The following is a 71,120-nucleotide window of genomic DNA, read 5'->3' as shown; positions in this document are numbered from 1 at the left end:
GCAAATTAATAACCCGCCAGGTAGACCCATAATAGCGGGGGTAGGGTCCATGACAAACAATTTATCATTTTTCGTTGACAGTTACTTACAAAAATATGTACACAAATTAGATTCACATATAAGGGATACTACTCACTTTTTACAAAAAATTAGCACCATTAAATGGAAGGATAGTTATTTTTTCATTACATGCGATGTCGAGGCACTTTACTCGAACATCGATCACGAATTAGGAATTAAAGCTGTAGCACATTATTTGTCCAATGACACAGAAATATCGGATGAATTGGGAAAATTTATTTTACAATCTATTAAATTTATTTTGACACATAATTATTTTATTTTTGATTCTAAATTTTATTTACAGTCGCTTGGCACGGCCATGGGGACCAGGTTCGCCCCAAGTTTCGCAAACCTCTTCATGGGGCGCTTTGAGGAGCAACACGTGTGGGGGTGCGATCTTGGGGAGAACCTGGTCCTCTATGGGAGATTCATAGATGATTTGATTTTTGTTTGGGATGGGGACATTGATTCAGTTATTAATTTCACAGCTAGTCTAAATAACAACACATGGGGTTTAAAGTTTACTAGTGATTTCCAAAAGGGGGGGATAAACTTCCTGGATATTGCTCTCACCGTCAACAATGGGAATATAGTAACGGAAACTTATATTAAAAGTGTTGATCAGAATAGGTATCTTGATTATCATAGCAACCATTATAACAAATGGAAAAATAATATTCCAAAAAGCCAACTCATGAGAATAAAGCGTAATTGCTCCACACAAGGGGCTTTTGAAAAACAAAGTGAAATGATATGTCAGTCTTTTCTGGAACAAGGCTACCCAGCTAAATTGGTGGAGGAATCAAGGTCAGCAGTCAGTTTGATGGAGAGGGAAGTTTTACTTAAAGATAAACCTAATAAAAAGAACGAGAAAAAGGATAAAGTAACGAAAACCTCATTTGTAACACAATATAATATAAAGGCTATGGAGATAAAAAAGATCATAAAGAAAAATATGTTATTATTAGAATCAGATGACGTTCTAAAGAAAGAAACTGATATTAGTGATGTGGTGGTGTTTAGAAAAGCACGGAATCTAAAAGAAAAATTAGCTCCCAGCTTTTATAGTGATAAAAAAGATAAAAAGGAAGATAATCAAGGGAGACTCACTTGGCTTCCAGAAAAGCCGGATGGCTTCCATGTCTGCGGGATGGATGCATGTGTATCATGCAAACACACAACAAGGAAAACCATGAAATTCACATCATTTGTTTCAGGGGAAGTGTTCCCTATAAAGAGTTTTATAAACTGTAAAACGAAGTACGTTATTTATGTGCTCACTTGTGGATGCGGTCTACAGTATGTGGGCCGCACAATTAGGAATACACATATAAGATTTATGGAACATAAAAGGAACATTGAAAAAATGAATAGAATGAACAGTTTATATAAACATATAACTGTCTGCCAGCAGGGTAAGATGGGAGAAATTAAAATGTTAGCAATAGAACAGATAAAAAGTACACCCAGGGGAGGGGATAGATATACTTTATTATGTAGGCGGGAGGCGTATTGGATATTTTGTTTAAGAACGTTGACACCTTCTGGGTTAAACGACACAATAGAGCTAAATAATGTATAATATCAGGGAGGAGGGTGGTAAGGGATTAATTAGGTGGGTCATGATATACATGGGGTCTGTGAGAGGGGATTGGTCCAATATTGGCAAGGGTTGAAAACTCAAGGGGATGAGGGAGGATGGGGAGGAGGGGGAATTAATATTAATTTAATTGGGTATATATTCATGAATTATATATATTTCTAATATAATTTTAATTATGACTAGTTTAATTAAGTGTATGTATTAATTTGAGATGCAAATTTGTAAATATATATTATATTATAATGATCCTCTATATATGGATTGTCCATAAGAATAATAAAATATTAGGGGGGGATATAAAAGATTATTATTATTTTTTATATATATTTTTATATATGTTTTTATGTTTATTTTATATATGTAATTGTATGTATATGTGAATGTATAAAATGGAGGCATATGAGGCTTTGGCGATTTAGGTAAAATGAGGCATGGTGTTAAACATGAGGCGATTATATATGGAGGCTATTATATGAATTGTAAAAATTATATGGTAATATGGCTTGGTAAAATGAAATAAAATAAAGATTCTATTATAAGTCCGGATTATGAATCCAAAATGGCGGCCAGCTACATCTGATTGGAAGCTGAAAATGAGGCATGGTTCTATGTAATATCCAGGAATACATGAAAGTTAAAATGGACGCTTGTGAATGCTCATAGGTGAACCAAAACGAGGTTTGGAACACAATCAAAGATGGCCGCCGTAAGCTTATAAAAAGGCTGAGTGAAAGAGAGGCTTGGAGCGCAACCCGGAAGTAAACCCGGAAGCGCAATCGCGGCAAAACCCCGCGAATATCTGGCTATAAATGAGTGGCAGTGGAGTATGGAGGCTTATCTGAGGAAGCCGCCGACACACCAGAGGCGGAGAAACGCGTATGTAAACCTCTTATCTATCGCCAGGAACCGCTGATTATTGCAAAATCTATGGCCATTGGGCTAACAGAGACTGTGACTGGTCTATGGATCTAAAATAACATCTAAGCCTGGGAGTGTGGAGTCCTGTTGGATACAAGGAAAGGGGGCACCTATACCCCACAAGGAGAAGACTACCAAGAGCACACCAGGGAGAGACATTTCCAACAACCATAATATATGGTCACAGATGAGATTGATTCTCTGAAATGCGGGACTGGTAACTATATCCATTGCCTCATACATATTGCAAAAGCCTAAATTACCAAAGCCTCAATAGTCAAATTTATAGCCTCATTATGAATTCAGATATATGTTATATGTAGTTTGTCTTGTTTGTCCATTTTTATTAAGAAGTGCACTTCGAATAATTGTTTTATGCTATGTGGAAAATAAATTTGTATTTTTGAATATATACCAATTGTGTTTATTGTTCTGGGTTTGGCTGCGCCTCCTGTAAACAGAAGTTGGTGGTTTTCACCAACCTTCTACCCCCAAAAAATGTAGTTTTTCAACCGCACAACTATGTTACTATGTTAAATCCCGCCCACTGTAAGCCTGGGAATTGCCTAGCACGGCTTGCGAATAGCCATCTCATGATTTTACCACTGTGTGCAGCCTGTCGGCGTCTGCAATATAAACAGGCTATTCGGAGCATTAGTTGACGTCACACTAACATATAATCAAGTCCAGGTCTGCCCCATATCTACTAACACCCTGTGTGAGAATTTTTTGGAGACCCCTTTCCATCCCTCCTTCCACCCAATCCATCTGCATCACCTGCCATGTATCAAAACACACATTGCCCTTAGTGCAAATGGCAGGTGTTGACCTTCTAAGACGCCTCCACATGTTCACCTGAGGGTCAGTGGGAATTGGTGTTTTGGGGATAGTGGAAGCAGTAAACACCTTGCACGGCCCAGTGGCTGCACTGCACCCAGTGTGACCGCTCCACTGGAACGACCCTGGTCATAGTGCAACATTCAAAATTGGAAACTGCTTTGCAACATGATGCATACCTCCCAACTGTTCCTATTTTCCCAGGACAGTCTCAGCTTTTGTGGGGGGAAATTCGGAGTCCCCCCTACAACCCGCTGTTCGGCTTAGAACAGCAGCAGGGAATAGATGCTGTGTGTATGCGCATAACATCTATTCACTGCAGACAGAGGTACAGGGGCATGGCAAGCAGCACATAGAGCTCCCCCCCCAGCTGCGAAATCGGGAGAAATGGCTTATGGGAGCATCATTGCCACTAAACCATGCCCACTCTATGTTTCTGGCGCCCACACGGCTACGGCACGCGAGAAGTCCCAATGACAGGGGACAAAATGTTGGGAGGTATGCATGATGAATTAGTGAAGCTGGCACAGAGACTGTGAAGCCTAAACAGCAAAACTATGGCAGGGCATGCTGGGATGTGCGGTTCCACAGCAGCTGTAGGGTCACTTACACTTGGTGCAGTGTATTTGGCCAATGAGGAGACAATCCAATCCAATGATCCAATACCAATCTGTTAGACAGGAATGGATCCCCCAGCCACCTATGTTGCACATCGGTGTATGTACAGCATCACTGGGGAGTAAGGGAAAATAATGTGTATAACCGGCCAAAGTCTCACAGCCAGATATACCAGCAGGCATGGGGAAGAGGTGACAATAATGCAGATGTATAGATCTGGGGGTATATGGAGGTGTATGGGGGTATATGAGGGAATATGGGGGTGTACAGGGTTAAATGGAAACCCCTGCCATAATATAAAACCAGAAAAAGGTTGGTTGGCGCTAACCCGATTGGGGGAGTGATAACTTACAAGCTGCAGATCCTCAAAGAGGGGGGGCTGCCCTCTAATAGATAATATGAACAAATGGTTTTTATGAGGTCTTGCGCTCAGTAGGTTTAAATGTAACAATATGCAAATGAAGCTGGACGTGATTGCAGGTGAATAACAAGCACACTTTTATTGCTGCAGTGGGGAACAGAGTAAATCATGTGTCTTTAAACGCATGTAATAGACAATGTCCAGTGTATGCAGATCAATAAGCAAGTGCTGTGGTGCACAAATTAATGAGCCTGTGGCTCAAGTCTCTGGTGGGTGGGTAGCGGGATGAAAGCACAAGTGGTGGAGAAAGGCAGTCTGGAATGGGGGGGGGAGGGAAAGTCTGAGTAGCACAGGGCTGGTGGTGCGGGGGGCTGGCGTCCCGTCCCGACCGCAGTACACCTCTGACCTGTGTTTGCCGGACTGTGTCCTCCTCTGGTCCCACGTCGCGATCACCTTTCGATGCGCACCTCAGTCGTGCAGCCCGCCGGGCTCCACAGATTGTGTCTGGGGTGAGACTTCCGGGTACCGTTATCGCGAGATCCCGGCACCGGTGCCTCAGTCCCTTCACGCTCTGTGCGCTCTACTCCCAGCCGGGAGGAGACTTGGACTAGGTAGGATGTGGTGTCTCTCCAACGCGTTGCGACCCTTGAAGGGTCTTCTTCAGGGAGTAATGTTTGTGGAGTGGTCTGGACGTGGTTTTTAACTATTTGCCGGTGGGAGGCGCTGAATGTCCGGTGGCCATCTTTGTTGAGGGCAAATAGCCCATTCTTGTTTTGTGCAGTTAAACTCAGGGAACTGTTTGTTTTCAGGTATCAGAACTGCAAATATAACGGCTGGCAAACTTGTATGAAAGCGCAAAAGATAGTAACAGGCTGATAATTTAACTACTTAACGGTGGGAGGCGCTGAATGTCCGGTGGCCATCTTTGTTGAGGGCAAATATCCCATTCTCGCTTTATGTAATTAGGATAAAGGAACTGTGTGTTTTCAGGTAACATAACTGCAAGTTTATGGCAGGCAAGCTTATATGAACTGGCGAAAGACTGTAACAGGCTGATAGTAATTAAGTTAACATAATCATCTATGTGATGAAATGTGCGGGATTCAATGTGTCCGGTATTTTAAGGGATGGTAAATGTCCCTAATGGTTTTAGTAATTACTTATAGACCTAACCTCATTATCTGCGTTTAGGCCCCTTGGTACCATGGATCTGAGTGTAAAGATCCACTTTAATTCTTCCTTATTGATGGTTTGGATGAAGTCGCCCCCTCGCCAGTTTTTGTGCACTAGTTTAATCCCTATGATAGATAATCCTGTGGAGTTACTGTTATGCACGTCTTTAAAATGCTTTGAGAGGTTATGTGTTTCTGATCCTTTGTTAATATTTCTTATGTGTTCTGACGCTCTTATCTTTAATTTTCTGGTTGTTCTACCTACGTACTGCAGGCCACACGGGCAGGTGGCTAGGTATATGACTCCCGTGTGGTCGCAGGTGATGTGCTCTGAGATTTTGAACTCTTCTTTTGTTATGTGCGATCTGAATGAGTCTGTCTTCTTTGTTGTGTTTATGTGTGATTGTTTGCATAGTTTGCATCTACCACAGTAGTAGAAGCCTTTATTCTTGGTGTTTTTGTCTCTTGGTTTTATGTGGTTGTTGGTGAGTTGTTGTTTTAAGTCAGATGACTTTCTATATATCACTCTGGGTTTGTCCGGCAGAATGTCGCCTAAGGTTTCATCTTCTAAAAGAATATGCCAATGCTTTTTCATGATATTGTAAAAAAGTCTGTTATCTGTATTGTATTTGGTTATGAAAGTGAGTTTGAATTTGTCTGGGTCATTCATTGGTTGGTCTTTGTACCTAAGAAGGCTTTCTCTGTCTACTGTTTCTGCTCTGGTGTATGCCTCGTGTACTTTGGTGCTGTCATATCCTTTCTCTAGGAATTGTGTGCTCAGTTTGTCTGCTTGCGTCTGGAAGTCTTTTATGTCAGTGCAGTTGCGTCGTACTCTTTGAAATTGGCTTATGGGGATGCTGGACAACCAGTTGGGATGATGTCCACTGGTGGAAAGAATGTAACTGTTAGTATCGACTGGTTTTTGGTATATTTTGGTTTTGATGTGATTGTCCTCAATGAATACAGTGATGTCCAGGAAGTTTACTTTAGTTTTACTATATTCTGTCGAAAAAATGAGGTTGTTTTGGTTGTGGTTGATATGGTCCATGAATGTTATGAGACTGCTCTCTGTACCTCTCCAAATGAATATGATGTCATCTATATACCTACGCCAGAGCACCAGATTCTCCCCTAGCTCGTGATTAGACCAGATGTTACTGTCTTCCCAACAACTCATAAAGAGGTTGGCGTAGCTAGGGGCGAATCTGGTGCCCATAGCTAGGGGCGAATCTGACAGACAGATCACAGGCACCGCTATGGGCACCAGATTCGCCCCTAGCTACGCCAACCTCTTTATGAGTTGTTGGGAAGACAGTAACATCTGGTCTAATCACGAGCTAGGGGAGAATCTGGTGCTCTGGCGTAGGTATATAGATGACATCATATTCATTTGGAGAGGTACAGAGAGCAGTCTCATAACATTCATGGACCATATCAACCACAACCAAAACAACCTCATTTTTTCGACAGAATATAGTAAAACTAAAGTAAACTTCCTGGACATCACTGTATTCATTGAGGACAATCACATCAAAACCAAAATATACCAAAAACCAGTCGATACTAACAGTTACATTCTTTCCACCAGTGGACATCATCCCAACTGGTTGTCCAGCATCCCCATAAGCCAATTTCAAAGAGTACGACGCAACTGCACTGACATAAAAGACTTCCAGACGCAAGCAGACAAACTGAGCACACAATTCCTAGAGAAAGGATATGACAGCACCAAAGTACACGAGGCATACACCAGAGCAGAAACAGTAGACAGAGAAAGCCTTCTTAGGTACAAAGACCAACCAATGAATGACCCAGACAAATTCAAACTCACTTTCATAACCAAATACAATACAGATAACAGACTTTTTTACAATATCATGAAAAAGCATTGGCATATTCTTTTAGAAGATGAAACCTTAGGCGACATTCTGCCGGACAAACCCAGAGTGATATATAGAAAGTCATCTGACTTAAAACAACAACTCACCAACAACCACATAAAACCAAGAGACAAAAACACCAAGAATAAAGGCTTCTACTACTGTGGTAGATGCAAACTATGCAAACAATCACACATAAACACAACAAAGAAGACAGACTCATTCAGATCGCACATAACAAAAGAAGAGTTCAAAATCTCAGAGCACATCACCTGCGACCACACGGGAGTCATATACCTAGCCACCTGCCCGTGTGGCCTGCAGTACGTAGGTAGAACAACCAGAAAATTAAAGATAAGAGCGTCAGAACACATAAGAAATATTAACAAAGGATCAGAAACACATAACCTCTCAAAGCATTTTAAAGACGTGCATAACAGTAACTCCACAGGATTATCTATCATAGGGATTAAACTAGTGCACAAAAACTGGCGAGGGGGCGACTTCATCCAAACCATCAATAAGGAAGAATTAAAGTGGATCTTTACACTCAGATCCATGGTACCAAGGGGCCTAAACGCAGATAATGAGGTTAGGTCTATAAGTAATTACTAAAACCATTAGGGACATTTACCATCCCTTAAAATACCGGACACATTGAATCCCGCACATTTCATCACATAGATGATTATGTTAACTTAATTACTATCAGCCTGTTACAGTCTTTCGCCAGTTCATATAAGCTTGCCTGCCATAAACTTGCAGTTATGTTACCTGAAAACACACAGTTCCTTTATCCTAATTACATAAAGCGAGAATGGGATATTTGCCCTCAACAAAGATGGCCACCGGACATTCAGCGCCTCCCACCGTTAAGTAGTTAAATTATCAGCCTGTTACTATCTTTTGCGCTTTCATACAAGTTTGCCAGCCGTTATATTTGCAGTTCTGATACCTGAAAACAAACAGTTCCCTGAGTTTAACTGCACAAAACAAGAATGGGCTATTTGCCCTCAACAAAGATGGCCACCGGACATTCAGCGCCTCCCACCGGCAAATAGTTAAAAACCACGTCCAGACCACTCCACAAACATTACTCCCTGAAGAAGACCCTTCAAGGGTCGCAACGCGTTGGAGAGACACCACATCCTACCTAGTCCAAGTCTCCTCCCGGCTGGGAGTAGAGCGCACAGAGCGTGAAGGGACTGAGGCACCGGTGCCGGGATCTCGCGATAACGGTACCCGGAAGTCTCACCCCAGACACAATCTGTGGAGCCCGGCGGGCTGCACGACTGAGGTGCGCATCGAAAGGTGATCGCGACGTGGGACCAGAGGAGGACACAGTCCGGCAAACACAGGTCAGAGGTGTACTGCGGTCGGGACGGGACGCCAGCCCCCCGCACCACCAGCCCTGTGCTACTCAGACTTTCCCTCCCCCCCCCATTCCAGACTGCCTTTCTCCACCACTTGTGCTTTCATCCCGCTACCCACCCACCAGAGACTTGAGCCACAGGCTCATTAATTTGTGCACCACAGCACTTGCTTATTGATCTGCATACACTGGACATTGTCTATTACATGCGTTTAAAGACACATGATTTACTCTGTTCCCCACTGCAGCAATAAAAGTGTGCTTGTATTCACCTGCAATCACGTCCAGCTTCATTTGCATATTGTTACATTTAAACCTACTGAGCGCAAGACCTCATAAAAACCATTTGTTCATAATATAAAACCACTTTCAGCCACTGTGACCAACAGGAGTTTACAGAATGCAATGAAGACCTCAGGTACAGTAAGACAAAAACATGAAGTACTGTAGCCTAGTGTGTCATACTCTATGTGCTTTATATTGGTCACTTGTAGCGGATTCAGGGAATAAATCAGGGACAAAATAAAGATTGTTCTAAAAAAATTAGTAACAGTACTTTATGTTAGAGATGGGCACCAGGGCCGAAGATATGGATTTTGGTTCGTCGCCAGGATTTGGATTTTACTTTGTCAAGCGGCAGTGAAAAGCTTTGGATTTTTTTCAAATATGGTCAAAAAACACCCAAATTACATAATAGTAGTTACGCCACTGATGGAACTTCTGACAGTATCAGTATGGTGTATTTGGGTGCATGACAGTGGAGAAAACAGTTATGGCATTTATTTAGCCAACAATGGTTTCATAATTACCCACGGGATTTCAATCCCGTGGGATAGCATTGCAGCAAACGTCCTCAGAGTGGTATGGCGATGTATCTGGCAGATGTATTTGTAATCCAGAAGTGGGTAAAAGAAGATGATGTTTCTCCAAATCACTTAAAATAGTGAAGCCAAGGTCAGCAATAATAGAGAGCCAGCGTGGCGTATAATGTAAGGTGTATTACAGTGTGTTGTGTATAGTGTAAGGTTCATTACGGTGCATGGTGTGTAGTGTAAGGTGTATTATGGTGCATGGCGTGTAGTGTAAGGTGTATTACGGTGTGTTGTGTATAGTGTTAAGTGCATTACTTTGTGTGGCATGTAGTGTAAGGTGCATTATGGTGTGTGGCATATAATGTAAGGTGTATAACGGTGTGGCGTATAGCATTAGGGGCATTACAGTGTGTTGTGTATAGTGTAAGGTGCATTACAGTACTTGGCGTGTAGTGTAAGATGCATTATGGTGTGTGGCATATAATGCAAGGTGTTTTACGGTGTGTGGCGTATAATGTAAGTGGCATTACTGTAAGTGTTGCAATGTGTAAGAGCTATTACAGGTGTGTGTGTGTCGGGGTGGCGCCAGAGACTTTTTTGGAAGGGTGGAGCATAATTTATATTTACGCCACTGACTCCTAAATGCACACATAGGGCCTGATTCAGACCTGTATGCAAGGCTGCGAATTTGTATCAAAAGACCATGCATGCGCATTATCCACTGTGCACATGTGCAGGGACCCCTTGCAAATGGACCATGCAAAGTAAAGCCTTCACTGGCTGGTCGCCAGTGACAGTCACTGGGAGTTTGGAGCCATAAAGCCAGTGTTTTTCCAGGATTGCCCCATAAAACACAGGTGTCCCGCGGCTTTTAGGAGGGAGGACCTCCTTCTGCCCATGGCCTTTGCAGCTCTGAGTAACTCTAGACTTATACTCTATTTCCCCTGTGTGCACTACTGCAAACGTGGGGAGGGAGCTCGGCGGGACAGCGTTTACCTGCTCCGAATACTCACAGCTAGGGTGGCCAATCCCGGGATCGGTGGGATCGGTGGGATCCCGGGATTTGGCCTCAAAAAGTGCGGGATTTCAATCCCGGGATTGGAATATCCAATCCCGGGATTTCGGGATTAGACTGCGCATGCGCAGTCTAATGCCGGGCAGCGTCTGAGCACTCGCTCAGAAGCTGCCCGGCTCCCGAATCCTGACCTCTGCGTGCGGCCAGTGTAGCGTGACAGTAGAGGTCACGCTGCGCAGCTTTCTCCTGTGCCCGCCCCCTCTCGTCTCCTCCGCACGCGCGCCCGCCCGCCTCCTTTCCGGCCTGCCCTGCCTGCTAAGAAGGAGGTGCACGAGCCTGGAGGCACCGTGCACCTCCGAACCCACTCCCGGCCGGCCGCTAATGTAAGTAAATTGTCGGCCGGTGTGGGGGTGGGTATCCACAAATATGCAGCACAGCACAGGTAGGCTTGTTCAGCAACGATCATTTGCTGTGTAGCGAGCCCTGAAGCACAGCCCGCCCTACTATCCCGCCCAACACCCGCCGAATCGCCTCGGTACCATGCAAGGGGATGTACACAAACACATTCTCTCACATGTGGCCGAAGGGGAGAGAAAACATATGATGGTAGCCGACCATTGAATGATTTCTCTCCCCTTCTGAACTGACTTTTATTTCCATCGGTGTCTGACGAAGAGGGTGCTGATGTCATGTGATGTCAGCTGCCAGCCCCTGGCAGGCCCATGTTCCCAGGGACACCCATAAAATGCTCGGCGTTCCCATGGTCCAGCCCTATTTCCGCCTCCGGTCCTTCCACCCCGCAAAACAAACGACCTGGCGAGTGTGTAACTCACCGAAGCCATTTGATGCTGAGGTTTGCACATGCGCAAATTGATGGTACCCAGAAGATGTGTAGCCATACACATCCATTAGCACAGCAAGCACATTGATTCACAAGGCAGGATTTCACTCTAGCAGGGCGGCATCTTAACTGAACGCTGTCCCTGCAAACGGTCAGAGGTCACGGTGCGCAGGCCAAACAACCACTCTGCCCGCCCACCGTTCCCTGGCCCAGCTCCTAGATGCGCCTCCAGCTCCCTAGCCTGGCTCCCAGCTACCTGGCACCAGGCTCCAGCTCTCCAGTGCCCGGCCACGCCTCCAGCAGAACAGCTCCCTAGCATCGGGCTCCCACCCACTCGCACTATAAAGCTAAATATGCTTGGCTTATTTTTTCCCCCCAAAATTCTGGGATTTAAAAAATGCCCCGGGATTTGCATCCCTAGTCATGAAAGAGCAAGGCCAGATTAGGGATGGCCATCGACCATCGATGATTCGAAATCATCGATGGTTCATGGCCGATGTCGAATATTTTTGCCATCGATGGGGGAGAACCAGATGGTTTTCCTCCATTGATGGAATAGCAAAACAATGTTTTGTTTTTTTATTTTTTTCAAAGTGCCGGGACACTGAGCATAGCTCCGCCCCCCGACACCCACGAAGCCCCGCCCCGTGTTTTGATTGGCCCACAGGCCAATCAATCAAGCACAATGACTGACCATCGATATGTAAAAATATCGATGGTCAGCCATTGCATAGTTTAGTACTATCGATGGCCAGTTGCAGAATTGCCATCGATGGCAACCATCGATGGCAAAGGCAACGATGGCCATCCCTAGGCCAGATTAAGGGGAGGGCCACAGGGAGTCAGTACCCCTGGGGCCCCTCTATCTAGGGGCCCCCTGTGGTTGGCATGTATTTTTCAAAACATTTTTTTAGCAAAGGTTTTGTGCATGGGAGCGGGGTACTGCTGCAGCTTCGCCTCTCTCCCAATGTGACAATGATTAATGGTGCTGAGCATCGGGAGCCAAGGCACACTAAGAGTTGACTAAGTCCCATAAGACTTTGCACAAGAGGTCAGAGGCTGAGAGGCTTGTGCTGAGCTCTGCTTAGTGGAGTTCATCATATGCTTTTCATGCACATGGAGGACAGCAGCAGCAGCGGCCTCTTCATGGGAGGGTTTTTAATTAGAGGCAGCGCTGAGCCTGTCAGGGCTCCTACAGAGTAAGGTACAGAGGGACAAACACAGGCTTTTCATGTGGTATTTAATGTATATATTTATGTTTATATTAATCCCCCCCCTGCAGTTACCCATTAACCAAGTTTATACTGCCTTTACTCTGAGTTTTGACAGTGTAATATTCTTCCATACAGTTTGCGGCCAGTAATGACAAGCGGGAGGGGGCCCCCAGTCTAACGTGACCCCTGGCATCACAAAGTCTTAATCCGGCCCTGTGCAAGAGACCCCCCTCTCTGTTGATTCAGGAATACCTCCCAACTGTCCCACTTATCACGGGAATGTCCCGCGACAGGGCAGTTGGGAGTCCCTCCCCTTCTTCAATGAATAGACCCTGTGCACAGCATCTATTCCTGCAGCCGGAGGAGCTGGGGGCATATCCAGCACAGCGGGGAAAATGGGGCGTGGCCTCTTCGTGAGTATAGACAACGCCCCCAAAATTTTGCCACAATTTCACCACGACTGTGGCACGCGCACTGTCCCGCTGGGCATCGCCGGAATGTTGGGAGGTATGATTCAGGGGTACTTATGTATTAGCAGGGCGCCCACTAAGCAAAGTGGGCGATTCTGCGTTAGAAAATCGCATCACATGCGTTTTTTGCGTGCAATGCGATTGCATGCGATTTTCCTATGTAATTTATTCACTGCTTTCTACCCTTGGGCAGTGCGATCACATGCGATTGCACCGCACGCAAAATCGCATGCGATTTTATAGGGTGCAATGCCATTTACTTTACTATACATTTCTATGAGATGCAATGAGATTTAGGCACCCCTGCGAGGGGCCGCAGAATACTTGTATAACGTAATCTGCGGCCAGGGCCGGCGCCACCACTAGGCAAATCTAGGCATTTGCCTAGGGCGCCGGCCACTGGAGGGCGGCATTTTGCCCCCCCCCCCCCCCCCGTGCCGCCCGGGTACCTGTCCTGCGGCGCTGTGTATTTAAAGCTGGCGGCGGAGGCAGCGGGGGTCCCTGCAGTCCATTAGAAATAACGAGCGCTATCCGCTGGGCTATGCGGAAGCGCTTCTGTTGTGAAAACACTGGCAGCACGGCGCACGCTGATCTCAGCCAATCAGCGTGCTGCCAGTGTTTTCACAACAGAGGCCCGGCGAATAGCGCTCGTTATTTCTAATGGACTGCAGGGACCCCCGCTGCCTCCGCCGCCAGCTTTAAATACACAGCGCTGCAGGACAGGTACCCCCCTCCCCCGGCACCGGACAGTGCCGCAGGACAGGTACCACCCTCCCCCGGCACCGGACAGCGCCGCAGGATAGGTACCCCCCCCTCCCCCGGCACCGGGGCGCCCCCTCCCCGACTCGCCTGGGGCGCTCCGGTGCCTTGCACCGGCCCTGTCTGCGGCCACCCGCCACTCTTCGCTCTGCGCTCGCCATACTATATAAAATCAACTCCACGCCGACATGGAAAGAGGGGCTATGAAAAGTTAGGGAGGACACATTCCGCTGCCCAGGGGCTGGCTGGCAACTTTTAGCCTAGGGGGCAAGTCCAGGGCACTGGCCCATAATCAGCCAAGTCACCGTCGGAAGGAATGCTTTTGCGCGCCGTAGGCGCGCCGAAAAATTAGGGGCGTGGCCTATCATAAGGGGCGTTGCCTGTACCATGATTGTATTGTGTACCTGCAGATTGCACATTTTAGCGAACCTTGTAATACCCATTACACATAAAGCCACATGCCGTAATGCCAATTACACATTATGCTGAACACCATGATGCCAGTTACACATTACGCCCAACACTGCGATGCTAATTACTCAATACACCGCACACTGTGATGCTAATTACACATTATGCTGCACACCTTGATGCCCATTACACCCCATACTGTGATGGCAATTACCCAATGCTCCCCACACCGTAATGTCCATTACGCCCCATACCATGATGCCCATTACACCGCACAATGTGATGTCCACAGTGCCAGATATGCCCCCACAGTGCAAGATATTCCGCCACAGTACCAAATACACATATGCCCCCACAGTGCCAGACACAAATGCCGCCACAGTGCCAGATATTCTGCCACAGTGCCAAATACGCATATTCCTCCACAGTGCCAGATATGCCCCCAGAGTGCCAGAGAAACATATGCCCCCACAGTGCCAGAGACACATATGCCCCCACAGTGCCAGAGACACATATTCCCCCACAGTGCCAAAGACACATATGCCCCCACAGTGCCAGATATGCCCCCACAGTGCCAGAGACACATATGCCCCCACAGTGCCAGAGACACATATGCCCCCTCAGTGCCAGAGACACATATTCCCCCACAGTGCCAAAGACACATATGCCCCCACAGTGCCAGATATGCCCCCACAGTGCCAGAGACACATATGCCCCCACAGTGCCAAATACACATATGCCCCCACAGTGCCAGATACACATATGTCCCCACAGTGCCAGATACACATATGCCCCCACAGTGCCAGATACACATATGCCCCCACAGTGCCAGATATGCCCTCACAGTGCCAAATACAAATATGCCCCACAGTGCCATATACACATATGCCCCCACAGTGCCAAATACACATATGCCCCCACAGTGCCAGATACACATATGCCCCCACAGTGCCAAATACACATATGCCCCACTGTGCCAGATACACATATGCCCCCACAGTGCCAAATACATATATGCCCCCACAGTGCCAGATATGCCCCCCACAGTGCCAGATACACATATGCCCCCACACAGTGCCAGATATGCCCCCACACAGTGCCAGATATGCCCCCACACAGTGCCAGATATGACCCCACAGTGACAGAAACACATATGCTGGGGTGAGGGAGGGGGGAGGGGGGGAGAGCGCTTACCCACTCGCTAGCTGCGGGCCGTGCTGCGGCTGGATCAGCTTCTCCAGCCCTCCTGCGCTGGCCGCGGCTTCCAGAACACGGCCGCGGCTACAGGAAAATGGCCGCCGGCCTCCTGCACTGATAACATGTCCTCAGTGCAGGGGGCCGGCGGCCATTTTCCTGTAGCCGCGGCCGTGTTCTGTAAGCCGCGGCCAGTGCAGGAGGGCTGGAGAAGCTGATCCAGCCGCAGCACGGCCCGCAGCCAGTGGGTGGGTAAGCGGCCCGGGGGGCATATGGCACTCTGCCCCCCGGCCCAGCCCGCCCCTGCCGCTGCCACTCGTCAGGTGTGGATAGTGGGGGGGGGGGGGGGGCCTAAATCTCATTGCATGTCATAGAAGTGTATAGTAAAGTAAAGGGCATTGCACCCTATAAAATTGCATGCGGTCGCATTGCATCATCCGAGGGTAGAAAGCAGTGAATAAATTACATAGGAAAATCAAATTGCACGCTAATACATAAGTACCGATTCAGGGGTCAAATTTGTAGCCCAAGACTCGTTAATCCTTGCAAAATTTATGTTCTGAATAAGAAGCTGGAGCTGTAATAAGAAATGAATAACAAGCTGTCCGAATAAGAAGCTAACTTTATCCTTGTTGGCCACTAATGTATATACAGTATGGGGTATGGGTAAAATCCGGAATCGGATAAGACACCGGAATGCCGGACTGGACATCAAACTCTGCTTTCCGGAGCATGTAGTATCCGGTCCGGGGGTGTCCTGTCCGGGGGTGCTCCATCTGATGAGGCTGCTCTCGCACCTGTCACCTGGGAGAGGAGAGGGGGGAGAATACAGCCTCACCGCATGGTCCGGGGGTGTAATAAAAACTGGAACGGTCCAGACCACACGGGGAGGCTGTAATCTCCCCTTCCCCATGTCCCTGGTGTGAGCAATCACAGGCATCCCCCCGGACAAGACACCCCCCGCATGGGACACCCCTCGGACCAGACACTATAAGCTCCGGAATGCAGAGTTTGATGTCTGGTCCGGCGTTCCGGTGTCTTTATCCGGGTCCGGTTTTTACTTAGTCCCTACAGTATGTTATGTATGAGTGAGTACAGAGAGCGTTCTCCTTCTACTCCTGCTGCTGACTGAGTCCAGCTCTTATGACATCAGCCTGTAGGAGGAGGAGGCCACTGAAGTATGCTGCGCTCTCCTCCTCCTTCTCCGTCTCCTTTTCACTCTCTTTACAGGGAAGGGTGACAGTGGGTGACAAGTCCCGGCCCTTTAAACCCCCCCTCTCCCCCCTCCAGTGGGTATTTCCCACCTGAGGAGGGGGCCGAGTTGTCAGAGCACAGAATCAGTCGGGGATGGGTGAGCAGCAGTGTCACAGTGACAGCCCCACGCTGCGCGCTCTCAGCATATGTGTGGATGAGCAGAATGTCATGCCCGGCGCCCTCAGCCTTATCCAGCAGCTGAGACCTGACTGGAATCCCCGCGATGTACAGACAAAGGTACAGTGACCCGGGGACGACAGGGCAGAACTTCGTGCACTCACACACACTGACATCAAGACGTGCAGTGACAACAAGACATGCAGTGACAACAAGACGTGCAGTGACAACACACAACGCAGCTAGTGTGTGTAGTACATTACAGGTCTGTTCAACAGGGTATATTATGTTGCTAGGTGACTGCACCGTATGAGCAGGCCCGTGTGTAGCATGCAGATCCAGACTCCAGCAAGAATGCACAGTGTACAGAACTGCAGCCTGATGACTTTACCTTCCTGTCAGCTGCACCATCAATCGGGGTGGTGTGGTGTGTCCCTTATACACACCAAGGAGAAGAAGAAAGTGTGAGTCTGTGTATGTCATCATGCGCAGGTATGCCGGCTGGCGTTATACACAGACATACACATACAGACACACAAACACACACTGCCTTCTTGTAACATTCGAAGAGATTTCGCTAATCTCACAGAAGTGTCACAGTGCATGCTGACAGCGTCCTACAACATGTCTCCTCCCATGTGTCATACACATCCCCTCCCCTCTCATGTGCCACACTATGTCCTCAGTATTGTTAATGATATTGTGGATCAATTTGGCTATATAACCAACGTCCTGCGGGTCCCGGTGACATCTCCATATTGTTTACCAATTTTGCTCAGTTTATACACTCAATATCGGCCACCCACAGCCGATATGATTAGCTGTATCGGTGGCAGGCAGGGTCGGCTAGTCTGCTATAGCCTGCTGCTTTTACATCCTATGCCTGATCTTTCATTTATGTACTGGCAGCTGACACTGAAACAGAAGTAGACCTTGGGGTTCATATGGGTCCAAATTCATCCCCTTCCCTAAAGTTTGGGGTCTGCGAATGTGCAAATATGCACATGCGCAAAGCCTGAGTGTTTCACACTTGCCGAGCCGTTCGCTTGAGGAGGGGAGGGCCTAGGACAGGCAGGGGCGGTTGCAAGGGAATCTTTAAAAACACTAGGCGTTCCCCTGAGAACACAGGCGTGACAATGCCTGCTTGGGGTGGGCGGGTGATGTCACTTGACATCAGCGCTGCCCCCTATTTGGCGATCTGCGGGCATCTGAAAAGTAAGTATGGACAGCATCACATCCGCCAGCCATCTGTATGTATTTACCCCACAGCAACCCTGTCATCAATACTAGTGAGTTCTGTGCCCAGGTCCAAAGATACTCCTCATACGGCATTAAAGAAAAAAAAAGAGGCAGTTAGTACCTTGTTGCAATGAGTTGCTGTTGCTATGCAACCTCCATTGCTGTGTTCTTAACATATTCTCCCTTGTATGGCCACAGTGACCCCAGTGTTTGCCAGACATGCCTGCTCTTCAGCAGCATATGCCCCACATACCCTAAATGCCTCCATGACATTGCCCCTTTACAGCAGCATGTTCCATACCCTCCAACATGACCCATTCCATTAGGTGAAAAATGCTCTGTTTCTGGACTTCCTTACCAGTGACAGCTACAGAGGTAGGGTTGCAGCACAGTCCAATATTCAAAAAGGGGAGCCACACCTACTGCCACCCCAAACATCACAGTCCTGGACTCACTGGCAGTTGATGTGACCCCCTTCTTTGAATACTGGACTGTGCTGGAGTCCAACCTCTGTAACTGCAACTGGCAGGGAAGTCCAGGAACAGAGCATTATGTACCTAATGGAATGGGTCATGTTGGAGGGTATGATGTTCCATACATGCCTTCCTGTGAGCCAAATGCCCCTACAAACTCCTTCACATGCCTCCTCAAGCTGCATGTGCACAGCACAGCAAAGCCGGCCATCACATGCACAAGCCTCAGTGGGTCAATTGGGTTTCTTTGGATACCTCTTCAGGAGATTCTTACAAAGAGAGACCCATAGACGGCATTGCCTGTGGGGCTCAAGCTCCAGAAAGTTATCACTTCTTGAGCTTGATGCATATGGGCACATCTGTAGATATCTACAGATGGAGCGCCTCCCAGCCAGCCTGCAGGATCACCAAATGTCCTGAGCTGGTGCAGACCGGTGGACAGCAGCTCCATCTGACGTCCCCCTCAGCACGGCGGCATGGAGTGGATTCCCAGCCTGTCTCCGCTTCAGGAGCAGGGTTCGTGGGGGCTGCGGGCGCTGTTGGGGGAGCAGCGGAGAGCCGGCGGAGGACTCCGATGGAATAGGGCGCACGAGCATCTAGTGCGCGTGCTCCCTTTCCATCAGCTGGTGGCGTGGCCTGGCGAATGGTGACAGAATCACCAGGAGCAGCTCCAATGTGAGCTGTTCCATCTGTATGAGGACTGCTGTGCTGCGTGTCAACAGCAGATACCTCAGAACACAGCAGTTTTTGTATCTTATTAAAAACACACTTTGGGTACAGTGTACATGTGAACACAAGTCAGCTCTAAATACACCTGCATTGCTGACACAGAATTAAAAGTGAATATTAACTCATGCATTGTTGTACCAATCCACGTGATGCATGCAATCTGTATTTGTAACTTGAGTCCATAGCCATCATCATTATCTGGGTACAAATGCACCAGCCCCTATCCTTTGTGTCAGTCAATAAAAACACTTTTTCATACTTTACCATCTATGAGTTCGATGCTATTGGCTGCTGATTACCCAACCTTGCTTCTGCTGTTACTCCAAAACCTGGTCTGGATCCTCCACATTACCCTCATGTGGTATATGCTGTCTCTGCCACATCACATATTGCAGTATAAAAAGTTATATATTCATATTTGTGGGTTAGAACCTTAAGGGTCATACACACGTTGAGATGTGTGCTAAGAATTTTTGCTAAGATATTTAGGGTAGGCGATTTCCCGATGTCTAAATCGCCCATAGAGAGCCCATACACATGCAGCGATGTGTGCGATTTTGCTAAGTGGTTTTGCTAAGTGATTGTACTTAAGCAAAAAAAAAGGCAGGCTAGTGGTTCAGGATGGCGTAGATCGCGATCGCTATAGCTCATTCTGTACACACACAGCTATTTGCAGTCACTTGCTAAGCAATTTGACTAGATTTTGACTGCATGATGCACTGATTTAATAGCGGGCGATAGCGACATGTGGAGGCATACACACAGACAAATCTGTGCTTACTTTCTAGTCAGATACAGTAGCTTAGAAAAGAGCACAAAATCACTCCGTGTGTATGCTCCTTTACAATTTAATCTAAATATTTGTAATATTTATCACTACAGATCCATAATAAAGGAGACAGCCTTATCTGACATTGCAAAATTAGTATTTTTTATTTCTGTATAACCTGGAAATATTCTCAAATCATGAATGGTTCTGGAAGAGAATTGCATCCCATAAATAACAGAGTCTCTGCCAAAAGCCTCTTGTGCTGTAAATCTGTTTTCATTACCATTTGTATACAGCACTTAAACACTGTATATCACATAAGAAAATGAATGTTATTCTGAACAGAGCAGTGTCTCTGCTAGAAAGTACCTGAAGGGAGCTGCCACTTTCTCCTGGTATATGGGCTAAACCTACTGTAGGATGAATTGGAAAGAAAATACCAAGCCAGTTCTTTAGGGAAATAAAGAACCTAATGCTTGCAAAGTTCTACTGTGTTGGTATCTGGCCATAATGTATTGGTCTCTTTTATATTTCTCTAAAATATGCATTAAAGGATGGTTAGACATTATTTAGTGGTAATATTAAGTGTGATCACAAGCCGGTCTTATACAGTTACATTATTTGCAATCCCTTGATCTCTTCCCAGAGTTCCCCATCAATGTAATTGAGATTTTTAGTCTCCTAAAAATACAATGGCAATACTAGTGTTATAACAACAAGTATTATATAATTGGCCCATTATCAGGTTGGGAAATTACCTAAAATATGACTATATGAGTTGGCAAGCAGGCAATGGTTGTTATTCAGATTTGATCGCAGCGGCAGTCTGAGTGAAATCCCACCCTATGCAAGCCTGCAAATTGCTTAGCAAGGCTGGCTAAAAATTGTCTGAATGGTCAATTAGATGCAAATTTATACACAAACCCCTCAGCATCGAATGATTTTTCCAGTGTGTGCAGTCTCTGTGTAGCCTGCATTTTCTCTGACCGTCCCAGAAAACATCCAATTACCACCCACAAACACCAGCTTCCTGTCAATCAACTTGTGTGCAGCCAGCGATAAAAAAAAAAGTTGCTGGATTCTATCTCAGGATGGTCTTGCGAATGTACACTGCGATCCATACGCATGTGAAGTCTATCCATAATTGTTTGCACTGCAAATTCACGACCATGCAATCAGGTCTGAATAACCCCCCAATATGCGCTCCTGATTGTCCTGCCATACAATTGTAAAAATTCAACATGATATTTTTTCCTGCAAAATTCTATGGGAAATAGGTTAAAAAAGTACCGTACCTTCAAAAAAGGCACATTAATGTTGTTTATCATTCTATAAATCTTATATTGCCCTTAAGAAAAATCTTTGGCTCTCTGAATAGCTTAAAAATAGTTGATTTTCATAGTTCTTTTCATAGAACATTTGAAAAGTTTGGGGTGCATAAAATGACTATTAACTATATTTTTGTGGGTGCATAAAATGACTATTAACTATAATTTTTGTAATTTTAAGCCACTTCTAAATGTCTTGTACATATGCATACTGCATAACAATGGGCAGCTCATATCTGTAGCAAACGATAGACACACCTATACAATTATGCACCTTTTTACCATATTATCTGCTGATTGGCAAAATAATTGTATAGGTGTACTGTAGATAAAAGTAGCGTTAGGTAATAAACATCTGTAAGTGTCCTTCAACGCTCGAACTGGAAACTAAATGAATTCCCCAACTGCCTCTATGGGAAAATGATCTGATCAATAATTATAATTTGATGTGGTACAATTTTCTAACAATCAAAAAATTTGAGGTATGAATTTTTTTTATAGTTAATTAATGCAGATATTTGCTACAGATCAGTTTCACAAGCACCTTACACGCTATCAAATAATAAACTCTTTCTTGTACACTTCGTACTTTGTTACACTACTACACTTGGGTTATTAAGCTGGGCATACATTAGGAAGACTTCTATGGGGAAAGTCTCCCGTGATCCTCCCTAGAGCAGCCCGGGACCTTCCCAGGCAGCAGGATCACATGCGATATATCGTATGTGGTCCTTTTGCATACAGCATTTCTCGTCTACACCTGGCATGACTCGCTGGCTCTTGTGCGATGCCCACGGGACTGCGCATCACACCTGCTGTCAAATAGGTGGGATTTGGACCTTTTATGCAATCGATTGCTGCAATCGCATAAAAAGTGACCAAATAGCATGTATATTGCCTAGTGTATGGGCACCTTTAGTTAAGCTGGGTACACAATATACTATGAGTGATAAGCACGATAAAGATCACTAACGATATCTCAGTTTATACCCACTATATCGTTAATGGCATATGCTCCCATGAATCATTAAACAGAACCTTGATTGTCTGAACATGCAGTGACTGCATGTTTGGCAGGATGTCTCCAGGTGATGTCATTGAAGGACACTTAATACCTGATCCATAGATTGTTTGTTTTGCAGCACCGCCAATAGCGATATCGGTGGTGCCACATATCGTAGAGTGTGTACAGGGCATTACACCCTCCATTACCCCAACAGTCCTGAACTCTCTAAAATATTGGGGTTTTAAAATGTAACATATGACAAATGATGTGAACAAAGAAAAGCTGTTTATTTATAAATACAGTAGTTAGGTTACATTATTACAATACAGACTAGTGAGTATTAACAATCTGATGCTAGAAAACAGGTGCAGAGTCCAACAGCAACAATCTTGCAGCTGAACTTCTGGTCATTGCCATAATGTCAGATTATGCCCTGAAATAGTGGAATTCAAATCCAAGCTTTGTTATTAGGGTATTGGCATTTTCTGTAAAAATTTAGGGGTTCGGATGAGGCGCTCCCACTTCACATATGTAATCTTCAGTGTTGATAGTATTATGTTATATTCATGTGTTCAATACCTCAAAGAAAAGAAAAACACACTTCTCATGGTGCAGAATTTCTAAAAATATGGTTTAAAACCACCACAACATGTGTTCTTTTTACTCCATACCAGACAGAGGCCACGAGATGCCTCCCAGATTCTCCACAATATATTTCCAGCGATTAAAAACTTGTAAAATCTTAATTTACCGGGCAGGGGAGAGGGGAGCAGGCATACAGGCAGGGAACCGGGACACGGGAGCCCAGGCACAGGTCACGGGAGCAGGGGAGGGGGCTCCCCTGTGACCTGTGCCTCGGCTCCCAGCTCCGGAGTCCTAGTTCCCTGCCTGTTTGCCTGCTCCCCTCTCCCCTGCCCGGTAAATTAAGATTTTACAAGTTTTTAATCACTGGAAATATATTGTGGAGAATCTGGGAGAATCTCACCTCATCCAAACCCCCCCCCCTCCCCCTTTACACAGTAATAAATCATGCCTAGCATGAATCGAGTCGCCTATCTGAGTAGTGTTTTTTAGTAACTTGCTACTGTTTTACTTTTAGTAACATTTAGTTAAATCTTTTATTTGTGTTACTTACTAATTTTCATGTATTAAAGGGAATTTTCATTTTTATTTTTTTTTATTTTACACTACCACTAAGTAAAAAAAAACATTTCAACCTAGCTCACGTCAGGCTAATGCTTGTGTCGACCGAATGACATGTCGACCTTGGCTGGTGTTGACATTCAGTGGTCAACCCAATGCATGTCGACCTTAGTGCTGTCGACCTAACGACTACATAATACTGCATAATACTACAATTTAAAGATTTACGTCATGTTTGGGCCTTCCAGAAAGATGATAATAGAGATAAGCATTTACGGTAATCACGTGGAGGTGAAAAGCTTATTATTGCTTCTATAGTAATGCTGTAGGGCAGGCACTGGCAAATTAATACCGTATCCACATATATTATATAATGCACACTTCTTTCACATGTGAAGACCACTTGTGAATGTACAGCATTCAACTTCCCATGCAATTTGGAATATACAGCATATATCTTACCCTAACCTCATCTTTCTCAGGTTTATAAATACACCAGTGAGTTTGAGTTGGGAGTTTACAGGCTTACAAGTCTACTCATACTGTTGCCTCAAACAGCCTTATTATAACTTGTCAATGGATGTACAGGCTCACATAATAAACTAACCTGAGTAACGTGTATGACTTGTTTTGTGTATAGTATACACAGTCCATTGATGAGTATTTCAACCCTGTAATAGTAGTCCCTTAAACAGGAAAGAAAGGTCAAAGGACCATTACAAAAAAAATATTTGGCATTTCTCCAAAATTCCTGAACATACTGTCCCAAATTAAAAGCACACTTATATATTGTTCAAAGGCAAACATGCCCCCTGGTACCTGATAATATCATTCAGCCGAGGGTGGGACTGATGCAGCCAATCGGCTTCCAATGTAGTAGGGAGTACTGGCATTTAGTCATTAGATTGGAGGTGACAGTGCCATGAAGATAAAGACCAGAAAATAAACAATATAAAATAGTGTAAACACCTTAAACTGTGTAATATACAAGTGATGCACCACCTGCTGTCACTGTAGCAAAGTCCTGTTGGAGAAAGTGCGCTATATAAATAAAACTGACTTACTAAAGACCAGATTTTGTGGTGTGTGTTGAAAACAAAAGATCTAATCTAGTTAAGCCCTGTACACACATGTTAGTATGTTCCAAGAGCAATATTGGCGGTATTTTCCTTTGCACTCACTGGCAAATGATATTGAACGTATATGCTGAATGATGTCATTAACAATATCTTTCAGTGATGTCACCTGGCCCCCCCGCTGACATTGTGCAAGCTGCACAGATGCCTGGGGCGGTGGGGAGGGTGTCATTACTGATGGGCGGGAGTGCACATCAGTAACGATATTGAGCATAAACACTAAGCGTTTTTATTCTGTATGGGACCTAACACAGAAAATACATTTTTATCAAAAGCAATCTTAGCTATCGACACTGCACTGCAGTTTTAAGTCTGTAATGTGATGTCATAATAACAAGCTAATTGGAATACAATTTATTTATTTGCAGTTTCTTATATAGGGCAGCAAATTCTGTTGCGCTTTACAATACTTTACTATTTATAGTTCCAGTAAACATACATTACTAGAATTTCAGAAATGAATTAAAGATTAACTCCGGTGGACAACATGTACTGATAAAAAACATATTCATAAAATTGTTGATAACTGAACATATGTATTTCTCTCATTATTGTGCAGTTGTTTACCGATGGCATCACCAACAAGTTGCTGGCCTGCTACGTGGACACAACAATGAAGGACGCAGTACTAGTGCGCATCTATGGCAAGCGGACTGAGCTGTTTGTTGATCGTGAGGATGAAGTTACAAGCTTCCTGTTGTTGCGCACTCATGGTTGTGCTCCTGAGTTATACTGTACTTTTCAAAATGGCCTCTGCTATCAGTTCATGCATGGCTTAGCACTTGGACCAGAACACGTGCGCCAACCTCATATATTACGGTAACATTTAATGCCAGAGCAGCAGGCAGTGGGTTACCTTTTACTATATAGACTGTCATAAAGCGAAACGGGTCTGAAAGTTCGTATTTTAGTTTACATGTTCTGTCATAGTAGCAGGTATACACATGTAATTCTGTTTTTGCATATAATGTACAAATCCTGAGCAGCTTTATTTTTACAGTGTGATTTAGGGATGATAACAGGCCTGTTCCATTTTGAGTTTACCATCACGCAGCACAGAAAGGCTGGATTTACTCATAACTCTATACGAGGCCTAATATTCATAAGTTACTGTACCAGGTATCACTACTGTACATCATGCACAGGGGTCAGTGAAGCCATCGCTGCCTAAGATGTAACATTGGTATTACTGTGATAAACTATAACTATAATAATTATAATTGTTATAGAAATAGTAGCATTTATTAACCCCTTCACTGGTGCTCCTGAGAATTTTCTGGGTAATGCTACAGTGTGCAGAATGCTTAACCCAGAAACCACTGCCTGCGCTCCCTCCTGCTGGGCAACGCCACTGAGCTGAGCGCTGAGATCAGCACTGCGCTTAGCTTTAGTCACTGCCCGGCCCTGCCTCCTTTCACGGCTGTGTGCTGCCTTTCACGGCTGTATGCGGCCTTTCACGGCTGTGACCTTGCTAACGGCATGCTGCACACAGTCGGGTTGCAAGGGCCGGGGGAAGGGCCGAGCAGCAGCTGATGGAGTGCGCTCCCTGAAAAAAAACACCACTGAAGGGGTTAATACTGTGCCACAAAGTTCAGCAGAGCCATACAGAGTAGTGATTCAGTTATGGCAGCAATAAAAATAACGTTGCAGTGTGTATGTGTGTACACATATAAATGGAAGTGGCAGTGTATGGCAGTGTTGGTGAATTTAAATTTAAACAAGGGCATGGTTTGGTAGGCTTGTGTGAATTAATGCTTTTAAATTATAATTTGAAGGAATAGAGGTTGGGGTAGTGTGCGATGGACACAGGGTAAGCCTACCATAAATGGGCGGCAATGTGTGTGAAATCTTAAGCTGGCAATATATATATAACGACTTGTCTAGGACCTGATTGTATGCAGGTCGTAAGAGCGATCGAACGAGCAAAAGCACATATGATCTGCTTACGGCCACAAGCAAAGCCAACAGATAATAAATGCAGCACATTTGAACAGAGGATCGACCTCTCGGACTGTGGGACTGCACATCATATCGATATACCTCACGATGTGCACACAATCAATTGCACAACCTGTTGAAATCATGCAGATTGGCCAGATATCGTTCTAGTGTAGATCAGTGGGGAGGAGAGGCAGGTGTTTTTGCCCAGTGTGTATGGATAACGATTATGGGAAAAATTGCTGGGCTGAAAAATGCTCAGTGCATACTGTTTTAGCAAATTGCTATGGAAAGCCGTCCACTACCTCGCTCATCTGCTGGTAATACCGAGCGGCCGGGCCAACGATGATGCGGGAGCGCGCATCACCACTCATCGCAGCTCCGTACACACTGGGGGTTATTCTGGTTGATTCACAAGGCTGCGAATTCGCAGCCTTGCGATTCCACCAAACCCCTCCCTGTGATTAAATGCCCACCCGTCCCCCTCTCGCAGTGGAAGTTCGCCCGCACAGGCTGCGAATGGATGTTAAGCATAAACATCCATTCGTATGCCTCGGGTAACCGCCCACATCTTTCGATGGTCGGCGACCATTGAAAGATGTGGAAGGTACAAGCATATAAAATATGCATGCTATATAAAATATGTATGCTATATAAAATAAATGCGCGCACGGATATGGGTGGTCAGCTGCCTGCGTCACCGCCTCATTACCATGAGAACGTCCAGCATTCTCATGGGAACGCCTATGGAACACTGGGCGTTCCCATATGGTAATGAGGCAGCCAGACGCCCCCCACCCTTCTCTGCCCCCTGCACACTGTCATGGGTGTGTGCCCCCTACGTCTGCGCATGTGCAGAAATGCACCTGCGCATGCGCAGACGGGCAACATTGGTCGCACGGAGGACAGAATGAACTTGAATAACCCCCACTGGGCGGCTTTCAAACTGACAGCCGCTCAAACGAGTAAACTGAGCGGCTTTCAGCTGAAGGTCACCCAGTGTGAATGGGCCTTAAGGACTGTAGAGAGAGAGTAGGTTGGAGATATAGGGAAAGAGAGGAGGCATGAGTAAAGAGTTTATGTAGTATGTTTAAGGGCACATAGGGAGCTGGTTTATAGAGTGGCAAAGCTGCGAATCTTAAGCAGAGCAATTTGAATGAAAGATCATTAGCGGCATTAAGAAGAGTTTAAAGAGGAGAGAGGCAGATAAGAGAGGATAAAAATGTCATAATAGGTGAGATAGGTTAAGGGACTGGGACAGAATTTTTCTAGCATCTAAAAACTATGGTCTAATCCTCGTAATGGTCTGGGTGCCTCACCCATTCATAGTGGTTCTCTCTCCAGATCATTGCCAGGATTAAAGCAGTCAAGGGTGATGCCCTGGCAGTAGACATGAGGGACTAAAGAGATGGAAATATTGCTACTAGACAAGAAGAGGTGGGGTGGAAATGTGAAACGGCCGAAATACGGTAGTAGTTTCCTTTTTTTTTACCTATATTTTCATTTATATTCGTATGGGTATACGAATACAAATGAATACAACTTCGAAAGAATAGGCATGGAATCACCCTTCAGTCAAACGTTGATTCCAAATTTACTAAAACCTCCTACTGTATGCTGAATACGTATTTCAGTGTAAAAGCCTGCACGGATGTCAGATCTGTGCAGGCTTATGTGTGTAAAAAAAGACAAAATAAATAAAAACCTGATTTGCGGTCCCCCCGCCCAGCAATAACCAGACCCGGGCTCACAAAGGCAGTCCTGGTGACCGGCACTGGTTTCCAAAATACCCAACCTTCGAAAATTTGGGAAAAAAATATGCATGCCTTTATACAATTCAATGCCAATGCTACTCATAGGCATTCATATTGATATACGCATACACATACGTACCGTTAATAAATTTCCCCCAATGAGTTCAGTTTTGCATACATTAAGCTTGAGGAAGGTTTGAGACATCCAGGAAGAGGTAGTGGAAAGTCAGTCAGATTAACAAGAGAGGAGAAATGGGGAAAGGTACTGAGAGGTGGGGTGTCTGACAATGGTGCAGTGCCACCTGGGTTTGTAGGATGGGAGGGGGGGGGAGCTGAAGGCCTTAAAAATGACTGCTTGGGTAAAGAGTGAATTACTATAGGAAGAAAGAATTTAATGGAGCTAATATGGGAGCATTTATGGAGGAAGCAGTTCAGTTTTGATTGTCAGGCTTTTTTTCTATAATAATTTGGTCTGTTCTGTCTCCAACATTTATGCTCAATGAAAGCTGGAGCGCGTGCCTCAACAGCTGCCATTGTTAGGAGCAGGAATGTGCCGCTAAGGACGTGTTAAGTATGGGGAGAAGTGTAGCAGCATTGGGGGGTGATTTATCAAAGCTTAGTGACAGATAAAGTGGAAAGAGATAAATGCCACCATAGTGCTCCTTATTCACAATATGCCACTCAGTAGTGTCTCCTATTAATATATTAATACATAGATTACAAAGTAGAGGTCAGTGTCTATATGTAATGCCAGTGCATTGTCCCCATCCCGAAATAGACTGTTCAAACATAAATGGTGGCTGCCTTGCCAGTAGTGGGCCTGGTTGTAGGTCATCATGTACAGGGATCTGCTGAGGTGAGGTAATGGCCACTCCACATCTTCTTCAAGCACCTTTTCTCTGGTTATTGTGCAGAGGACAGTCACAAGATGTCAGATCCCCTGTAGCAACAGCAGGAGAAGTTCCTCAGAGAGGAAGCAGAGATGAGAAGCCTGAGGTGAGGGACTCCCACTACTCCTCTGGCCGGTCCTCATCCTTCCATCTTGTTATGGCCCACGCTGCAGTGGCCACTGGTGTATCTGAGTCCTCCTGATAATGCTATCAGATGGTATATTTCCTATCCTCTGCAGTGTGAACAGCCTGGATAACCTGAGGGTTTGAATGTAATTAGATAAGCACATGAGTCCTACCTTTTCTCTCTTAGGGCCTGATTCAGACCTGTTCGCTAGGCTGCATATGTCCGCAGCCTAGTGAACAGGTAAACGCCACCCGACATCTAAAAGTATAATAAACACAGTCTGGAACAGTGGTTGCAATAGCAAAATGACACTATAACATAGCTTGAAACAATATAAAGAAAACAAATGTGGACTACTTTTAATTTTGTTTTCTGTCTTAATGTGAGAAACGTATGTACAATACATCTTATTCACATTTTTAAATCCTGTTTATACTCTAGTACACTTATTGCTTTATGTGTAACAGGATCTAAATGTTTTATCTAAATCAATTGTAATCATTTTGTTTTTTAATGTTTTGTTTCGCAAATGTTGGGGGTAAAAATAAATGGACAGATGGCTTGCCAGGGGGTACCCCAGCTGAAAATGACTGAGATCTACTGATTTAGAGAATGATTCCTAATTCGACTTCTTAAACTATTCTTCTTAACAGGTTAATTGCATCTGAGATGGCCAAATACCACTGTATTCCTGCTCATAATGGCTGCCTACCAAAAGCTGCTTTGTGGCAGAAGCTGAAAAAGTATATATCCATCTTGCACACTGATGACGGAGCCCAGGGCAGGTATGTAGCTGGCAGGAGTGATTCTACTCAGTGCAGCAGCCTGTACTGGAAATACCCCTCTCCAACAATGTGTACATTATACGGCTACATGCAAAGTGCTACTGTAAAGATCTATGAAGAAACTACTAATTACTATCTATATAAATTGTCAGAGAGGCACACATTCATCTATTGCCATCCACGGTGATACAACTGCAACAATTGTTTTTCTATCTATCCATCCCGAGGCAGAATACCATTGGTCCAGCAAGTGCATTGAGCACAGTGGTCTCTACTCTGGTCTGGGCAGAAGTGGGCCCCTTAGTCCTAAGAACTGGTCTGGGGTCCACTTCTGCCCAGACTAGCAAGGAGTTATCCCATGGGTTCCCCACAGACCATTTTGAGCAATGTCAGATGAATGGCCCAGTGCAGAGAGCAGGGTGAACCCCAGTGCCTGAGGTACCTGCCGCTTACCTTATGGCTGAAGGGCTGACATTTCCGGTGCCTGCTCATAGAGTCCTGTCACCCAGTTCTCCCCCCTCCCCCGCTCCTCTGCCTTCTGCTGTCAACCTCTGCCCACCACTGCCTTTTGCTGCCCCCCCCGCCACCTCTCCCTGTCACTGGTTCCCTCTGCTCTTCTTTCACTCCTGCTTTTCACTGTCACCCTCTGCCTCCTCCTGCACTATACTGGCATCATTTGCCTCTCCCTGTCATCCCCTGGTTCCCCCTGCCCTTCTTCTTCCACCCCTGCTTTCCACTGTCACCCTCTGCCCCCTCGCCGGCTTATGTTGTCACTCTCTGCCATTCCCTGTCACCCACTGCTTTGTAGCATATTGTGAACTACGGTTGAAGTGGGGGAGGGGGGCCCAAATAATATTTTGCACCTGGGCCAAGTTTTCCCACTCTGTCATCTTTCTCTCTCTCTCTCTCTCTCTCTCTCTCTCTCTCTCTCTATATATATATATATATGTCACGCCTGGAGCATTTTGTGGACCCGGTACTGACACGGGAACTTCAGGAGTGTCTGGAGCTCTGTATAACAAATGTGCTGGACGAATGATCGGCTGTTGCATGAATAGGTTTAATACCGGTAAGACTGTGACAGCAACAGAAAGTTCACCCGCAGGTTTGTCAGCGTCGCCGACGTGAGGGTAGGCACTTTGGCGGAGGTAATACCGGAATGCAAGGTGCTTGGAAGACCACCGGGAGTGCGGAGCAAGGCAATATATTGGCAATACAGGACCTCGGCAGAAGCGGATAGCTGAACTGGTAGTTGCACTGGAACCAGCAATATGCACGATTGTAATGGAGCACAGAGAACTAGTGGCCACAGTACTGGACTGTGGAGACGTTGCACTGGCAACTTCCTGTACCAGGCCTTCCTCCTAAATACCCCTCAGGGCGGATCCCATTCGTTTGGGACGTCCTAGACCGAAGTAAGGGCAAAACGGCTGTTTGCCCACAACCAAGATGGCGCCCCGAGAGTCCGGTGCTCAGAGGACTACTCCCAGCTCCAGGCAGCTCAGATCTTGCCTGCAAGCCTGAGGAACACCCAGCCACACGGGACCAGTGCCAGCAGCCTGCACCTCCACCAGTGGGACCCCTCCAGAGCGCCCTCACAGGTATTCTACGCTGCACCAGCGTCCCCCTGTGGCAGGCCATGACAGTACCCCCCCCTTTTTAGGGTGGCCTCAGGACACTTCCCGGGTTTCTCTGGGTGTTCTTTGGGAAATTTACGAACTAATGCTGGGGCGTGGATGTCTGAAGCATACTCCCAGGATCTTTCCTCATGACCATATCCCTTCCAGTCCAAAAGGTATTGTAGAGGTCTGTAGCGGAAACGAGAGTCCAATATTTCCTTAACCTTGAATTAATGGTTTTAACAGGGAAATGTGGAAAGATGATGGGACCTTGAGATAGGAAGGTAACTTGAGTCTATAGGCTACTGGGTTGATGACTTCTATCACAGGGAATGGCCCGATAAAGCGAGGAGCAAACTTCATGGATGGAACCCGTAACCGCAGATTTTTAGTAGACAGCCACACTTGATCTCCTATGGACAATCTTGGAACTGCTCTGCGCTTTTTATCAGCCCATTTCTTGTAACGGGAAGAAGATTTCTTCAAGTTGAACAGTACTTTGTTCCATATTTTTGAGAAGTACTTCAAAGATTTCGTAACTGCAGGGAGATCTAATGTGGGTAGTTCAGGGAATCCAGGAACCTTAGAATGGTTTCCGTAGACGATGAGAAATGGTGAAAACCCGGTCGATGAATGATAAGTGTTATTATGGGCGAACTCAGCCCATGGCAATTCAGGCGCAGTGGGTAACTTCTTTAATGGGATGAAATGGACCATTTTTGAGAACCGATCGATAACGACCCAAATCGTGGTGTAACCTTGAGAGGCAGGTAGGTCAGTAACAAAGTCCATCGATAGATGTGTCCATGGGCGTTGAGGAATGGGTAAGGGCAATAGGACCCCGGCAGGTGGTTGTCTGGGTACCTTGTGCTGTGCACACTTGACACAAGAGGAGATGTAGGCCGTCACTTCGGCTTTTAACGTGGGCCACCAATAGGACCTTTTTAGGAAGTCCACTGTCTTGTGAACACCAGCATGACCCGTGAATCGGGAGGCATGAGCCCAGGTGATAAGTTTCCTTCGGAGATGGGAAGCAACATAGGTTTTCCCTGTCGGTGGTTGTGGCTGAGTCACGGCAAATACTTTTGATTCTAGGAATTCTTTGGAATTTGCTCGTCGGAAGGCAAAGAACGGGATAAAGCATCTGCTTTCTGATTTTGGGACCCTGGTCAGAAGGTTAAAGTAAAATTAAAACGAGTGAAGAACATGGCCCACCGAGCCAGGTGGGGATTGAGTCCTTGAATGTTCTTTAGGAAGATCAAATTACGATGTAAATGGTGATCGGATGAATAGCCCCTTCAAGCAAATACCGCCATTCATCCAGGGCTAATTTTACAGCGAGAAGTTCTTGTTCCCCAATAGCATAATTTTTCTCAGCTAGAAAGAAGGGTTGACTGGTGTCCGGTTGTCTAAGGATGGGGGCCGAGGTAAATGCTTGCTTTAAGGAGTTAAAAGCAGTTTCGGCTTCGGGGCTCCATTGAGCTGGGTTTGCACCCTTCTGGGTGAGGGCTGTGAGAGGTGCGACCAGAGCAGCGAATCCTCTAATAAATTTCCGATAGTAATTAGAGAAGCCCAGAAATCGCTGGATGGCTTTCAGGGTTGTAGGTCGAGACCAGTTTAAAATGGCTTGTACCTTCTCCAGATCCATCTTAAGTCCCTGTCCTGAAATGATGTATCCCAGAAAAGGCATAGAGGATTGTTCGAAGACACACTTCTCCAGTTTACAGTACAGGTGATTCTCTCGTAACCTCTGAAGGACTTCTCGTACATGACGCCGGTGGGTTTTTAGATTTAAAGAAAAAATTAGGATATCGTCTAGATAAACTACGACGGATTTGTACAGAAGATCTCTGAATATTTCGTTGACGAAATTCTGGAACACGGCAGGAGCATTGCTGAGGCCAAAAGGCATGACCAGATATTCAAAGTGTCCGTCCCGAGTATTTAATGCAGTCTTCCATTCATCTCCGGCCCTGATCCGGATCAAATTATAAGCGCCACGGAGATCTAGTTTGGTGAAGATTGTTGCACCTTTAACTCGATTGAACAGTTCAGTAATAAGGGGAAGTGGGTAGCGATTCTTCACAGTGATTGCGTTCAAGCCACGATAATCTATGCAGGGTCTCAGACCTCCATCCTTTTTCTACACAAAGAAGAATCCTGCCCCTGCTGGCAAGGTTGATGGCCGAATGAAGCCCCTGGCTAGATTTTCTTGAATGTATTCAGACATTGCCTTAGTCTCTGGGAGTGAGAGCGGATAGGTGCGACCCCTCTGGGGATCTTTCCCGGGAAGGAGATCGATGGGACAGTCCCAACTCCTGTGTGGGGGTAAAACCTCTGCTGCTCGTTTGCTGAACACATCGGAATAAGAGACATATGGAGACGGAATTTGCAAGGAGGGAGTGACGGAAACTTTATTAAGGGGTTGGATCTTGGATAGACATGTGGAGGAACAACCTTCTCCCCACGACAATATTTCCATTTTTTGCCAGTCAATATGGGGGTTGTGCAGACTTAACCAAGGATAACCTAAGACTATCTGATGCGATGCTTTCGGTATAACTAGAAACTGAATCTGTTCCCTATTGAGGGCGCCAACATAAACAGGAAGGGGAAAAGTCTGCTGAGTCACTGACCCACAGGATATGGGACTTCCATCCACGGCAGATAATGAAATACTTCGGGAGAGGTCTCTCACGGGAATCTTTAGTTGACGGACCAATTCGGCAGTAAAGTTGTCCGCGGCTCCGGAATCTAAAAGAGAAAGCACAGTCTTAGGACCCAGAGGAGAGTCTAATGTTATGGACATAACTGGTTCTGCTACATTTGGAGACTGAGATAATACTCCTAACCTGGTGTCTCCAGGCTTGGTTAGGAGCGGAAGTTTCCCGTTCGCTGGGAGCAGTTTGCCACCATATGCCCTGCGGTACCACAGTACAGACAAAGATTATCGCGTGGTCGTCTCCCGGCCTTCTTCTGGGGTAAGCTGAGCTTGATTGATTTGCATAGGTTCGTCGGGGGGGAGCTGGAGTTGGGGCAGCCCCTGGAGTGGAAGGAGATGGCCGAAAGCGGTATCGCTCCCCTCTGTTCTTCTCTGATTGTCTATCGCGAATGCGTAAGTCCACTTTATTACACAAAGATATCAATTCGTCCAATTGGGCTGGTACATCTCAAGTTGTCAAATCATCTTTCAGACGTTCTGAGAGACCGTTCCAGAATGCTGAAATCAGTGCTTCTTCGTTCCAGTGTAGCTCTGAAGCATAAGTCTGAAATTGCACAATGTATTGGCCAAGAGACCTATTGGAGGCGCATGATCTCCATAGAGGCAGAGGTAGAGCGACCTGGTTCGTCAAAGATCCTTTTAAATGTATCAAGGAACTCAGAGTAGTTTTCTAGAAGGGAATCTTCCCGTTCCCACAGTGGAGAGACCCATTCCAGTGCAAGTTGAAAGGCTGGAGGGTGAAATGGATGTCACACTGATTGATGAATCCGCGGCACAGCTTGGAGTACCATCATACTTATTGTAGGTGGAAAGTCGGAGTGAAGACGGAGACGCTATCGCTGCGGCAGAAGCAGGAGGACTGCAGCCATATTTACTAAGGAGGCTTGAATGGCGTCCTGGCGGGCAGATATTTCCTGCAGACATTGGGCCAACCGCTGCTGGGACCCCTCTAGTCCTTACCTATACCATGTAGCAACTCCGGACTTGTTCCCTGGCCGGTTGCCGAATCCATCGGGCCTGTGCAATCTGTCAAGCCTGGAGGATTTTGTGGACCCGGTACTGACACGGGAACTTCAGGAGTGTCTGGAGTTCTGTATAACAAATGTGCTGGACGAATGATCGGCTGTTGCATGAATAGGTTTATTACCGGTAAGACTGTGACAGCAACAGAAAGTTCACCCGCAGGTTTGTCAGCGTCGCCGACGCGAGGGTAGGCACTTTGGCGGAGGTAATACCGGAATGCAAGGTGCTTGGAAGACCACCGGGAGTGCGGAGCAAGGCAAGCTGGAATATATTGGCTATACAGGACTTCGGCAGAAGCGGATAGCTGAACTGGTAGTTGCACTGGAACCAGCAATATGCACGATTGTAATGGAGCACAGAGAACTAGTGGCCACAGTACTGGACTGTGGAGACATTGCACTGGCAACTTCCTGTACCAGGCCTTCCTCCTAAATACCCCTCAGGGCGGATCCCATTCTTTGGGACGTCCTGGACCGAAGTAAGGGCAAAAACGGCTGTTTGCCCACAACCAAGATGGCGCCGTGGGAGTCCGGCGCTCAGAGGACTACTCCCAGTTCTAGGCAGCTCAGATCTTGCCTGCAAGCCTGAGGAACACCCAGCCACATGGGACCAGCGCCAGCAGCCTGCACCTCCACCAGTGGGACCCCTCCAGAGCGCCCTCACAGGTATTCTACGCTGCGCCAGCGTCCCCCTGCGGCAGGCTGTGACAATATATACTCATCTGTGTCAGTAGCATCTACAATATGTGCCCCGTGGTCTAGGCCCACACTGCACACCCTGCATCTGTATAATTATATAGAGTATCTATATAACTATCTAGAGTCCAAAGCCTATTGTCATTGCAGAGCAGCAGAAACCATCTGAAAAATAGTGCGACAACATTTTTCAGAGATTTGCATATGTTCAGTAGCGAAGTCTACATAATGCTGCCAGAGAGGAGGGGTTCACACAATCACCCTCTCCGATCTTATACCAACCCTTTGTGCCCACATGTGACCGGACAGTTGTGTGCACTAAAACAGCTGTTGGCTCACCCATATGCGGGCATTGTGTCAAAGCTAGTTGTGATGACGCTAAAGCTGCTTAGGTTTGCGTTATATGGCACCTTTTGCTGTATTTATCCATATTGTGAAAGTAGCATTCATCGTATCAGCCCTATACTGTGTGATACAGCTAAGTGAAATTCACTGAATTGCCCATAATTCCGCCGATATGCCACAGAACACTATGAGCGTCCAGTTGCCACCCAGCACCACCCACTTAGTGAAAAGTAGACATGACTCTAAATAGCCATTAGTTGCTAAAAGTTGCTTGTACTTAGATCGAAACATATGCAGATGTAAACAGACCTGCATGCAACTCCACAATATTTACAGAAATGTTAATAGAAAGTGTGCATTAATGAGTATTATATCATTAATTTGATATTGATCGCTTGGCCCCTATGTTTTATCATGCCAGACCCTTAAACTTCCTTTCAGTACCAACTCCATAGCTGTTATGATGTTCCAATGGACTGCACGACAAGAAGCAATGATACTTGCTGGAGGAACAGACAAACGGAGGCAGGATGGATAAAACTCACTGCTTTATCAGGTTAAATCAATCAGGAACAGGAATCAAGGTACAGGAATCAAGGTACAGGACAAGGCTCCAAACAACTCCCAAAAACTCCATAACTGGCCCTGAGCTCAGGGCAATTGCAGTTTTTAAACCAGAGCCAACCAATAGCTGCAGCACACAGAGACAGGCCCCTTAATGATCAGAATGTGCTGCAGCTGGGAATGGCACTCTGAGAGCAGCCCAGTCCAGCTAATTACACCAGCTGGAACTGCTCTCAGAGACCACTGCTCTGCAGGCAGAACCCACTAGCAGCACCTCTGGTCACCCACAGGTACTGCCGACAAATAAATCAGCACCTCTGACCACACAGAGGCACTGCAAGGTGAACATAACAGCAGTACCTCTGTGTAACCAGAGGTACCACAGACCAAACAAGATATACATGGCAGTCCTGACATAATGCCCCCCTTGAGAAGGCGGATTCCAGACGCCTTCTGGAAGTTCAAGCTCAGGCTTCTCTCACTGGGCAGAGCAACAGTCCATTCCGGCACCACCAGGACATCAGACGTGGACAGGACCTCCGAGATGGCAGACACTGGCTGGATCTTGGTCACTCTGAAATTTTTTTCACCATGATCGACATATCCAATGGCAGACGCAACCAGGTCCTCATGCCCGAGGGCAAGGGCAGACGGGACCACATGCCCAAAGGCAAGGGCAGACGGGACCACATGCCCGAAGGCAAGGGCAGACGGGACCACATGCCCGAAGGCAAGGGCAGACGGGACCACATGCCCGAAGGCAAGGGCAGACGGGACCTCATGCCCGAAGGCAAGGGCAGACGGGACCTCATGCCCAAAGGCAAGGGCAGACGGGACCTCATGCCCAAAGGCAAGGGCAGACGGGACCTCATGCCCAAAGGCAAGGGCAGACGGGACCTCATGCCCAAAGGCAAGGGCAGAAAGACCCCCTCCTGGGTCTATGATACATGGACCCCCTTCTGGGGCTAGATCATCATACTCGGCAGGCAGACCCTTGCGGACCTCTGGGACATCAGGCGGACCCTCGCGGACCTCTGGGACATCAGATGGACCCTCGCGGACCTCTGGGACATCAGATGGACCCTCGCGGACCTCTGGGACATCAGATGGACCCTCACGGACCTCTGGAACTTCGGGTGGACCCTCACGGACCTCTGGCATGGCAAGTGATAGTGTACTAAAAGAAATATCAGATTGTTACCTGATAATATGTTTTCCTCTACTCCACCATGGCAGCCAACACCTGTGGGTTATCTCCCTTCTGGGTAGTACTTGGAAAGGAAAAAAAGACATCCGGCCCCTATATAAGGCTCCTCCTCCTGGGCCTCCTTGTCTTCATTTCTCCAGCTTAAATATAAACTCATAGTTATTGCATAACAAATTAACAACACAGGGTCGGGAATATATGCTGCCATGGTGGAGTAGAGGAAAACATATTATCAGGTAACAATCTGATATTTCCTCTACCTCCCCCATGGCAGCCAACACCTGTGGGAGGTACCCGAGCAGTACTATAAGGGTGGGTTACCTCTGATAAACATAAGATAATATATACATATAAATCATATATTATGCATAAAAAGTTTTTTTTTTTTTTTACAAACCCTTGTTAGTTTAAATTGCTGCACTTAGCACTTTCCGTCCGAATTTTGCGTCTGCCGAGGACATAACATCTATTCTGTAGTGCCTCGTAAAGGTGTGAGCCGAAGCCCAACCCGCTGCTTTGCACAAATCTGTAATGGACGCTTCACCTTTTTCTGCCCAAGAAGTGGCTAGTGCTCTTGTAGAGTGCGCCTTTAACCCTGATGGTAAAACTTGGTTATTCATCTTGTACGCCTCTTGAATACAGCACCTGATCCATCTGGCCAGTGTCAATTTTGAGACACCTAATCCTTTTCTACATCCTTCTGATAAAACAAATAAATTCTTTGTTTTCCTGAAGTCCTTTGTTCTCTCTATATACACCCTAAGTGCCCTCACTAGGTCCAATGTGTTCAATCTCTTCTCCTTCTCATTACTCGGGTTCTCACAGAGAGATGGAAGTACTATTTCCTGGTTTACATGGAAATTTGAGACTACCTTTGGTAGAAACTGTGGGTTTGTTCGCAACACCACCTTACTTTCAAAAAAGTTTAGAAATGGCTCTTCCGCCCATAAGGCCTGTAATTCGGACACCCTCCTGGCCGATGTTATGGCCACCAAGAATGCCACCTTCCAGCTCAAGTACTTTAGAGGGACCTCCGTTAGGGGTTCGAAAGGTTTGTCCATTAATGTTTTAAGGACCATATTCAGGTCCCAAGGCGCTAGAGGGTTTTTGAACGTTGGTCTTAACTTCCTGGTTGCTTGTATAAACCTTTTAACATACTTGTTTTCTGCTATGTTCTTATCGAGCATAGCTGCCAGTGCCGAAATCTGTACCTTTATTGTACTCAGAGACAGTCTCTTTTCCAGACCTCCTTGCAAGAATCCCAGAATTCCTGGTATTTCCCCTGGAGGCTGCTGATTTTCCGCACACCAAGAACTGTACTTCTTCCATACCTTATAGTACGATTTTGATGTGGACTCTTTCCTCGCCCTTAGCAGTGTGTTAATCACGGTCCCTGAGAAACCTCTTCTTTTTAAGTTTCTGACCTCAACAGCCACGCCGTCAAGTTCCACGACTCTGGTTGTGGGGACTGAACTTTCCCTTGTATTAACAAGTCTGGCCTTTGTGGTAGTTTCCAGGGCTTGTCTACCGCCATCTGAAGCAATTTCGGAAACCAAGGTCTCCTTGGCCAATACGGTAATATCGCTATCACCGTTGTCTCTTCTTTCTGTATCTTCCTTAGCAATCTTGGTATCATAGGAAGGGGAGGAAAAACGTACGCCAATCCCTTTGGCCATCTGCAAGTCAGGGCATCTATTTGTGATGCTTGATGTTCTTTGAACCTTGAGAAGTACTTCCTGACTTTCTTGTTTTCTCTTGTGGCCATGAGATCCACCTCTGGAAGTCCCCATTTCCCTACTAGGGTTTCGAAGACCTCTTCGTTCAGACTCCATTCTCCTGGGACGCATGTAGTTCTGCTGAGCCCATCTGCCAGGGTGTTGTCCTTCCCTGCCAGAAATACTGCTGACATACTCTGCACGTTGTTTTCGGCCCAGTTTAACAACTTCTCTATTTCCTTCATCATATGTTGGCTCCTTGTGCCTCCTTGCTTGTTTATGTAGGAGACTACTGTGCTGTTGTCCGAACGTATCACCACATCCTTGTTTTTTAGAATGTGGTCGAATTCCTTGCAAGCCAGATATACTGCTCGCATTTCCCTCAAGTTCGAGTGTGCCGTTTGAAACTTGATTGGCCATAATCCTTGCGTCATATGTTGGTCGCATGTCGCTCCCCAACCTGTCTGACTGGCATCTGTCGTTATTACTACTTGTTGTGCCACGGCAAAAGATTTTCCGCTGTCCAATCGGCTTACGTCCGACCACCATCTCAAGTCCTCTTTTGCTCTGCTTCCCAGCACAATCCTTTGTGTTAGGTTCTTGCTGTTTCCATCCCATTGAGACAGGAAACATCTCTGCATTTTCCTCATATGGAACCTGGACCATGGAACAGTCTCTAGTGCTGCCGACATCAGACCTAGTGCTTTCATACACATCTCTGATGAGACTATCGATTTCTTCATCATCGATTTTAAGAAGCTTATTAGCTTCTTTTGCCTCTCCTTGGTTAATTTCACATTCATTAACCTTGTGTCTATTGTCACTCCCAAATAATCTCTTTGGTTTGACGGCACCAGCTTGCTTTTTTGCAAGTTTATCAACCAACCGTGGTCTTTTAGGCACTCCAACACCCTCTGTGTATGGTCGACTGCCTGTTCCCTTGACCTTGCCACGATCAATATGTCGTCCAGATAGGGCCATAACATTATGCCTTGCCTTCTTAGCACTGCTATCACAATTACCAGGACTTTTGTGAATGTTCTTGGGGAGGTTGCCAGTCCAAACGGAAGTGCCGTGAACTGGTAGCTTATTCCGCCGACTGAGAAGCGTAGAAACTTTTGGTGCGCTATGTAAATTGGTACATGGAGGTAGGCATCTTTTAAATCGATGGCTGTCATGAACATATCTTGACCTAGATCTGGTAGGATTGTCTTCACCGCTTCCATTTTGAATGCCCTTACATGAATGAACCGGTTTAATCTTCTTAGATCTAGTATTGTTCTGAACCCTCCCGTCGCTTTTCGCACTACAAAGAAACGGGAGTACCAGCCTTCTCCTACCTGTGATTTTTGTACTTTTACCACCACTTTCTGCTGTATCATGACTTGGAGGCTGGATAGTAAAGCTTCCCTTTCTGCTTTTTCTTTGGGCACCGGTGACTCTGTAAAAAACCTTCCTGGTTTGGTTTTGAACTCTATTTTGTAACCTTTTGTTACCACCTCTCGAACCCATTTGTCCGATGTAGAGTTCTCCCAAACTTTTGCAAAGTGAAGTAGCCTGGCACCCACAGTCTGTGGGCTGGCGTCATTGGGTATTCTGTTTGGAGAAAAACCTGTTTTCTCTTCCCCTTTGGCCACGAAAATTAGATCTTGATGACCAATTTCCTCTTCTGTAGCCTCTACCCGGGCGATAGGCTCTAGCTTCCTTATAGTCTTGAGGCTGGTATTTAAACTTCTTACTAGCAGCACCTTTTCTTGCCGCTCTGTCCTGCGGTAACCATACCGATTTTCCTCCAGAAATTTTCGATATTATCTCATCCAACTGAGCCCCGAATAAGTAGTCACCTTGAAAAGGTAATGTTAGCAACTTGTTTTTGGACTGTACATCCGCAGCCCAGGGTTTGAGCCAAAGTGCTCGTCTCACCACTGCTGCTGTGGCATTTGCCCTTGCCGCTAACCTCAGAGAGTCCATAGAAGCTTCACAAAGAAATTCTATCGCCAGTTGTATGTTTTGCACCCCTTTTAGTATTTCAGATCTCTTGATCCCATCCAGTAAGTCGACTTCCAACTGCTGACACCATCCCCTAAGGACCCTTGATGTTATAGCCATAGATGCCGCTGGCTTTAAGGCTGCTCCCGTGGTTAAGTGCTGTTTTCTTAAACCTAACTCTATTCTCCGCTCCATCGGATCTTTAAAAATGTTTGCATCTTCCAAGGGAAGTGTTGTTTTCTTTGAAATTCTTGCTATTGCTGCATCTACCTTGGGTAATTCTTCCCATGTTGCGACTTGGTCACTCTGGAATGGGTACATTTTATTAATCTTTAAGGGCACTGAGACCTTTTTGTCTGGGAATTTCCATTCTTCTGCGACCGCCTCTTTAAGAGTTTGAGATAATGGAAAACATTTCCCTTTCTTCTTTTTATCTTTGAATAGGAGATCTTGAGGCAGAATGCTCTCCTGTTTATCCTCTATCTCCAGAGACTTATGTATCAACAGTATCAGATTTTCCACCATGTCTGGGTTAAAATCTGAATCTGATTTATCAGCTATCACCTCCTCTTCATCTGCCAGAGCCCCTGCCTCAAACTCCTCTGCTGAGCCTGCAGAACCTTCACTTGACACTGCCCTGCTTCTTTTGCTTGTGGCTTTAACCAGGTCTTCCTTGGTTACAAATGTGTCAGTAAGGGCCACTCTGAGCATGTCCACTAAACCCGTCATCTGGGTTAGGGGTATCTGAGGTGATTTGCATTGCTCACACACACTGCCAATATTATTGTCAGGCAAATCCTTTGTGCACATCAAACATTTAGCCACGTGCATTTTTTTGTGTTTTGCTTTAAGGTCCCCTTTATCCTTGCTGGAATCTGACCTGTAGCCAAAAAAACACATACCGAGTGTTTAGCCAAAAGCCACACTCCCTCCAAATGATACAGGTTTTCACCTGGCTTACAGTTGGCTTACCCCGATTTCTTAACGACTGGCCGTTTATCTTCCTCCATAATGACTTTAATTTGCCTGCTAACAACATATAGAAGTTAGCACCGCCATTGATACTGCCCACTGCGTGTATCCTGCACATGTGCGCCCGCCGTACTCACTTTTAGGCTGGCTGTACTGGGTATAGGTCTGTCCTTCCGGCAACGGCGCGCTTGCAGTAGCACACAGAGACTCCAGCGTCTTCCGTGTGCTGCCGCGTCATACTTATGCGCCGCGCCGCGCCCCCTATGACGTCCGTACGGTCTCACGTACTGATTAACCCGGACCAGGCGCGCACCACTGTAAGCCCTTGTGCCGCCTGAGGACGCCGCCACTTGAGCCCACTCCACTAGGAAGCGGCATGCAGCACCCGAGGTCTGTCATACCTCTGAAGGCCGGCACCACCTTCTCTCCTCCCCGGTGCGCTCTGGGCGTCGGGGATAGTAGTTTCGTCGCTGGGGTAAGCCATCACCTTTCCTGCAGGATTTTTTCTACCTGCTGCTCCACGCACTACCCTGCTGGAAAGGAAAAAAAGACAAGGAGGCCCAGGAGGAGGAGCCTTATATAGGGGCCGGATGTCTTTTTTTCCTTTCCAAGTACTACCCAGAAGGGAGATAACCCACAGGTGTTGGCTGCCATGGGGGAGGTAGAGGAAAGGACATTGCGACTGACAGCCGACACGGCGGCTCTCAATTTATGCTCCATGACATGGGCATTAACGGACTCAGGCCCGGAGGCCACGGAGGCAACAGAATCAGGCCCGGAGGCCACAGACTCAGGCCCGGAGGCAACAGACTCAGGCCCGGAGGCCACGGAGGCCACAGACTCAGGCCCGGAGGCCAGGGCAATAGCGTCCTCAGGCCCGAAGGCCAGGGCAATAACGTCCTCAGGCCCGAAGGCCAGGGCAATAGCGTCCTCAGGCCCGAAGGCCAGGGCAATAGCGTCCTCAGGCCCGGAGGCCAGGGCAATAGCGTCCTCAGGCCCGGAGGCCAGGGCAATAGCGTCCTCAGGCCCGGAGGCCAGGGCAATAGCGTCCTCAGGCCCGGAGGCCAGGGCAATAGCGTCCTCAGGCCCGGAGGCCAGGGCAATAGCGTCCTCAGGCCCGGAGGCCAGGGCAATAGCGTCCTCCTCCTGGGGCTGGACAGAACCCCCTCCTGGGGCTGGACAGACGGGACCCCCTCCTGGGGCTGGACAGACGGAACCCTCTTCAGGGGCTAGACAGACGGAACCCCCTCCTGGGGCTAGACAGACGGAACCCCCTCCTGGGGCTAGACAGACGGAACCCCCTCCTGGGGCTAAAACATCGGGCTCCTTGGCGGGGACCGGATCATCGGGCTCCTTGGCGGGGACCGGATCATCGGGCTCCTTGGCGGGGACCGGATCATCGGGCTCCTTGGCGGGGACCGGATCATCGGGCTCCTTGGCGGGGACCGGATCATCGGGCTCCTTGGCGGGGACCGGATCATCGGGCTCCTTGGCGGGGACCGGATCATGGGGCTCCTTGGCGGAGACCGGAACATCGGACCCTCTGGCGGAGACCGGAACATCGGACCCTCTGGCGGAGACCGGAACATCGGACCCTCTGGCGGAGACCGGAACATCGGACCCTCTGGCGGAGACCGGAACATCGGACCCTCTGGCGGAGACCGGAACATCGGACCCTCTGGCGGAGACCGGAACATCGGACCCTCTGGCTGAGACCGGAACATCGGACTCACTGGCGGAGACCTGGACATCGGACCCACTGCGATATACGACATCGGCAACGACATCGGCCACCTCTCCTGGGAACACACCATCAGCTACGGGATCGTCCACCTCTCCTGGGGGCACACCATCGGCTGAGGCATCGGATGCAGCTTTGGGGAGGTGCACATCGGACACTGCTCCGGAAGCCTGCACCCTCCGATACAAGCCTGCCATAATACGGGCCAGGTCTCTGATCTGATCTTCCAGGCTTTGAGATGGGTTAGGCTCCATAATGACACACAGCAAAGTTCACTGTTCTCCCTCCAGCAAGTCGGTATGGCCAGTTATAATGTTATGATGTTCCAATGGACTGCACGACAAGAAGCAATGATACTTGCTGGAGGAACAGACAAACAAGCGCAGGATGGATAAAACTCACTGCTTTATCAGGTTAAATCAATCAGGAACAGGAATCAAGGTACAGGAATCAAGGTACAGGAATCAAGGTACAGGAATCAAGGTACAGGAATCAAGGTACAGGAATCAAGGTACAGGAATCAAGGTACAGGAATCAAGGTACAGGACAAGGCTCCAAACAACTCCCAAAAACTCCATAACTGGCCCTGAGCTCAGGGCAATTGCAGTTTTTAAACCAGAGCCAACCAATAGCTGCAGCACACAGAGACAGGCCCCTTAATGATCAGAATGTGCTGCAGCTGGGAATGGCACTCTGAGAGCAGCCCAGTCCAGCTAATTACACCAGCTGGAACTGCTCTCAGAGACCACTGCTCTGCAGGCAGAACCCACTAGCAGCACCTCTGGTCACCCACAGGTACTGCCGACAAATAAATCAGCACCTCTGACCACACAGAGGCACTGCAAGGTGAACATAACAGCAGTACCTCTGTGTAACCAGAGGTACCACAGACCAAACAAGATATACATGGCAGTCCTGACAATAGCCCAGTGGTTCCCAAATATTTTTGAATCAAGGCGCCCTACAGCATCATCATTTTTTCAAGGCACCCCAAGGCCAATTGTTTCTAAAGAAATTCAGAAACAGATGTTACATTTAGTAAACTGTGTTTCTCTTTCAATGGTCCTGGTGACACAGCTCAACACTGGGATGTAGGAGGGTCCGAAGGAGCCAGGCACCTATCCTAAAGTTTTAGAGGGTAGGCTCCTCCCCTACTGCATCCCTGGACTCTTCAGTTCGTGTTAGGTGCCCACTGGAGTGGGTGCTATTCTAAAGGGCTGCAGGAGCAGCCGAAGAATTAGAGTAGTTAGGGGATTTTTATTGTTTTATTAACTTTCACCCTAGCTAGGTAGGCACAGTGTGAGGATTCTCATAGTGAATCCTCACACTGCTAGCGCAGCAGGAGCTGACAGAAGCGCGTCCTGTCAGCTCACTGTGCACAGGGGAGACACTGTCTGGTCTCCCTGTGCAGCGCTTATAGCCTTTTCTAAAAGGCTGCCTGGGCTCCGGAGTACCCTGAAACCGGCTCCACATTTAGGTGGGGATCATGGGGGACAGGCGCTCCGTGATGGCGGCGGCCATTTTATGCGGAGCTTACACGCTGAGCTCCTAGATGAGAGGACAGCAGCGTTGTGACAGGCATGTTCCAAGTGATCCCCAGTTGAGGGGGAGACACTGGAACTAGGAAATCCTACCTAAGGAGCGGCTGGCTGGGGGTGGTTGGCGCCAAAAGGTCACGGACCCCGCAGCAGCAGGGACCTGTGGTCTCTTCCTTCACTCTGACTTTGGCGCCTTTCAGAACGCTTGCAGCGGAGCTGAGCTGGCTTACTGATCCTGGCAGAGTGACTTGGATTTCCTGGGCATCGCTTCCCCGCAGTTGAAACCAACAGACAGATAAGTGACTGGGTGCATTGCCTCTGTATAAACGCTTGTACATTGTTTGCACTGTGTATACTGATAGATATACATTTATCACTTGCATCATGTCTGAGCATCAGGCTGTGGTTTTGGGGGAGGGAGCCCTCAGTGCACTGAGCGCGTGCAATGTTTGCACACAAAAGTTTGTACCTGAGCAGATGGCCAAGGGGGGCTTATGTATTACTTGCGCTGATGTGAGACCCATGGGCAGTGAACCCCATAGGGCAGAGCAGATGGAACCTGCGTGGGCCAGGGCCCTAGGCAGGTCAGTAAACGCTTTGGTGCAGCTTTTGGACAGGCAGAGTGATGGGCTGGTAGAATCACAGAGACCTATGCCATCATCTCAGCAGTCGTCCGGCTCCTTGCCTCTTTCCCAGGCAGATCCTGCACTGATTCAGGTGATGCAGGATACTGCTAAAGGGATCAACAGGTTCAGTGAAATGCTGGACAAAATGGATGATGTGGCAGGGACCCCTAGAAGGTCTTATGCTTTAACTACTGTGGTAGATGAAGAGGAAGGAGAGTATACTGACATCCCCTGGGATCAGGGTGATGATTTGGAAGAGAACTCTGCTGCTGGTATAGAGGATCTCATTGTAGCTGTGAAGCAGGCTTTAAAGCTGTCTGTGGAGGATAAGACTCCTGTTAAAGGTGTTTTTAAGCGACAGCGGAAGGAGGCTGTTACTTTTCCTTCAGATGAGGGGTTACAGGAATTGTTAGAAGGGGCTTGGAAAACTCCTGATAAGAGGCTTCAGATGCCTAAGCGATTCCTTAGTCTGTACCCCATGCCAGAGTCTCATGCGGAGCTCTGGGAAAAGGTCCCAGTTGTGGACGCTTCAGTGGCACGTTTGTCCAAGGCTACTGTATTGCCAGTACAGGGCGGTGCAGCTTTTAAAGATTCTGTGGATAAAAAGCTGGAGGGAAACCTCAAAGCTATCTTTGAAGGGGTGGGGTTTACCTTACGGCCCCTTATTGCTTCAGCCTGGGTCTCTAAGGCCATGATAGAGTGGGCTGGTGAATTATGCACCATGCTGCAGGCTGACCCTGGAGCATTACTGCTTGCAGAAAAGATTAAGGCAGCGGCAGAATATGCAGTGGAAGCAGAGGAGGAAGCTATTAAAATGGCAACCAGAGTGTCCACAGTCCCCATTAATGCCAGGAGAGTGCTTTGGCTTAAAGCCTGGGAAGCAGACAATGAGTCCAAGAAGGCTCTGGAAACATTAGCCTTCAAAGGAAAGGTACTCTTTGGTACCGAATTAGAGGAGATTATAAAACAGGCCACGGGCGGCAAAAGTACATTCCTGCCGGCCTCCTCAGCAAAGCAGACGTCCAGATTTTCTGCTTTTAAGCCGTCCTTTCGGCCCTCCCCTAGAGGTGGTGCGTCCTTTCGAGGACAGTCTTTCAGGGGAAGGTTTCAGTCCTCTAGAGGCAAGACACAAAAGTCAAAATTTGGCTCCTTTCACAAGAAGCCTGCCACAAAAGGAGAGGATAAACCCTCTGCATGACTGTCAGGGGCTTCGCCCGACAGTGACAAAAGTGGGGGGGCGTCTCACACTCTTCAGGGACGCTTGGGCTTCTCTAGGCCAGGATGCCTGGGTGTTGGATATTATAACACAGGGTTACAAAATCCCTTGCAGAGGGCCGCCTCCGAAGAGGTTCATCCCCACATCCTTACCAAAGGAGGCACGGCTGCGTACAGCTCTTGTGAGAGCAGCTCACTCCCTTTTGGAAAAAGGGGTGGTTACACCAGTCCCCAGGGCAGAGTGGAAGAAAGGCTTTTACTCCACGCTGTTCCTGGTGCCCAAACCAGACGGGTCTTTCAGACCAATACTAAATTTGAAATCCCTAAATGTTCATTTATGGGTAGACCATTTCAAAATGGAGTCCCTACGGTCAGTACTCCTGAGTCTGGACCAGGGAGAATTTTTGGCGTCCATGGATGTCCAGGACGCATATTTGCACGTTCCTATACACCCGGAGCATCAGACCTTGTTGAGGTTTGCCATAGGAGACCTGCATTTACAATTCCGGGCGTTACCCTTTGGGCTAGCAACCGCGCCAAGGGTATTCACAAAGATAATGTCAGTAATGGCGGCGGTGCTGAGGCTCAGGGGAATCACAGTAATACCCTATTTGGACGATCTCCTGTTCAAAGCAGAGTCAGCAGCCAGGCTGCAGAGTCACTTGGCAGAGGCCATCAGTTTTTTGCAGGCTCACGGCTGGATTTTAAATTTGCAAAAATCTCAGTTGGTACCGTCACAAAGGCTCCAATTCTTGGGAGTCATACTGGACACCCATCTTCATCGGGTATTCCTCCCGGAGGTAAAGGCCAGGGATCTGGTCACCCTAGTCCAGGAGATTCTCAGGGCTCAGAGCATTTCAGTATGGAGGTGCCTCAAGCTCCTGGGGAAGATGGTGGCGTCATTCGAGACGCTTCAATTTGCCAGGTTCCACTCTCGGAGGTTCCAATGGAACATTTTGTCAGCCTGGTCAGGAAACACTTTGACCATGAAATCCGAGATGATAGTGCTGTCTTCGGACACCCGAGAATCCTTGAAATGGTGGACAGAAGTAGATTCCCTTCAGTGGGGTCGGTCATTACAGACCTGGGACTGGTTGATAGTAACTACCGACGCCAGTCTCAGGGGCTGGGGGGCAATAGTCCTGGATCTCAGGCTTCAGGGCCTGTGGACGGCAGAGGAATCAGCGTTACCAATCAACATCTTGGAGCTGAGAGCTGTCTGGAAAGTGATTTCCTTGGCGGGAGACAGGTTACAAAACCTCCCTTTGAGGATTCAGACCGACAATGCCACAGCTGTGGCGTATCTGAATCACCAGGGAGGTACACGCAGCAGATTGGCCATGTGGGAGGTATCCAGAATCTTCCTATGGGCGGAACAGAATGTTCCAGCTGTATCGGCTATATTCATCCCAGGAATAGAGAATATAGAAGCCGACTTCCTGAGCAGGGAGGAGCTCAAGGAAGGGGAATGGAGCTTACACCCTCAGGTGTTTCAACAAATCACTTCGATGTGGGGAACTCCGGATGTGGACCTGATGGCATCCAGGATCAACCGTCAAGTGCCCAGGTTCTATGCCAGAACAAGGGATCCACTAGCGGAGGCAGTGGATGCCATGACTATTCACTGGCAGGGAGATCTCCTTTATGCATTCCCACCAGTACCAATGTTACCGAGACTTCTGAAGAAAATACAGGGGCAGAAGGTTCCAGTGATCTTAGTGGCCCCAGATTGGCCAAGGAGATCCTGGTACTCGAGGCTTCAGAGGTTGTCTGTGGACTCATGGCGTCTACCTCTGAGACCAGACCTTCTAAGACAAGGCCCATTCAATCACCTGGATTCAGATCGATTGATTTTGACGGCCTGGCTATTGAAACCACCATTTTGAAAAGAAAAGGGTTTTCTGAGGCAGTAGTACAGACGATGATAAAAGCCAGAAAAGCTGTATCTTCGGCAAATTATTATAGAGTCTGGAAGACTTACATTCGATGGTGTGAGAGAAGAAAGGCTCATACATCTCATTTTAAGCTATCAAGAATGATGGAATTTTTACAAGATGGTTTTTCATCGGGCCTAAGCCTTCAGTCACTGAAGGTGCAGATTTCGGCCTTGTCCATCTATTTCCAGAAAAAGATAGCCATTTTCCCGGAAATTCAAACCTTTTTACAAGGAGTATCCAGGTTGAAACCTCCATACAAGCAACCAGTAGCACCTTGGGATCTTTCACTGGTTTTGGAATGCCTTCAAAAGGCACCTTTTGAACCTTTAAGGTCGGCTGACTTTAAGTTTCTCACGTGGAAGCTAGTGTTTTTGTTAGCAGTAGCATCTGCTAAAAGAGTTTCAGAATTGGGAGCTTTGTCATGTAAATCTCCCTTCTTAATTTTTCATGATGACAGGGCTGTTTTAAGAACAGTGCCTCAGTTTTTACCGAAGGTGGTATCTACCTTCCATTTAAATCAGGAGATAGTTCTACCTGTGTTTCAACCCCCAGAGGGTTCTAAGAAAAGGGACAAGTTGAGAACTTTGGATGTTGTGCGTGCCTTACGCATATATGTGGACAGAGTGAAGAGTGTCAGGAAGACTGACACATTGTTGGTATTGTATGACGTACACAAAATTGGTTGGCCTGCATCTAAGCAGACTATTGCTAGGTGGTTGCGGTCTGTGATAGCCTTTGCATACACCAAAGTGGGTAGACCAGTACCGGCCAAAATAAATGCGCATACCACCAGGTCAGTTGCCACCTCTTGGGCGGTTCGACATGGGGCCACAGCTGAGCAGGTTTGCAGAGCTGCCACTTGGTCATCTGTTCACACATTTGCCAAATTCTATAGATTCCATGAGTTCGCGTCGGAGGACGCATCATTCGGGCGAGCAGTGCTGAGAGCTGCAGACCTGAGCGTACCCTCCCAAAGGACCGGCTCTGGAACGTCCCAGTGTTGAGCTGTGTCACCAGGACCATTGAAAGAGAAAAAGGGATTTTTGTAAGAACTTACCGTTCGAATCCCTTTCTCTGATATGGTCCTGGTGACACAGCGATCCCTCCCTTACGCTCAGTAAGTATGCCAGAAGTTTCATGATGTTCATGTTAAAATGGTTAAAAGTTAACAGTTTTCTGTTATAAAATGTGCATATAATATGTGCAGGCGTTTGTACTGAGTTATGTATTCCAGTGGCTTTGAAAGATTGAACTGAAGAGTCCAGGGATGCAGTAGGGGAGGAGCCTACCCTCTAAAACTTTAGGATAGGTGCCTGGCTCCTTCGGACCCTCCTACATCCCAGTGTTGAGCTGTGTCACCAGGACCATATCAGAGAAAGGGATTCGAACGGTAAGTTCTTACAAAAATCCCTTTTTATATATCATCCTAGGGTCAGATCGATGGTGAGGGACAGCCACCAGCACTGGTTTTGCCTGTTCCATTGACCATAAATAATTTTTATTGGTTCTGGACCGCCAAGGCATCCCTGTAAGTGTCCTGAGGCATCATAGGGTGCAACGGCACACAGATTGGGAACAACTGCATATTTGATGGTGTAAAATCTTAGAGGTGTCTTCCATAGAAGCCCACAATAGGCTTTATTGGTGTATTGCTTTGACATGTTTGAATAGGAACCAACTTTAAACATAAAATAACATGTAAGACATATAAAGGGCCTAATTCAGAGTTGTAGGGTACCGCAGTTGCATTTGTAATTTTTCTGGGCTATGGAGCTGCTAATGAAATGAGACGCCCACTGGAGTAATCGCAACTCATTCACAATATGCATACACATTTGCAGCCCATATGCAACAATGTGTAATATCAACTGCACAAGTAGGTATATGGCGTCGCAGACTGGATGTGGCAGTAGTGATGCAGATGAAGGTTCTCTGTGTAGATGTCCACAGTTGATATGTCCACAGTTGATATTATAGTCACCCTAAAAATGGCCATGACACATCCACGTTTATATTCCCCTACTCCCCCATTACCTCCTAAAAACAGTTACTTCCTGTATATCACTGTGTGATTATATCCTCACTTCGACCGCGATCATAAAGGAACCTGTGCAGTGCATTCATAAAGGAATGATCATAAAGGAACCATCTGAGTGCATTCAGTCAGCTAATAATCGTTCAATTGCAAAAACATCAGCATAGCATACAACTCTGAATTAGGCCCAAAATAAATACTTCTAGGGGTGCCCTAACTGAGTAAGATTAAGGGGGGGATCTAATTAGCCTTACTGTTTGCTGCACAGCGAATAGCTGTGTGTTTCACACTGGTAGCTATTTAAAAAAAAAAAAAGTGGTAAACACAGGTTAAATACACACTACCCCATTGATTCTATGAAAAATGTGGAACCCCTGCATGTTAAACCCCAGAGGGTGCCTTTTTATCATGGACTGTTCCTGAAACTGGGCGTAAAGGGCTGTACACATGGGCTGCAGCTGGGCGATTTTGACTAAACAATATGTTTAGTCAAAATCACCCAGTCCTTGCCGGAGATAAGCCGGTGGCAATCCGCAGCAGCAGCCCGTGCATACAGCTGAATGGACACTGTGTCATCTAGCAAGAATATTATTGCCTGCAGTGTCTATTCAGACGTGCGAAAGTGATGCTGCGGGGCCGCGCAATGCTATCGCCAGCTGTGTACACACAGGTGATTCAAGGAAACGTTCTAAGTGATTTTGATGATGTAGTCAAAATCGCTGGTACTCTTTACCTAGCACGGCGCCCATCGCGGTCATCGAATGCACTTAAAAATCGGGTGCGACGCGATGCCCGCGATTTCCCATAGGGACCAATGTTAAATTTCTCAATTGACCCGATTTTTCTGTTCAATGCCTCAATTGACACGATTTTTCCATAGGAATCAATGTTAAATGGCCCACAGAGGCCAGATAGCCACCCTGAAGTGTGAAATGGCCCCCACAATTGTTAACGCCACCCCACGATCAACGTGAACCCGAAGCGTGGTGAGCGCAGCGAGCCCGCGAGGGGCGGCGGTACGCGTCCTACGACCTTTTCATACCCCCACTATCCACGTCGGCGTGGAGTTGAGAATAGAATAGTGTGGCGAGCGCAGCGAGCCACCGAGCCCGAAGCGTGGCGAGGGGACGAGGATACCTGTGAAGCCCGCGAAGGGACGCGTTTACCTGTGAAGGTATCCGCGTCCCCTCGCCACGCTTCGGGCTCGGTGGCTCGCTGCGCTCACCACACTATTCTATTCTCAACTCCACGCCGACGTGGATAGTGGGGGTATGAAAAGGTCGTAGGACGCGTACCGCCGCCCCTCGCGGGCTCGCTGCGCTCGCCACGCTTCGGGTTGACGTTGATCGTGGGGTGGCGTTAACAATTGTGGGGGCCATTTCACACTTCAGGGTGCCTATTTGGCCTCTGTGGGCCATTTAACATTGTTTCCTATGGAAAAATCGTGTCAATTGAGGCATTGAACAGTAAAATCGGGTCAATTGAGAAATTTAACATTGTTCCCTATGGGAAATCGCGGGCATCGCGTCGGTCGCGTCGCACCCGATTTTTAGTGCATTCAATGGCCGCGATGCCCGTGATTTTTTTACCTGCGATGCCCACGATCAAAATCGTGGGCGCCGTGCTAGGTAAAGAGTACCAAATCGCTTAAAAAATCGCCCCCTGTGTACACGGCTTAATTCTTCCTCTTTTGTTTAACATGCAGGATAAACACCACTAGTTAAATCGGTGGCTGTGGGTACTAAGCCTCAGCTCATTGTATTCCCACTCATAATTATGTGAAAATGTATTTTTTGCAGTTGGCCTGTCTGTGTATTAAAGGACTCAAGTCAAATTTCCACAATAGCAAAGCAATCAAATTAAAACGCAAACAAGCAGCCCCCAATTTATCTGCCCTAGTTAGAGACACATTTGTATTTTAGTGTTAAATATATAAATGCCACTTTGTATCTATTTGCCTTACTTTGTACATCATATATGAGCTCTGAATATGTGTGACATTTTATAGTAACTCAGTTCATGATTGTGGAGTATTGAATGAGATTATTCTCCAGGCTTATTGGTTACCTGAGAAACTGCATTCTCCTTATCCAGATTATCATAATGAATGTTAGAGATTGGGATGTAATCATTCCTTTTCCCAAATGTGGGGACATGGTAGATAGTGTGCCAGTAAGTTATCTTCTGGAATATTCATAGATGGGCTAAATATACAAAATATACCAAAAATATACATTAAGGAATGTTGCAGGAAATCTCATAATTTACTTTATTCAATCAAATAAAAAAACGAACATAAATAGAGTATATATTAAAATGCCCACTTACATAGGCAAATGCAGGGGGTGTTGCTGGTTTCTCTCAAATTATGACCATAACAATGGTACTGTATATAAGATGATAACTAGAGCCGCCACCGTTTAATGGACAGATCGGACGTGCTGTACCTGCCCAGTGGTAGCAGCTTCTTCCACCAAGTTTGCTGCGTGTGTGGATCTGAGTCCTCAATCATTACATTGGACCAAAGAGTAGCTAATAGGAAGAAGAGACAGAAGCCTTACCATGAGGTGGGAGAATGTGTGCTTAGAAAATGCAGTACTGATTTTATTATGTTTGTGTATTTATTTATTTATGGTATGTTTAATCTTTTCCTGCCCGCTTATTTATATTATTGAAATGTTTGATACAGCCTATATTATTGACAATCTATAATGTTAAATACTATTTCATACAGTATCTAGTGTACAAAATGTTTACATAAATGTACAGGGTGGATACTAGATTCTTCTACTGCTCACTCTTAAGGTCCATACACACTGGGCGACTATGCTGCGGGGAAAACCTCTCAGTGCATACACACTGAGCGGCTTTCCCCCTGCCTGGCGCCGATGGAGGGGGGCGTTACATAGTGCAGAACTATGCAAAGCCGTCCTCAACGCCTCTCATCTGCTGGTATTACCAGCAGATGAGCGGCTTTCCCGGTGATGATGCGGGAGCGCGCAGCAGCGCTCACCGCTCATCGCCAGGGCATACACACTGGGTGGCTTTGAGTCGCCCAGTGTGTATGGGCCTTGACTTCTGTAATTGTCCAATGTTCCGTAGAGTATATAAACTGCTTTTGGTAACCCTCCTCAAGAAATCCTGCATTTGCCACTGACCCACCCAGGGTGCTAAAATACCAGATACAGCCCCGCATATTATAATGCTTTTCACAAGGTTTGCCTGCAACTTTCTGCTTGAATAGGGCTCATGAGGTATGAATGCTTGCTGAACACTGCTAAAGCCTTTCTCATTATGATGGCACAAACTTTTAGGTTACTGTTGAATGCTATGACACATTAAATATATGACATTGAATAAATATACTGCCAAATCACCATTGTCATACTGTACACAATAGTAAAGCAATCTCTTATAACCCACTGTAGGCTACCAGCAGAGGTTCCCAGCATGAACGTGTTAGAAGAAGAACTTACCTGGCTGCAAAACTACTTGCCATCCCTCAATTCTCCTATAGTTCTATGCCACAATGACTTATTATGTAAAAATGTAATCTACAGTGAAGAAGAAGGTGAGTAAAAGTTGTGATAAAAGTAGTTGCAGCAAAAAAGTTTACCAATACTTAAGGGGGTTCTTTCTTCTCAGGTTATGTCCGGTTTATTGACTATGAATATGCTGGCTACAATTACCAGGCCTATGACATTGCAAATCATTTCAACGAATTTGCAGGTAACTATCTGCACAAAGTACTCCATGTGCATTATAGTGTATTAAAACCCATTTACCTACTTTTAACTACTGCTATACCACCTCACTATTACCCCATAGCACCTGTTTTCTTCCCCTCCTCACAACCTACAGAACCCTACTTTTTATAACAGTCACTTAGGGTAAACGATACGTGTCCTACAATACGGTAGCCAGTATGTTGTTAGTATTGTACCAGGCTGCACCATGTACAATTAGGTCCGGCATGCTCCATAAAAATCTGCCTATGTCTTAAATTGTGTAGGAGGAATGGCACAACTCTTTAACAAGAAAGACATAGTGCGCCCCCCCCCCTCCCCCCCCCCCCCTCCCCCCCCCCCTTAATTTAGCTCATAGGACATGCTAAAGATTTGTTTACAGTGAACATTTGTCTATAACTTAATCTCTACTTTGGACAATAAATTAATAAAAAAATGTAAAATACCATGTCGGGTTCTCAAAAATAAGACTTTAGTACTGTATCCATTATGCTCTCTATAATATTTAATTATTTACTTTAGCATGGTTTTCTACTACGGTTACAGGGCCTTATTCTGGTTCACGCTTAGAGGCAATTCCTTCTCAAGTGGACAAAACCATGTGCACTGCAGGTGGGGCAGATGTAATATGTGCAGAGAGAATTAGATTTGGGTGTGGTTTTTCTTCAAAGTGAGATCTATATTGCAGTGTAGAAATAAAACAGTTAGTATTTTCCCTGCACAGAAACAAAATAACTCACCCAAATCTAATTCTTACATCTGCCCCACCTGCAGTGCACATGGTTTTGTCCATTTTAGAAGGAATTTGCCTCTAAGAGTGAACCAGAATAAGGCCCACTGTGCAGGTAGCAATTGCTTTTGGTACAATTCAACATTACAGATTTTTTTTTAATTGTGCTACTATTGTCATTTTAGTCAAAAGTCCTCCCTGGGAACACAGTGAAAATCCACAATAGATATAGGGCAGGTTACAGTAGCAATGTTGCACTTTCTTTTAATTTAATTGAAATATATTTTTTCAATGCCTGGATTTATTTTGATCATTTCTTTTTACTTTTTTTCTTTCCCATGCTCTGGCAGCCCTGCTGGCATGTAGTTTGTACAAGTGCCAGAATATCCAAACTGTTTAAAAGGGCTTGCTGGGATAGTACCGCATAAAAAAATGTTGAATCTTTCATTTTAAATTGTATTCCACTAACACCCACTGCACACGTGTTGGGTGCATTTTTTTGTGACTCAGACTGTGTCTCACTATAACAGGGCGGGGGATTTAGAAAACTCTGCATTTTCCTTTTACACTGTGGCATGTCATAGCCTAATGCTGTTAAGCTGGGTGCACACTATACGATTTGCGTCACCGTCGATAGCATTAGCGATATTGGTGGTGCCTCTGGACGAACGTTCAACGGGTGTTTTACGATATTGAATAATATCGTTGTCGATATCCTTCAATGACGTCACCTGTCCCCCGGCTGAACATATTCAGATAATAGAGACGGTCATTAACGACGCGAGAACGTGCATCCTATTGTAAGTACACACTAGAGCAGGCATGTCTAACGTTGGCCCTCCAGATGTTGTGAAACTACACATCCCAGCATGCTTTGCCACAGTTTTGCTATTAGAGAATGCTAAAACTATTGCAAAGCATGCTGGGATGTGTAGTTTCACAACATCTGGAGGGCTAATGTTGGACATGCCTGCACTAGAGTATATGCACGGTAAATCGTTTACAGAATTAGCATAGTGTGTACCCGGCTATAGACTCCCTGCCTGATGCAAGTCCAGACTATGAGCACATGGGTTTGCATCACTGTTTTTGGGGAAGGTGGGGTGCAGCTGTTTTTAGAAAAGAATTTGTTTTTTAAATATCATCATCAAATTCATGGGTCTCGGGTTGTGACATCACAATATAATTTGCTAAAAAAAACTCATCTTGATGCAATTTATACATATCTTCATATCCCTTTATGTACTAACTAGTGTTTAACTGAGGCTTTGCTTGCGTGGATGTTTGTTATTGCTCAGTGGAATTCATATGTGCCGAGTGTAAAGGTTTATCCTTTATTGCTCCTCTCCCTGATGTCACATCCAGATAATGCATACCTTACTTTCTTTCTAGGTCATTAATCTATACAATAGTGAAAATGTGATCCAAATTATCCAGTAGTATTTCGGTGAGGCCAGATCTTTGAAGGGTAATGCTACAGCCAAAGGGACCAATATAAACATGTCCCCCAGCTGTGGCATTACCTTATAGACTAGTGGTACCTGGTGCTAGTTTCAAAAATACTAGCACCGGAAAAAAAAAATCCATTTTTTTTCCAAGAGCCCGGTGCTGGTTCTTTAAAAACAGGAGGAACTCACACAATTTTCTCCCTGTATTTTTAGAACAAGCAGCAGCTCAAAGAGCCCAGGGTAGGTAATTCTTAGGAGGGGAGGCCCAACAATTTTCCTTTCCACATTTTTAACTCTTCCTTTTTCTTTTAACACTGAGGGCAAGATGTATCAAGTTTCGAAAAGTGATAAAGTGGAGAGTGATAAATGTGTTCCCTATATAAATAACATAATAATAATAAAATCAACCAGTCAATTAGCTCCTAACTTCCCTTTTTTTTGTTTATCACTCTCCACTTTATCACTTTTTGAAGCTTGATACATCTGGCCCAGAAGCACCACACGGATCAGTCAGACTTCATGGGTAATATGTAATAGGATGCGATTGTTTAGTCATCAATTAAAATCGCACCAATTTGCCCATGTCACATGTGCGATTTTCGGCTGAGTTTTTAGTAATAGTAATGTGTGATTGTTTTAGTAACTGTGTGTAGTTTTTGAAATTTGAAAAAAATAGCTTGGGGTGTCCTGTCCCCCCTTGAGCATAGCCAGCCCTCTTTGAGCCAGTCCTGGTTTGAGAAATACGGGGGACCAAAAATGTAGGGGTCTCCCATATTTTGGAACCAGCACCAGTCTTCAACAGCCAGCAGGGTCAACTTTGTGGGTGACCCCAATTAACATTGCGGTCAGGGAGATTAGATGGTTCATCATAGGACTCCACGTTAAAGTCCTAACATGGCCTCCTATGATGAGAACTGCCCATAGACTGCTCTCTGACTGATGGTACAATTTATACCCCTGTAACTGAATGTACCAGGGAATACTAACTGTGAAGACATCAGTTGGACAGCAGTCTAATTTTGTTTTTAATTTCTGATCACCATTGTAGCCACATCATATGATATGGTTTAATGCTTCGATACCAAACAGATTTATTTATCCTATGGTATATTCCACACCTTGTTGTTTACCATCAATAAATTATCCAATTTGATCCTTGGTTACCCCTGAAGAAGTCCCCATGGGACGAAACGCGTAGGGTTATTTCAAGCAATGTTGGACAAATGTTGGATCAAGTATTGAAATTTTATGTGAAACCATCTATTGGAAGAAATATTTTATACTGTTGTTCAGAATAAACACTTTTTACCATTGTATTTTTTCGGATGAAACTCTAAATAGCGCACTTCTATACCCTTCTTCTGGAATGTGATCTTTTAAGATAAAGGTTTTTTTTTTTTTTTTTTGGTGTAAAAAAAATCAGTAAATTTATTCTGTGAAGGGGCAAGCTATTTTTATTCATGTTCTTGCAGCACATGAATATATATGACATTTAAAAAATATTTTTTATACATATTAGTCAGCAGGGGGCGGGAAGCCGCTCATTAGATATTCACTGCACACTGGACCCGCTCATTACATATACATGAGCGGGACCAGTGCAGTGGCTCCCTCCACCTGGTCCCATGCCAGCTCTCCCGGGGGCAGCTTGTGCTGCCTGTGTCCCCAGAAGCCCTCCTTCTCCCCCACACATTCTGGGGCAGGCAGGTAGGCTTCCATCTCCCTGCCTGCCGCCGCCCCCCCGGCTCTCTGCGGCAAATATCGCTGTCAGGGGCAGTGAGCCCCTGCGGAGTTGAATAGGATGAGAGGAAGGGCTGGCAGCGAATGCTCCAGCCCCCTGGAACCCTGCGAATGTGCAGTGAATCCTAAACCGGATTGGCTGCACATAGCGATAATGCTCATTGAATACCTGCCATAGAATTTGATGGCAGATAAGAACCACTTGGCCCATCTAGTCTGCCCGTTTTAAAGGGCTACTACCTAAATTAGTGGCACTGCAGAGGTAAGTGATTATTCTATACCCTCTGCCTACATTTCTAGGTGTGAGTGAGCCAGATTATCGGTTGTTCCCTGACAGACAGACACAACTAGAGTGGCTGCGCCATTACTTGTGTTCCTGCAGAGAGCTGAAACAAGAGGAAGAGGAGATACAAGACAAGGAAGTGGAAGATCTCTATGTTCAAGTTAATCAGTTTGTACTGGTGAGTTGGTGAAAATGTGTACAATAGTAAATATAATTAACTACATTGCTATGTTTCACTTACATGAGATGTATAGTACAGGTATTAAATAGCAACTACATTATTTACGAGGCTGGATTTAAAAGTAACGCCTCCACGTATATAGATTTTTTATTTGTGAACGCATTTCATCACTTTTTTTTGTACATGATAACTCTGTCTATGTAGTGCACTATTCACTTTTCAACGTAGCCTCCATTCCTCTCCACACATGTGTGCCAATTGAGGAGTAAGGCAAACCTGTCGGGGAAGAAAGCTGGTGGTTGTTGTCCACACCAGGACTGATCGGAAGCTTTCACCTCGTTGTCAGAGTTGAAGTGTTGACCCTTAAGGTGCTCTTTCATCTTTGGGAAGAGGTGAAAGTCACAGGGCACAAGTTCGGGGTTGTACGATGGATGTGACAGAACCTTCTTGAATTGCAGGCGGTACAATCCTCTTCCCAAAGATGAAAGAGCACCTTAAGGGTCAACACTTCAACTCTGATGACGAGGTGAAAGCTGCCTTTCGGTCCTGGTGTTGACAACAACCACCAGCTTTCTTCTCAAATGGATTTGCCCAACTTGTCAAGCGTGGGCGCACGTGTGGAAAGGAATGGGGACTACGTTGAAAAGTTAACAACAAAAGACAACAAGAAACCCTTCTGGGACAATTTTTTAGACCACAATACAATGTTAATGTGATGTCATAAAAAAAGGGAGACCCCCCGTACAAGACACCATACTTTAACTCTTTGAGAACCAAGTGAATTTATCAAAATACGTGTGAAAATTGCCAAGCAAACATTTTTGTTCATCATAATGACCTATAATTCTTACCTTATATAGGAAATATAATTTTTTACACAACATTTTTTTATTTAAATTTACATAACAAATGTGAACAACACTGGCATTTTTAGCAGATATTTTGCACCTCTCTCTCCCAGAGATGTTAATAAAAGTCTTCACCCCCACATCATCCATAAACATTCTTCCACCTGACCCCTCCTTCCCTGGGAGAGGTAAGAGAAACAAATCTTCCAAATCCAGCCATACCCATACATTCCCAACCACACCTTGTGCATTCTAACTTTTTTCTTGAAACAAAAGCTACCAACCTCCTATCATACACTACCTTACCCCCTTCACACTCTCTTCAATGCATCCTTACATATGTGTAATACTCTCCCATAACCAAAAACAAATCCCTTCTCCACACTATACCTCCATACTTTAAGTCTACCTCTACTATTCCCACAAGATGCTCAACGACACACCAGTCACTCTCCCATTCCAACAACCTCATACTTTGCCAACATTAAATCGCAGCACCATTAAAAAGCTATGGCATCAAGCTGCATGTAAACCATTATAAACCAAAATCCTTAAAATACCAATCGTGAAGGAAAGAGAAGCCATTAAGAACAGAGGAAGGGAAGATCACCCACGACCCATTCAGATGGTGCCAAAGATGACTCCAACAGATCGCATCTAATGTCCCCTTCTCTGTCTCCAACATCACTTTCACCTTGTGCAGGATCAAAACCGCCACCTCTCTATAGAGGAGGACTTTTCCTCTCAGAGACATGTGACACACGCATTCCATGCGTGGAACCTAACCATTAAGCTAACTACATAAATTGTTCATAAATTTAATTCTTCATCCCACTTTATTGCTCCTTAAGCCGACCAAAAGTAACTTAGCCCCAAAAGTATGGGAATGCCCAAAGCTTCTGGCACTGCTTCATAAACTTTCCATTAAAGGGACACTCACACAAGAAGTGGTCCATAGTCTCCACCTCCCCTAGACATTGGACAATAGCAATCATTGGCACTATTAAAAATGGAAGGTTCTCATTAACATAAAGCCTCCCTTGGAAAGAGAGCCAGGCAATGTCCCTACATTTCAGAAGGATACTTTGCAAATTTAGAAACCAACCACTTCAAACAAACACCACCCGGGGAATCTTTCAGAGCCAATGAAACATGGAAATTGGATTGCAAGATTCTCTTCCCGAACCCTTTTGTAGACATCGGTACTTGTGAGTTATCTGGACGCCCGATTTTTTGATTGTATGCCTTAAGTTAAGGCATACAATCAGATACGATGCGATGCGATATCGCATCGCATCGCATCGCATGCGACCATCGGATGCGATGACCCGATTTTTCCATAGGAATCAATGTTAAAATGATTCCTATGGAAAAAGGGGTCCTTTTCATACCCCTACTATCCAAGTGGGCATGGAGTTGGATATAAACCTGTGGCGAGCGTAGCGAGCCACCGAGCCCGAAGCGTGGCGAGCGAAGCGAGCCCCGCGAGGGGACGGTATTCCGTGTCCCCTCGCGGGGCTCGCTACGCTCGCCACGCTTCGGGCTCGGTGGCTCGCTACGCTCGCCACAGGTTTATATCCAACTCCATGCCCACTTGGATAGTAGGGGTATGAAAAGGACCCCTTTTTCCCATTGAATTCCATGTTAAAATGGACTCAGTCCATTTTAACATTGATTCCTATGGAAAAATCGGGTCATCGCATCGCATCACATCGCATCCGATGGTCGCATGCGATGCGATGCGATGTGCCCGATCCGACCCGATTTTGAAATCGGGCGTCCGGATAACTCACAAGTACCTAGACATCTTACATCACCCACTCTCCATCGCAATTTTACCTTCAGGTACTGAATCACGTAGATCTAGAGGTAGCCACCCCTGGCCTGGAGACTTTTCTCTTGACCCTCCTCTATACATGCCCATATGAAAGGGATCACCCATTCCCTGAAACCATCTACCCACCGAGGGAGAGTCCCCAAGAAGAGACTTTGACTTTAAAAAGTTGTTAACAAAAAAGATTTTAGTCCCAGGTGCAAACAGCAATGCACATGGCTCTGAACTTGGCCATAACAATGCTCAAATGCTCCTTGTGCCGGCTCCTCCTTAGCAATCAATGGTAATGATGCACATGATATTGATACATTGCGCAGAGGCGGCAAGGACAGCAGTACTGGTAAATGCAGGGAATCGGGACATCTGTCAGAATGAACTTAGGTCTACAGTCATTAGGTCGACCCCACTAGGTCGACTGGCAGGAAGGTCGACCTGACTTAAGGTCGACATGGGCCAAGGTCGACATGACTTAAGGTCGAATTTGCATAAAGGTCGACATGAGGAAGGTCGACTGGTCATAAGGTCGACATGGGTTTTTCACTGTTTTTTTATCCGAATGTCGACACAGTCGACATGGACACAGTTGGCAATGAGAATCGGACCCTCGCTTCGCTCGCTAATCTTTCGGGCACACTATTTTATTCTCCCACCACGCCCTAGTGGATGGTAGGGCATGAAATACCGCCTGTCGGCACATGTCGGCTCAAAAAACAGTGAAAAACCCATGTCGACCTTATGACCAGTCGACCTTCCTCATGTCGACCTTTATGCAAATTCGACCTTAAGTCATGTCGACCTTGGCCCATGACGACCTTAAGTCAGGTCGACCTTCCTGCCAGTCGACCTAGTGGGGTCGACCTAATGACTGTAGACCTAAGTTCATTCTAATAGATGACCGCATCCCAAATGCAGTGGGGTATGAGTCACAATGTCGACTGTATAAAGGTCGACATACATTAGGTCGCCCACTAAAGGTCGACAGGGCTTAGGTCGACTCATGAAATAGGTCGACAGGGCTAAGGTCAACCGGGTCGGAAGGTTGACACAAACATTAGGTCGACAATGGGAAGGTCCACATGAGTTTTTCACTTTTTTTTTTCCCGAATTTGGCCGTAAATCCACATGGACACCATATCAGTGTACTACGTCCCCTCGTCTAGCTCCCCGCGCTCACCATGCTTCTCCCTCCACACCCTAGTGGATGGTAGGGTATGGAATACTGCCTGTCGGCACAAGTCCGCTCCATAAAAAAGTTAAAAAGTCATGTCAACCTTTTGACTGTCGACCACTAAATGTTTTCTTATTAGTTTTCATGACTATAGATAGTATAGTATTTTTTTTTAAATGTCTTAGCAGATAATACTGATGTGATATGATAATCGCATTCTGATTACGAATGGGCTATGCTCTACAGTTAATAATGGAAAATAATAAATAGGTATAAAAGTTATTGGAAGTCACATTGTGTATAAAGTTTATTGCATGCTAATTGCATTGATTCCAAAATATAAAACTTGAATAAAACAATTAGTAAAAAATTGCAAAGTGTATGCATCCTTTGAAGTTTTTAAAAATAATATATTCATGTTCTCACACTGGCAGTTATTAATGGTTGTCAGATACGTGTCACTGAATTGAAACAGGAAATTAAAATAAAAAGAATTAAAAAGGTCAGCAAAAACAAATTCACATAACACTGTTGTTTGTAAGTGAGGGGGTGTGAGGTGAGGTTTCCATGGTGTTACTGCACAGTTGAACACTGTTATTTGGCTGGGCAATGACCAAAAAAGTTCAGCATGTTCCTGCTTTAAACACTGAATGACGGGGAAAAGGAGCGTTCAGAAAGTGACCCGACCTTTCATACGCTGACAGTGACAAGTGAGAGTACTTAGAGGAAAACAAATGCAAAATATTTAGCAGCTGAACTAAAAATGCTGTATTTGTCCATACACTTTAAAAGAAGCAGTTTCACAAAAAAAAAATCTATCTAACATTAACCCTCTACAACTATTAAGCTGTGTACACACGGGGGCGATTTCAGCATATATGGCTGGCAATATGGTCGCTGAGCGGCCATATTGCCAGCGATTGGAGTGTGCACCGGCGATAACTCGCCGGGTGCGTGCTCCCGTTTTTTGACCCCCTTATGATCGCTGGTCGCAGTCTGGTTTAAATTAATTGCAATTTTTGGTACTTGTGTATTATCACGGCGCCCCCGATATTTAGTCGCACGATTTTTGATCGAATCGCATGTATGAACCCGAAGCGTGGCGAGCGCAGCGGTACGCGTCCTCCGACCTTTTCATACCCCCACTATCCACGTCAGCGTGGAGTTGATTTTATATAGTGTGGCGAGCGCAGCGAGCCACCTAGCGTGAAGTGTGGCGAGCGGACGCATATACCTGTGAAGTAATGCGCGTCCCCTCGCGGGGCGCGCTGCGCTCGCCACGCTTCGGGCTCGCCACACTGTATAAAATCAACTCCACGCCGACGTGGATAGTGGGGGTATGACAAGGTCGGAGGACGCGTACCGCCGCCGCTCGCCACGCTTCAGGTTCACGTTAATACTCTTTAAAAAGAGAAAGGCCCCACTTCATCCCATCCCTTCAAAGGTCCAAAGGGCCGATAAAGGGAAAAGGGAACATTCAATTCCACCCATGCCAAAGCTCAGATGGACTGCCTCTTTTCCCCAAGGGTTGGCCAAAACTTCCCCATGGCAATGGATTCTTCAGCTCTCCCCAGGAGAGAGCAGCCCATAAGGGTCCTGCCCCTATGTCTGCACAGATTCTGATGATATAATTAACGATATTGACCGCACACACTGGCTGATATCATTCATGTGACATCACCCACCTCCCCGCTCCGTACATGCAGTTGCTGATGATATTTTCAGATTATACTGCATGTACAGACAACAGGGGGAGTGGTTAACGATTAACGATATTGACCGCACACACTGGCTGATATCATTCATGTGACATCACCCACCTCCCCGCTCCATACATGCAGTTGCTGATGATATTTTCAGATTATACTGCATGTACAGACAACAGGGGGAGTGGTTAACGATTAACGATATTGACTGCACACACTGGATGATTTAAATGTGATATCGTCCAGATTAGTGACTATATATCGCACAGCCTAAAGGTTATGAAAGATAGGAGATGTATCTGCCACTAATGTGCCCATGGTGAAGTGTTCACCTGGGGCTCAACGTGTTTCATCGGGGGGCTTTTTCATGAAACAATTGATCATTTATCTAGATTACATTGTCACATGAACCACGATATATAAATACATTTCTTTCTTTCAGGCTTCTCACTTCTTCTGGGGTCTTTGGGCTCTCATCCAAAACAGATTTTCAGACATTGACTTTAATTTTGCAGGGTAAGTAGCTACAATTATAACTTCCTAGAAAAACTCTTTAGATTTAAGCAGAATGCCAGTGACATCTGGTGTCTAGTTTTTGGTATTACACCACAAAACAGCAACATTGAGAGTGCGTTACTTTGTTGGGTGGGGGGGTGGGATTGGTAGGGGTTTTTCAGCACACAACCATTTCAGTAAAATAAGACAAATCTTAACCAACAATACCCAAAAATTTGTAGAAAACAATATATGTCCTTGACCAGGAGCAACAAATACACTGAAGTCAGTCTTGGATCATTGTTCAGGCAAAGCAGAGGGTTATTGAGACCTGTTTGCAAAGCTGCTTTTTAAGTAAATGGACAAAACCATGTTGAACTTGGGGGGCCAAATGTAACGTGTAGAGAGAGTTACATTTACATGCTCCGGCTCCTGCCAGGCGGCGAAACCCCACACGGCCAAGAAGCTGTGCCGCACTCAGAAGTTTACAATGGTGGGGATGGCCACAGCCCAGCAGCCCTCCTTTCCAGCGGTGGGTGGTGGGGCTGTGGCCGTACCGTGATAATGGACACAATCGTGTCTATTATTAACTACTGTGTGCGGCACGGCTTTTGGCCGTGCAGGGTTTTTTGCCGCCCGGGAGGAGCCTGAGCGTGTGAAAGGGGCCTAACTGGCTGCAGCCTGGTAGAAAATGTTTCCCAGAAGCTCTGATTTTGTATAATTTACAACCAAAGCAACTGGGCAGCAATCTCTACTAGCCTAATGCTGCCCATACATATGTGAGATATTGCATGCAATCATTTGATTTCGGCCACATCTGCCCGATAAATCGAATGATTGCATGCATTTTTAAGGGGACATTCGGCGCGATGCGCAGGCACGCCGTCAAATGTCGCATCGATAAATAATATGTGCTGTGCATAATATTTATCGAATTGCATGAGCAAACGCATGTGGTTTTTAACCACATGCGATTACTCAAATGCAATCAGCAGCAGGACCGAGGAGCGGGAACGGGGTGGGGACCGGAGCTGGCGGAGGAGGAGCGGGCACGGGCGCTGGCGGGGAGTGGGTACCTGAGCGCTGTTGACTGTGGAACTGGAGACCGGAGCGCTGGGGACCAGAGAGGTGGAGCCTGTGAAGAAGCACTTTCACGGCAGCTGATGAATTTGAAACACTGGATGGCCCTCTGATTGGCTGAGGCCGCTGAGAGAGAGAGCTCTTTTCAGTCAATCAGCGGCCGCCTGAATGTTTGGCCGCTGATTGGCTGAGAGAGCTCTCTCTCTCAGCGGCCTCAGCCAATCAGAGGGCCATCCAGTGTTTCAAAGTATCTTCTGCCGCTGCCGAGTCCTGCCGCCTGAAAGCTCCTCCGCTCCAGTCCCCAGCTCCGGTACCTGCTACACAGCCGCCACGCCACCCCTCTTCCAGCACCCAATGTCCATCGCAGATGGCATGCGACATCGGGTGCTGCACTGGGCACCACTTGATGCGTTGTCCCATCGCATCTGATTGCATAAGTGTATAGGCACCATTACAGTAACCCCAGAGGCACCACCAAACCCCTGCTCAAAGGCCCCTAGAATTGTGGAGCCCTAGGGAAGCTGCCCAGTAATCCCATGCATTAAGATGGCCCTGCTGGTCATTCTGTTTTTTTGTACCACTTTTGTAGTAAGCATCAGCAGTCAGTAATGGTGTTTCATGATTTTCTTCTGTGTCTTCTGTATCAGGTACGCTGTATTAAGGTTTAAACAGTACTATCATGTGAAGCCACAAGACACAACGCTGCTACTCAGGAATAAGGAATAGATTATTATCGGAAAGTAAGATAAAATCTGGATGTCAAGGAATCTGTTGAAGGTTGCATAGAGCCCATCTGGGTATTGCTGCACCCTGGCATCTAAACAAATTCAAATTTTGATTAATAAGAATTTTTGACCTTTGTGTTGTCACATGCGGAGTAGAACTTTTAATTGCTGTTATTCCAGAAAGTTTGCAAAATATGCTTGTAGATTAACATATAAAACCTAAGAGGTTAATCCAGTTATGTGCAAAAGGTGGGAGTTGCCACAAATACACTCAGCTGCAAGCAATTTCCTGAAAGTTAATCCATTAAGTTTGGTTGTTAATTGGATCGACCCCTACATTGTGATCATTCACATCGTACCATATTGTTCAACATTTAGATCAAAACATTTTTTAAATAGCTTAATTGTTTGTATAACGGTTAATTATTACCGACTATCGGAACATTTTCGACAGTCAGAAATACTGCCCAATTCGACAGTCAATGTTCAATTTTGTGGCTGTCGGAAACATTGGAACGGCCGTTGATTGTCAAAAACGGCCATGGGTTCGACAATCTACTGGATGTTTTCAACAATGCAGATTTGATCTGAACACAGAGCCGCTGGCCATGCCCCACAGCGGCAAAACTGTTGCTGCGTGCGCAGGGTCCACATTCCTGTTTTCTGTAAGTTGGGAAGTATTAGGAAGAGCCAAAATGGACCCAAATAGCTGATTGTGTCCGTGCACCTTGCCCTTGTGACACAATAGAACAATATTTTGCAAACAGCGCAGTATGAACCTGTACCAGAAAGCCTATAGACAGAGTGGGAATACTACTGGATATAATAGTTTTTTTCCAGTTAAAGTGGCCTTATACACTTTTAATCTGTAAATGCTCCTGCTGGAAAATAAGCTTGGTTATACTCTGTTAAATAGTATTATAAGCTACGTGTAAAGAGTAACTATAAGCACATAAATGCTAACTGTTTCTAACTTCTTAGTACAGTCCCAGGTTTTAAAGTTCTATTCTTATGCATTAAAGTGGATTTATTTTTCTACCTATTCTTATAATATGGGGTTGATAAATTATTACTTATCAAATAGCAGTATTTAATTACAAGAAATATTAATAACATGTTCATAACAGTGTAGTTCAATTAAAAACATCCCCCCCCCCCCCCCCCGTGCAATAATATATTTTTTTAAATCTAAAAACTTTTGGTACGTCAGTATCCTGTCTATATAAAAATGTCCATGCTATATAATAAAAGGCTTACGCTTCTCCTCGCCTCTAAGGGGTAAGTGTTTTACAAGTCGGGGGGCACTAGATAGTACCCGATGGAGCAATTCAAGAGTTGCTCCATTAGGGAGCACACTGCCACTGGTGTTGACATTCCAGGGGATGTTGTTCCATCATTGTAACAGGCTGGTAACTAGTAATGTACATAAATGCCAAGTGTTAAGTTTCCAGAAATTGTTAAGAGTATTTTCTGGATCACAATATATAATTCCATCTGTGATAAACATGAACTAATTATAAAATTATTAAAAAATCTGGAATGATAGCTATATGTTTGTGAACAAAAATCCAATCTGTATAAAGGTGTAAAGAAACATCACATTTGTCATGTAAAGATTGCAAGATACAGCTATCCTGCAGCACTCATTTCTGTTCCTGTTATGTATGTTATACTGTACATGTACCATTGGCCTGCACTATGGAATCTATGCCGCCTTACCAATAAACAGTGATAGCATGGTTAGCTTCTGCTAGCGATATCTTTAGCGTATTCATTTACATCTCCACTAGATTTTGAAATGAAACAGAAAGAACAATAAGTAACTATGAAAACTTTAACATCATTTACGTTGTTATGAAGATAAAATCTAAATAAAGGAAGAAGCTCACGTGCCATTTGTATCTTTACTGACTAGTGATGTTTGTTCTTAACAATAAAAAAACTTTTGTCTAAAATATATTCGTGTTTGTGATTCAACCTTTATAAAATGTATGCTTCCCTTTCCGATAAAACATTGGGCACGAATAACGGGAGTTTTCCTTGATTTTTCACCATGTTTCGCAGATTTCTTTCATTTTCTACAGGATATCCAATTAATTCTCCAATTTAAAGAATACGGTGATAGGAGACCCCCATAAAGAGTAAAATAGGGCAAGATAAGGAGATATGGATCCAAAACATGGGTGTCTACCAGATATTCTGGAAGCATAGATGAGTAAGTGGTTATAGCATTTTTTGTTAACATTCTCCTGTTGTCAGAATATATTATCTTGTGGAAGCCCATGAGCTGTCTAGTTGAATAATTATTTTTGTGAAGGAAACAAGGCCAATGGTACGAATGTGAGAAACTAAATATCACAGTCCAGCAGGTAAAGAGCTTTTCCTTTCAAACGAATCGGCGTACTCTGCCGCTCAGTGCGGCATTCACCCGACGGGCTGTCTGAGAGTCCTTGCCGGCTCCTAAGATCTGTGCTGGTCAGCAGCATGTAGGTGTCTACCAAACTCACTAGCTTTTGGTATCAGTACAGTACAGTACATCTAGCCTGCAAAACTACAAGTTATCAGTTCTAAACAGACAGTACCCCAGATTGTATCTACAAAAAAAACATATTCATGACAGTTTGCACTGATCACAAGGGTTTCTTACATCAGAGCATTGGCTCGTCTCAAGAGTTTGGAAGCAACTTAGTGACAACCAACCCAATGTTTGCAGGATGCATCTCAATGTCAAGATTCACTACAGGCAATGATGTCTAAAGCTCCATCTACTCCACAACAAGCTCCAGTTGCACCAAGTTCTCTCTCCTCCTAGATCGCTTCTTCAATTCACTTCCCAATAAATTCAGCAGAACTCAGACGTAAGAGGGTTTTTATACCAGTGTGATTTTCTGACAGACAATTATCGGTTTATATAGTATCCTTACTTTCAGTTTCTGCATTGGATTAGGTCTTGCCGTTACCTCTC

General features: G+C 45.9%; 1 protein-coding gene across 2 annotated transcripts; it reads left to right on the top strand.

Moving 5' to 3' along the window:
• The first annotated feature begins 16,746 nt into the window (after positions 1–16,746).
• On the top strand, positions 16,747–70,112 carry ETNK2 (ethanolamine kinase 2). 2 transcript variants are annotated; one of them, XM_083172868.1, is made up of 8 exons: positions 16,747–17,031; positions 25,294–25,553; positions 30,097–30,228; positions 55,600–55,742; positions 55,817–55,900; positions 60,136–60,296; positions 66,298–66,371; positions 68,078–70,112. In XM_083172868.1, the coding sequence occupies exons 1-8, from the start codon at positions 16,888–16,890 to the stop codon at positions 68,154–68,156; spliced, it is 1,077 nt and encodes a 358-aa protein (XP_083028994.1). In that variant the 5' UTR covers positions 16,747–16,887; the 3' UTR covers positions 68,157–70,112. The 2 variants fall into 2 exon arrangements, with proteins under 2 accessions (XP_083028994.1, XP_083028995.1); XM_083172869.1 differs by lacking the exon at positions 16,747–17,031 and adding an exon at positions 17,158–17,403.
• Positions 70,113–71,120: the final 1,008 nt, after the last annotated feature.

Source organism: Crinia signifera, chromosome 2, assembly GCF_055691185.1.
Source record: "Crinia signifera chromosome 2, ASM5569118v1, whole genome shotgun sequence".
In the NCBI taxonomy this organism is placed as follows: Eukaryota; Metazoa; Chordata; class Amphibia; order Anura; family Myobatrachidae; genus Crinia; species Crinia signifera.
Note: the sequence above shows the minus strand (reverse complement) of the source record. Positions and strands in the feature narration are given on the sequence as shown.

Coding starts and splice junctions, on each gene's coding strand:
- ETNK2 (XM_083172868.1), top strand. CDS start 16,888: ATGGGTGAGCAGCAGTGTCACAGTGACAGCCCCACGCTGCGCGCTCTC. Junction 30,229..55,599: donor GATGACGGAGCCCAGGGCAG/GTATGTAGCTGG, acceptor AACCCACTGTAG/GCTACCAGCAGAGGTTCCCA. Junction 66,372..68,077: donor ATTGACTTTAATTTTGCAGG/GTAAGTAGCTAC, acceptor CTTCTGTATCAG/GTACGCTGTATTAAGGTTTA.